Source organism: Lynx canadensis, chromosome E3 (genome assembly GCF_007474595.2).
Source record: "Lynx canadensis isolate LIC74 chromosome E3, mLynCan4.pri.v2, whole genome shotgun sequence".
NCBI lineage: Eukaryota > Metazoa > Chordata > Mammalia > Carnivora > Felidae > Lynx > Lynx canadensis.
In genome coordinates, this window is record NC_044318.1 from 33,358,321 (window position 1) to 33,423,291 (window position 64,971).

At 50.9% G+C, this 64,971-nt stretch overlaps 3 protein-coding genes and 1 pseudogene across 3 annotated transcripts; 1 reads left to right on the forward strand and 3 right to left on the reverse strand.

Moving 5' to 3' along the window:
- Positions 1-7,808: 7,808 nt before the first annotated feature.
- On the forward strand, positions 7,809-8,161 carry LOC115503766 (annotated as a pseudogene).
- A 6,932-nt stretch (positions 8,162-15,093) lies between these two features.
- Positions 15,094-23,264, reverse strand: LOC115503911 (mucin-12-like). The gene is made up of 10 exons (XM_030300464.1): positions 23,084-23,264; positions 22,487-22,614; positions 22,088-22,152; positions 19,220-19,371; positions 18,836-18,910; positions 18,559-18,721; positions 17,690-17,851; positions 17,032-17,099; positions 15,296-15,384; positions 15,094-15,135 (listed from the first exon to the last, which is right to left on the reverse strand). Exons 1-10 carry the CDS (start codon positions 23,262-23,264, stop codon positions 15,094-15,096), a joined length of 1,125 nt encoding a protein of 374 aa, XP_030156324.1.
- A 285-nt stretch (positions 23,265-23,549) lies between these two features.
- LOC115503912 (serine-rich adhesin for platelets-like) lies at positions 23,550-32,254 on the reverse strand. Its single transcript, XM_030300465.1, has 2 exons — positions 32,203-32,254; positions 23,550-30,376 (listed from the first exon to the last, which is right to left on the reverse strand). Exons 1-2 carry the CDS (start codon positions 32,252-32,254, stop codon positions 23,550-23,552), a joined length of 6,879 nt encoding a protein of 2,292 aa, XP_030156325.1.
- A 6,951-nt stretch (positions 32,255-39,205) lies between these two features.
- LOC115503913 (mucin-3B-like) lies at positions 39,206-48,354 on the reverse strand. The gene is given in 14 exon segments (XM_032591586.1): positions 39,206-39,317; positions 40,064-40,130; positions 42,951-43,025; positions 43,348-43,673; positions 43,830-43,992; positions 44,341-44,406; positions 45,009-45,133; positions 45,757-45,816; positions 45,936-46,050; positions 47,272-47,307; positions 47,310-47,467; positions 47,574-47,990; positions 47,992-48,179; positions 48,181-48,354. Coding segments are annotated over 14 exon segments (2,082 nt in total).
- Between the last annotated feature and the right edge of the window lie 16,617 nt (positions 48,355-64,971).

Sequence of the window (64,971 nt, forward strand, 5' to 3'; positions counted from 1 at the left end):
TTTCTGTGGATGTTGGAGAGGAAGTGGCCTCTGTAGAAGAAGGCACTGTGGTGGCATTGGTATTGGGAGTGGTAGAGGAACTGAGATCTGTAGATATAGGCACTGTGGTGGGAGTCTCAGTGGGGGTTGGAGAGGAAGTGTCTGCTGTAGAAGAAATCGCTGTGGTCGTGCTGTCAGTGGAAGATGGAGACGAACTGGCCTCTGAAGAGGAAGACGTTGTGGTGGCACTCTCTGTGGATGTTGGAGAGGAAGTGGCCTCTGTAGAAGAAGGCACTGTGGTGGCATTGGTATTGGGAGTGGTAGAGGAACTGAGATCTGTAGATATAGGCACTGTGGTGGGACTCTCAGTTTGGGTTGGAGAGGAAGTGGCTGCCGTAGAAGAAATCACTGTGGTCGTGCTGTCAGTGGAAGGTGGAGACGAACTGGCCTCTGAAGAGGAAGACGTTGTGGTGGCACTCTCTGTGGATGTTGGAGAGGAAGTGGCCTCTGTAGAAGAAGGCACTGGTGTGGCAGTGTCAGTGGGAGTAGGAGAGGAACTGAGATCTGTAGATATAGGCACTGTGGTGGGAGTCTCAGTGGGGGTTGGAGAGGAAGTGTCTGCTGTAGAAGAAATCGCTGTGGTCGTGCTGTCAGTGGAAGGTGGAGACGAACTGGCTTCTGAAGAGGAAGACATTGTGGTGTCACCTTCAGTGGATGTTGGAGAGGAAGTGGCCTCTGTAGAAGAAGGCACTGGTGTGGCAGTGTCAGTGGGAGTAGGAGAGGAACTGAGATCTGTAGATGTAGGCACTGTGGTGGGAGTCTCAGTGGGGGTTGGAGAGGAAGTGGCTGCTGTAGAAGAAATCGCTGTGGTCGTGCTGTCAGTGGAAGATGGAGACGAACTGGCCTCTGAAGAGGAAGACGTTGTGGTGGCACCTTCAGTGGATGTTGGAGAGGAAGTGGCCTCTGTAGAAGAAGGCACTGTGGTGGCATTGGTATTGGGAGTGGTAGAGGAACTGAGATCTGTAGATATAGGCACTGTGGTGGGACTCTCAGTGGGGGTTGGAGAGGAAGTGGCTGCTGTAGAAGAAATCGCTGTGGTCGTGCTGTCAGTGGAAGATGGAGACGAACTGGCCTCTGAAGAGGAAGACGTTGTGGTGACACCTTCAGTGGATGTTGGAGAGGAAGTGGCCTCTGTAGAAGAAGGCACTGTGGTGGCATTGGTATTGGGAGTGGTAGAGGAACTGAGATCTGTAGATATAGGCACTGTGGTGGGAGTCTCAGTGGGGGTTGGAGAGGAAGTGGCTGCTGTAGAAGAAATCACTGTGGTCGTGCTGTCAGTGGAAGGTGGAGACGAACTGGCTTCTGAAGAGGAAGACGTTGTGGTGGCACTTTCTGTGGATGTTGGAGAGGAAGTGGCCTCTGTAGAAGAGGGCACTGGTTTGGCAGTGTCAGTGGGAGTAGGAGAGGAACTGAGATCTGTAGATGTAGGCACTGTGGTGGGAGTCTCAGTGGGGGTTGGAGAGGAAGTGGCTGCTGTAGAAGAAATCGCTGTGGTCGTGCTGTCAGTGGAAGATGGAGACGAACTGGCCTCTGAAGAGGAAGACGTTGTGGTGGCACCTTCAGTGGATGTTGGAGAGGAAGTGGCCTCTGTAGAAGAAGACACTGTGGTGGCATTGGTATTGGGAGTGGTAGAGGAACTGTGATCTGTAGATATAGGCACTGTGGTGGGAGTCTCAGTGGGGGTTGGAGAGGAAGTGTCTGCTGTAGAAGAAATCGCTGTGGTCGTGCTGTCAGTGGAAGATGGAGACGAACTGGCCTCTGAAGAGGAAGACGTTGTGGTGGCACCTTCAGTGGATGTTGGAGAGGAAGTGGCCTCTGTAGAAGAAGGCACTGTGGTGGCATTGGTATTGGGAGTCGTAGAGGAACTGAGATCTGTAGATATAGGCACTGTGGTGGGAGTCTCAGTGGGGGTTGGAGAGGAAGTGTCTGCTGTAGAAGAAATCGCTGTGGTCGTGCTGTCAGTGGAAGATGGAGACGAACTGGCCTCTGAAGAGGAAGACGTTGTGGTGGCACCTTCAGTGGATGTTGGAGAGGAAGTGGCCTCTGTAGAAGAAGGCACTGTGGTGGCATTGGTATTGGGAGTGGTAGAGGAACTGTGATCTGTAGATATAGGCACTGTGGTGGGAGTCTCAGCGGGGGTTGGAGAGGAAGTGGCTGCTGTAGAAGAAATCACTGTGGTCGTGCTGTCAGTGGAAGGTGGAGACGAACTGGCCTCTGAAGAGGAAGACGTTGTGGTGGCACTCTCTGTGGATGTTGGAGAGGAAGTGGCCTCTGTAGAAGAAGGCACTGTTGTGGCAGTGTCAGTGGGAGTAGGAGAGGAACTGAGATCTGTAGATATAGGCACTGTGGTGGGAGTCTCAGTGGGGGTTGGAGAGGAAGTGGCTGCTGTAGAAGAAATCGCTGTGGTCGTGCTGTCAGTGGAAGATGGAGACGAACTGGCCTCTGAAGAGGAAGACGTTGTGGTGGCACCTTCAGTGGATGTTGGAGAGGAAGTGGCCTCTGTAGAAGAAGGCACTGTGGTGGCATTGGTATTGGGAGTGGTAGAGGAACTGAGATCTGTAGATATAGGCACTGTGGTGGGACTCTCAGTGGGGGTTGGAGAGGAAGTGGCTGCCGTAGAAGAAATCACTGTGGTCGTGCTGTCAGTGGAAGGTGGAGACGAACTGGCCTCTGAAAAGGAAGACGTTGTGGTGGCACTCTCTGTGGATGTTGGAGAGGAAGTGGCCTCTGTAGAAGAAGGCACTGGTGTGGCAGTGTCAGTGGGAGTAGGAGAGGAACTGAGATCTGTAGATATAGGCACTGTGGTGGGAGTCTCAGTGGGGGTTGGAGAGGAAGTGGCTGCTGTAGAAGAAATCGCTGTGGTCGTGCTGTCAGTGGAAGATGGAGACGAACTGGCCTCTGAAGAGGAAGACGTTGTGGTGGCACCTTCAGTGGATGTTGGAGAGGAAGTGGCCTCTGTAGAAGAAGGCACTGTGGTGGCATTGGTATTGGGAGTGGTAGAGGAACTGAGATCTGTAGATATAGGCACTGTGGTGGGAGTCTCAGTGGGGGTTGGAGAGGAAGTGGCTGCTGTAGAAGAAATCACTGTGGTCGTGCTGTCAGTGGAAGGTGGAGACGAACTGGCCTCTGAAGAGGAAGACGTTGTGTTGGCACTTTCTGTGGATGTTGGAGAGGAAGTGGCCTCTGTAGAAGAAGGCACTGGTGTGGCAGTGTCAGTGGAAGTAGGAGAGGAACTGAGATCTGTAGATATAGGCACTGTGGTGGGAGTCTCAGTGGGGGTTGGAGAGGAAGTGTCTGCTGTAGAAGAAATCGCTGTGGTCGTGCTGTCAGTGGAAGATGGAGACGAACTGGCCTCTGAAGAGGAAGACGTTGTGGTGGCACCTTCAGTGGATGTTGGAGAGGAAGTGGCCTCTGTAGAAGAAGGCACTGTGGTGGCATTGGTATTGGGAGTGGTAGAGGAACTGAGATCTGTAGATATAGGCACTGTGGTGGGAGTCTCAGTGGGGGTTGGAGAGGAAGTGGCTGCTGTAGAAGAAATCGCTGTGGTCGTGCTGTCAGTGGAAGATGGAGACGAACTGGCCTCTGAAGAGGAAGACGTTGTGGTGACACCTTCAGTGGATGTTGGAGAGGAAGTGGCCTCTGTAGAAGAAGGCACTGTGGTGGCATTGGTATTGGGAGTCGTAGAGGAACTGAGATCTGTAGATATAGGCACTGTGGTGGGAGTCTCAGTGGGGGTTGGAGAGGAAGTGGCTGCTGTAGAAGAAATCACTGTGGTCGTGCTGTCAGTGGAAGGTGGAGACGAACTGGCCTCTGAAGAGGAAGACGTTGTGGTGGCACTCTCTGTGGATGTTGGAGAGGAAGTGGCCTCTGTAGAAGAAGGCACTGGTGTGGCAGTGTCAGTGGGAGTAGGAGAGGAACTGAGATCTGTAGATATAGGCACTGTGGTGGGAGTCTCAGTGGGGGTTGGAGAGGAAGTGGCTGCTGTAGAAGAAATCGCTGTGGTCGTGCTGTCAGTGGAAGATGGAGACGAACTGGCCTCTGAAGAGGAAGACGTTGTGGTGGCACCTTCAGTGGATGTTGGAGAGGAAGTGGCCTCTGTAGAAGAAGGCACTGTGGTGGCATTGGTATTGGGAGTGGTAGAGGAACTGAGATCTGTAGATATAGGCACTGTGGTGGGAGTCTCAGCGGGGGTTGGAGAGGAAGTGGCTGCTGTAGAAGAAATCGCTGTGGTCGTGCTGTCAGTGGAAGATGGAGACGAACTGGCCTTTGAAGAGGAGGACGTTGTGGTGGCACCTTCAGTGGATGTTGGAGAGGAAGTGGCCTCTTTAGAAGAACGCACTGTGGTGGCATTGGTATTGGGAGTGGTAGAGGAACTGAGATCTGTAGATATAGGCACTGTGGTGGGAGTCTCAGTGGGGGTTGGAGAGGAAGTGGCTGCTGTAGAAGAAATCACTGTGGTCGTGCTGTCAGTGGAAGGTGGAGACGAACTGGCCTCTGACGAGGAAGACGTTTTGGTGGCACTTTCTGTGGATGTTGGAGAGGAAGTGGCCTCTGTAGAAGAAGGCACTGGTGTGGCAGTGTCAGCAGAAGATGGAGAGGAACTGGTTTTTGTCGAAGAAGTCACTGTGGCCCTACTGCCCTTGGTATTTGGAGAGGAACTCTTGTCTGTGGAATAAATCACTGTTTTAGCACTGTCAGTGGAAATGAGAAAGGAACTGGGCTGTGGAAATGTAGGAACTGTAGTGGGATTGTTGGTGGAATTTGGAGAGGTACTGTCCCCTGCTGACGAATATCCTGTGATGACACTCTCACTGGGAGTTGGAGAGGTAATGGCATTTGTAGTAGATGACAATTTGATGTTATTGTTTTGGGGAGCTAGAACCACAGTTCCCTCTTCAGACAACTTGGAGGTGGTTATGGTGGGATTTCTTCCAGATTTTCTACTCCTTTTAAAAGTTATCAGCATTTTGTTACTGTCAGTCAGATATGATTCTTCCTTTGCAGTTCCTGCAAAAGTTGTCAGATTGTGTCACTTTTGTCAGTGCTTTTGAAAATATTTTAAGCCCTCTAGAGTCCACAGAGTTCTGTGTGAGTAATGGGTACTAAGTGGGGTGTTTATTGTAGCTTTTTTAGAAAAAAAATCTGGTTTGAAAATCCATTGTCTGAATGAACCAGAAATATTTGTTGCAGGTATATCCATGTCTCTCTTTCCCTCCTCTAGGCTCTTTGAGTTGAGCAGAGCCTGGACCCCTTTCCATATATCCTGGCTGGTTCCCATCCACTTTTAATAATCTTTAAGGCCCTAGAAACCATGTAGTCATGGACTGTAAAATGTTTGGGGGGATTGGGGTTTATGAAATATCCAGTCCTGTTGCTCAGAGGTGCCCTTCCCAGCATCTCCAGGGCTGCTGGGCTCACCTGTATCATGGATCTCTTTCATCTCCTTGCACTGAGGGTCCCGGGGGTTCCCCTGAGACACACACCCTCCTCCATCCCATACAGCCCTGTCCTCTGGGATGTCTGAAAAAGAGAAAGGGAGGTTAGTCTCCTGGAGCTATAACATTTCTTCTCATTTGCGAGTCCTTTATTCTCCCCAAGTCTCTGTGATTGCCCAACCTCATCTCCCCACCCCCACCCCTTGCCTCCCCTGGAAAGGGCCACAGTGTTTGTTTCACGGTCTAGAAATCAAGCATCAGGACCTCGTTCACACAGAGGTGAAGCGAGAAGACCAGGGTTTGAGGGGTAAGGTCTTGAAGATCTTGAGAGATTGGGGCAAACCTCAGGTTTTGCAGCTGTGGGAAAGGGAGCTCTTGCTCAGTTCGGGAGTGAGATTTCGAGGAAGCATTTACATGCGACTAAGTCCTTTCCAATGGAATGTGAGCACAACTGAGCATGCCATTTCCAGGCCAGCCCAGAAACTTCCCCGGTGGTCCTGATCGGTGGTCCTGATCTCTCTGCCAGTTGGATTCAGATAGCACGGAGGCCCAAGAAGATAGTGAAGCCTAGGAAGAAGGAGGCCAGGTCCCTGGATCACGACATGAAGAAAACCTACCTGCCAACCGGGAACATCTGCTCTCCTATCGTTACATGAGCAGGGAAAAAACCTTCTACCGCGGTTGAGCGATGACACATTTGGGGCATATTTGTTATTGCATATACAAAAATATCCTAATACAGTAAAGAGCTTCATTTAACCCTAGGAACAGATACACTTACTCTAATCATCTTCAAGAAACTCAAACCTTTTGTATCAAATAACCTTTTCCCACCTGAGATTTAATATATTTGTAATATTCAAGAGAATTTGGCTTAATGTGACAACCTTGTAGTTTCAATTTAAAGTACGTAATTGAGGGATGCCTGGGTGTCTCTGTTGGTTAAGTGTCCAACTCTTGGTTTCTGCTTAGGTCATGATCTCACAGTTTGTGAGTTCGAGCCCCATGTTGGGTTCTGCACTGACAGTGTGGAGCCTGCTTGGGATTCTCTGTCTCCCTCTCTCTCTGCTCCTCCCTCGCTCTCTCCCTCTCTCTCTAAAAATAAATAAATAAACATTAAAAAAATAAAGTATATAATTGAGTGATCAATTTAGACTTGTCATTTTACATGAAAATCTTGCCAAGATTATAAACAGTATTAGAACATTTAAGAGTACTTAAGATCCACCATATATATAATGTATTAGGCTTGAAGGTTTGAAGGAAGTTTTAAAAATAAACATTTTAATGTATTAGGTTTATGGAGTTTCTTGAGTACTTGAAAAGATTTTGTTTATGAATCAAACAATTGAAGTCTTTAAATAGGAAATGTAATGTATTAATTTTATAAATGTAACTTAAAATGTTTAAAGTAATTTATTTATTTTTTTTTCAAAGCTTTTGAACTTTTTTTTTTTAATTTTCTTTTTTTGAACGTTTATTTATTTTTGGGACAGAGAGAGACAGAGCATGAACGGGGGAGGGGCAGAGAGAGAGGGAGACACAGAATCAGAAACAGGCTCCAGGCTCTGAGCCATCAGCCCAGAGCCTGACGCGGGGCTCGAACTCACGGACCGCGAGATCATGACCTGGCTGAAGTCGGACGCTTAACCGACTGCGCCACCCAGGCGCCCCTGTTTAAAGTAATTTAATTGGCCAAGTATGTAAAATAGATTAAACACTCATCAAAGGCCCTTATAAAAACATTATGCTCTGCTTCTGGCCAAGATGGAGCATCAGAGACTGGATTCGACCTCCTACCGGAAACAACACCCACCCCCAAATAACCTGATAACCATAGCAAAGACAGGAAGCAATGATTTTCAATACACTAGATGTGCCTGTGATCACCCTAGCTGACTGACTTGAGAGGGTTTCCAGCAAGATCTCTTGGGTTGAGGAGATGTAGACCAGTGTCTTGAAAGAATGAGGCAGCTAGAGTTCACAGGACAGAATTACTGGGAGGCAGACTAGCACAGAGGGGTCCCTGATCAGCCCTAGGCTGATCAGAGCTTGCTTCTCAAGAAACTACCCAAGATCCAGGAAATGCCACTGGAAAAGATTAGAAGGAAAGAGACCTGGCTCTCACGTAGGCATGGGAACAATGCTCTTTCCACCAGCCAAACTGGAAAAGCCTATAACTCACAGGGCATTGGGCAGAGAGAGAACTCAGGAAGATCTTGGGTCAGTCCTAGGAAATACAGCCCTACACTGAGATTCTCAGGATTCATGTAAGGAATTATACTTAAAACAAAAAACAAGAGAAGACTCCATCCTTTGGGGGTTAGTGCCACCATGGAGGAGTACCACTGCCACTGCCACAAGGCTGGCTTCAATGCTGATGAAGCCAACAATATCCTTAAAGAGCATATGAATAGGACCTTCAGTGGTGAAGATTATAACCAGAAGAACATCAACCAACAGACTGCAAGCATAGTAGAGCAAACCTTAACACATTTGGTTATGTTGGGAAATGCTTATAAATATGTTGTGACATGTGCAGTGGTCCAGAGGAGCGCATATGGCTTTCACACAGCCAGTTGCTGTTTTGGGGGGTTGCCACCTCTGATGGAACCTGTAGTGTAAGATGGGAGGACCGAACCATGAACTGTGTAGTCAATGTTTCTACCATTGCTATTGACCTGTGACAGACTAAAAGTGTTCAGCCAAAGCCGTTAACTTAACAATTTGCCAGTGTGTCCTTTCTTTTTATTAAAAAAAATTTTTTTTATCTTTATTTGTTCTTGAGAGAGAGACAGGGTGTGAGCAGGGGAGGAGCATGGAGAGAGGGAGACACAGAATCCTCAGCAGGCTCCAGGCTCTGAGCTGTCGGCACGGAGCCGGACGCGAGGCTCGAACCCACGAACCATGAGATCATGATCTGAGCCGAAGTCGGATGCTCAGCCGACTGAGCCACCCAGGCGCCCTTCCAGTGTGTCCTTCCTTAAAAAAGTAATCGTTACTTATTAATGTGCTGGATGACAAATGTGCAAGACTCTTCAAAGCTATCAACAATCTCATGGTAAATTGGCAGATTATCTCTTATTGTGTGCAGCATCATTTATGTAGGAAAAGATTTTACGGGCACCTGGTGGCTCAGTCGGTTAAGTGTCCGACTCTTGGTTTCAGCTCAGGTCATGATCTCACAGTTTGTGAGTTAGAGCCCCGCATCAGGCTCTGTGTTGATAGCCTGGAGCCTGCTTGGGATTCTCTATCTCCCTCTCTGCCCCTTCCCCACTCTCTTTCTCTCTCTCTCAAAAATAAATAAATAAGCGTTTAAAAAATTAAAAAAGGAGTGCCTGGCTGGCTCAGTTGGTTAAGCACTGGACTTTGGCTTAGGTCAGGTCATGATCTCACAGTTTGTGAGTTCGAGCCCCACATCAGGCTCTGCGCTGACAGCTCAGAGCCTGTAGCCTGCTTTGGATTCTGTGTCTCCCTCTCTCTGTCCCTCCCCTACTGGCACTTTTTCTGTCTCTTAAAAAATGAATAAATGTTTAAAAAATTTTTTTAGAAAAAGAAGAATATTGAGATAATACAAAGATAGAGTTTCATGTAGTGGTCTATATTTTTGGCACGTCAAAAATTCTCACAGCCATGACCTTTATTTTACTTCGTGTTGCTGGCTTTTGTGTCCTGGATGATTATAATGACCAAAATATCTGTGCAGTTAAGTCTTGCTCCTGATTATTGTTACTGAAACCTTATTTTAAAAGAATAATAATCAAAATACCTGGGGACTTGATATCTGCTCTGTTTTTATTTAAAATATAGTAAAGATTATCTTCCTGTGCTGTAAAAGAAAAAAAAAAAAAAGCAAGAGGAGGCGGAAGAAGAAAAGGAGGAAGAAAAAGGAAACAGGGTTTGATTTTGGAATAATTAATGTATACATATGATACAAAACTTACAAAATAAACCTTTCTCCCACCTTATATCCAAATTGTCCTTTTCAGACTCAACTATTACTGGTTTCTTGTGAGACCTTTCAGATATTATATACATCAACAAGCGCTTAAAAGAGGTATGGTTGCATACTGTATACATGGTTCTGTGTCTCGCTTTTTTTCATTGTCTCAAGTATATTAAGCTACCTCCTTCTTTGTAATGACTACATAGTGCTCCATGATATAGATGTATAGATTTATTTAATTTACCTCTTAGAGATGGGTGTTTGGGCTGTGTGGTAGGCAGAATTTTGGTCCTCATGGTCTCTGCCCCCTGGTGTTAATTCCAAGAGTATGTTATGTTACGTGGCAGAAGGAACTTGGCAAGTATGACATTGCTAATCAATTGACTGATCAGATCAAATAGGTAGATTATCCTGGGTTTTCAAGGCAGGACCGATGTTATCACATGAGCCCTTAAAAGCAGGGAAAAGAACAGAAGAGAACTCAGAGAAGAGCAACAGAGAGACGCCATGTCATTTGCTAAGGTGAATATGGATATCCCTGTATTTGCGACTTTGCATTGGTATATGAGTGTATCCATTGGGCAAATTCCTACACATGGAAATTGCCAGGCAAAAGAGCATGTGCCCTGGATATTGTGTTCCTTTTTTCTCAAAGACCTTCTAAAAAAAAAAAAAAAAAGACCTTCTATAGAACTGTACCAATCACACTCCCTTTCTGTGGCTGGCAGTGTCTCTTTCCCACATTCTCAACAACCAGTATGCTATCTAGCTTTTTTGATTCTTGGCAATTTTCATGGGTTGAATTTATCCATCCCTCAAAAAATTATACTGAATTCCTAACCCTCAGGACCTCAGAACATGTCTTTATTGGGATATAGGTCTTTACAGAGGAAATCAAGTGAAAATGAGGCCATTAGGGTGGGCTTATGACCATTATGACTGGTGTCCTTATAAAAAGGGGAAATTCTGACATGAATTTAAATACATTTTTTAAAAGAAGGGAAATTCAGAGAGTATATCAAAATAAAAAGCTTCTGCACAGCAAAGGAAAAAATCAACAAAACTAAAAGACAACCTGCTAAATGGGAGAAGATATTTGCAACAACATATCCTATAAGGGGTTAGTATCTTAAATATATAAAGAACTTATACAGGGGCGCCTGGGTGTCTAGGTGGGTTAAACGTCTTGATTTTGGCTCAGGTCATGATCTCATGGTTCATGAGATCAAGCCCTGTGTTGGGCTCTGCACTGTCAGACTAGGATTGGGATTCTCTTTCTCCCTCTCTCTCTGCTCCTCCCCTGCGAGCTCTATCTCTCCAAATAAATAAACATTTAAAAAAAAGAACTTATACAACTCAACACTCAAAAATCAAATAATCCAATTTAAAAATGGACAGATGTGAACAGACATTTCTCCAAAGAATACATCCAGATGGTCAACAGACATATGAAAAGATGCTCAACATCACTCATCAAAAGGGAAATGCAAATCAAAACTACAATGAGGTATCACCTCACACTGTCAGAATAGCCAAAATCAAAAACACAAGAAGGGAAGTTTGGGGGCCCCTGGGTGGCTCAGTCAGTTAAATGCCACACTCTTGGTTTCAGGTCATGATCTCACAGTTCATAGGTTCGAGTCCCACAGCAGGCTCTACACTGACCGCGCAGAGCCTGTTTAGGAATCTCTCTCTCCCTCTCTTTCTACCTGTCCCCTGCTCTCTCGCTCTCTCTCAAAATAAAAAAATAAACTTAACTAAAAAAAAAGAAGAGAAGTTTGGACACAGAGATGTGCACACAGGGAGAACCCCTCAGGGAAAGATGAAGGCAGAGATCGGGGTGACGTGCCTGCAAGCCAAGGAATGTCTATTGCCAGCAGCTACCAGATGCCAGGGGAGAGGCCTGGCATAGATCTTTCCTTCCCTACTGCCTTCAGAGGGAGCATGGCCTGCTGACACTTTAGTCTTGGACTTCTGACCTCTAGAATTGTGAGACAAGAAATTCCGTTGTTCTAAGCCACTCAGGTTGTGCTAATTTGTTATGGTGGCCCTGGAAGGGAAATTCTTTCTGGTCACCTGTGGTTGCAGCAGTGGATTCAAGGAGAGAGAGGTCAGTGGTGACCCCTAGGAAGGCTCCTCAGAGGAGAAGGACCTTGTCGATGGAGGTGAGGTTGGGGGGATAGCCACTGGAGTGACTCCCTCAGGAGAAGGATGACAGTAGGAGGGTGGTGAGGACATGGGTGGGCAAAAGCACTCAGGTTGGGGAAAGGAAGGGGGGGAAACGAGCAGAAGGAGATGACTGAGCACCCAGGCCTTGGACACATCTGTGCTGGATATGGGAGGTAAGAGGCACTTGCCAGGGCTGGACAGGGCTCGACTGGGCCCAGAATGTTGTGTTTCGTTGACAAGCAATATAACCAGGGTGTGCTGGAAGGAGGGGCCAGACGGCCAGAAGAGGGTGTGCCTGCCGGGAAGAGCCAGGTGAAGGCCACCAGATTCTTCCTCAAGGCCCACGCCCCACTCAGGCATCCCCAGCCCAGTAGCCTGAGAAGGGATGTGGCTCTGGGTCCCCAAAAGGACACATGGGAGAGTCAGGTGCCATTCAAGGCTGGCCAGGGCTCTACAGACCAGCTGATGCCAGGCCCAGAGAGGGGACCACAGAATCCCAGAGAGTCTTCAAGGCTCCATTTCACTGAGGGGGGAGACTGGGAGTGGAGATGCGATGAGCCACAGGGTGCAGAATGTGGGAGAGACCAAGGGGTGGGAGGAGGAGAAAAAGAAGAAGGGGGAGAGAGGGAGAGGGAGTGGAGGGAGGGGCCAGAAAGAAGGAACAGAGAGCAGAAAGGGGAGAGCAGGGGAGTGGAGGAATGAGAAGGAGCTGGAAACATCTTCCCCAACTAAGGCCCATTTTAGTGCCTAAAATGCCACTATTAGAGATAAGTCACTAAGAATCTGAACAGCACACACAGTGCCTGGGAAGAGGGTGTCATTCTCAGTACTAATAAGGTGGCAGCTCTGGGTGTCATCACATTGGGAGTCCGTGCCAAGTGATGGCAGGGTTCAGGTCAGTGAACCAGCCCTTTAGACCATGCCAAGCCACTGCCCCACCCTGTCCCAGACTTCGGCCCCCCTGCCTCCCTCCATTCTCTTCATTTGCCAGTCAGCCCTCAGGTAGGCCTCCAGAGAAGGCCCTGTCTCCTCTGGGTGGGTTTGGGCCAAGGAGGCCCCAGCCCCAGGATTACATTTACAAGTACTTTCTTCCCAGCCCCCACTCCATTTCCTCTTTGGAGAAGAGTTGCCCAAGGTCTGGGTCCAGGGAACCAGGAGCCCCCGCTGCTCCTGGTGTTTTGAGCTCAGGGCAAAACACAATCCAGGACATGGCAGTCTGAATGACATCCACAGGGCCCAGCATGAGCCCCCACTTTTGCATCTAAGACTCCTTCCCACCCCACCCAGGCCATTCCTGGAGCACATCTCAAGGGAGTGCAAATCTGAGGTCTGCAGTTTCGTTTCTGCCTTTTCCCCTCCCTCTTTCTCTGGGGACAGGCGAGTGGCAGAGGGAACCCCTGAAAGGTGTGACCAGGAACCCCTGTCATTCTCTGCCAACCTGAGCCCTGTCCCCATGGCCATGGAATCCTTAGTGGGCCCAACCCTTGTCCTTTAGGGGAAGACACTGAAGCCAGAGATGAACTGAGCTGCCCCACAGCACACAGCTGTTTCACTGCATTTTTAGAATCTGGGGCTCCCAAAACCCCAGCTTGTGCCCATTTGACTAGAGCAGTGGCCCCTTTCCTGGTTCTGGGATGCCCGACAGCCCTGGGACATGCTCGGGGCACAAGACAGGGGTGGGGTGATACAGAAATGGCCAGAACAAGAGTCAAAGCAGAGACTTCAGGCTTTTGTCTCTTATGAAAGGAAGGCCTGGACGTTTGGGAGGAGGTGGCCAGGGGGGTGGAGGGGCACATCCACAGGGTAAGGACAGACCCTAATATCGGTTGAGCATCCGCTATATGTCAGGGACTGTGGCGGGGGGGGGAGGGGGTGTTGAGCATCTGCTATATGCCAGGGACCGCAGGGCAGGGGGGGCGGTTTCAGTCTAACCCTCCAGCCCTGACAAGTCCGAGTTCTTATTCTCTTTCTGGAAAGGAAGCAAGCTCAGAAAGGCTAACTGGGACACACCCCAAAGCCCTGGCTCTTCTCCCGAATGTAGCTGGGGAGAAGAGAGGGTGAGGGACATGAGCTGAGCTCCAGGCAGAGGATACCCCAACCTGTGCCCGCCCCCGGAAGCAGCCCTCCCTCGAGCCTGGGCAGACCGGGGAGAAGAGGCGAGGTGGGGGTTCACTCACCCTGCCCAGCAGCAGCATGGCAAGACAGGAGCTGAAGGACAAGGGGCAGCAGGCAGAGCATCATGGTCACCAGTCTTGACATTGGAGCTTGGAGGGCAGCGCACCTGCCATTCACCCTCTCAGGAATGCGCAAAATGAGTGTCAGCCAAAGAACCCCAGTAATAAATGGGCCCCAGAGCCCTTTGATCCCTGAGACACTGGAAAGCTGAGGCCAGCCCACCTGAGTCAGTGTGTGAGCTTCTATCCTGACTGGGGGTGCGGATTTTATTTCAGGCCAAAGGGCAGAGGGAGGGGAGCCCCTCCCTTGCCAGGCAGCACGCAGGCACACAGGCCACCAGGTTTGTCACCCAGGTAGAGGGGCAGGCACAGGGCCCTGAAGCAGCCTGGGAGAACTGAGAAGACCCTTGGAGGGAGGTTCCCACCCTTGGAGAAGAGGCTGGGCCTGAACCTGAGAGGAGAAGGGTGCCCGTCATTCCCCTCCAGCCCCCTGGTAAGGTGACTCCCCCTCTCTTCTTCTCGAGCTCTCATTACTGACCCTGATGACCCCACCAGGACATGGGGTGCAAGTCATGGCCACACCTAGGCCAGTGCCCAGCTCCAGGATGGCTGCATTCTTGGATCTGTGGGCCCTGAGATCTATCTGTAAGCTCCCAGGTGAGCACAAGTTTCCACGGCCGTGCAGAGTGACCTTGCCCTACCCCAGGGTCAACAGAGCCAAGTCCTCACTCCTTTCCTTGCCTTTTGTGGGCTCCCACCCATCACTCCCTGGGCCTGAGGCCCCCAAGGTCTGACCCCAGGCTCGTCTGCCACAGTGACCTCAGGCAGAGGTGGGCCCGATTCTGCCCTGGCCTAGACAGGCGAGGAGCTCTGTGCTCCATGTTCTACATGTGGTCACAAGAAGGGGCTGAGAGTGCTGGGTGTCCCATGTCCAGATTTGGCATCTAATCTTGGGAGGAGTGCTGTCCCCAAGAAGGGCTTCCTGAGCTCCAGGCCCCTGCAGGGGAGGGAAAGAAACCACTCACAGCTCTCTACTTTAAGCCTAGCTCTTTTATTGGGGGGAAGGGGAATTCCAGAGTGGGGCGTCTCTGGAGCAAACAATGATGTCGGGGTGTCTGGGCAGCCCTTGGGCTCCTGGACAGAGTGTGAGAAAGCAGAGGGGGGCTCACAGCAGGGCCCAGACCAAGCCCACCAGCTCTGAGTCGGGCCACCTCAGGCCCCGATGTCAGTTTCCTTTGGACCAACAGGGGAGGTGGGGAGTAGCGCTGTCGTGGGCTCTATCTGCTGTCTTGTCCAAATCTGGATGAGCGGTGGGAGCCTCTTGTCTCACTCACTGAGCAGTTGTCAGGACCCTGGGCCTCTGGATGTGGAGCTGGGGGCGGGAAAGAGGAGGTGAGGCCCAGGAGGCTCCAATGGAAGTTACCTGCCTCTAGACCAAGGGTGCCCACCACCCCCCAGGCAGCCCAGGGTGGTGGATGGCAGGGCTGGGGGGAATGGAACAGCTACTAGCTGGGGACAGACCCCTGAGTCACCTCTGTAGTAGGGTCAACGTTCTCCAGAGAGGGCTGGAAATGGCTGTAGATGTTTTCAAGGGCGAATCTGTCTTCCTTCAGATTCTCATCTGCAGAAAAAGGGGCCGGGCTGAGAGTGAGCCTGGGGGGCTGGCCCCATGTGACAGGAAGACAAGAGAGAAACACAGCCCCCTGACACGCCTAGGGTCAAAAGTCATGGCCACGGGCAGGCTCAGGGGTGACCTGGGCGAGGGTGGAACAGGAGGAAGGCCCTGCTCGAGGGTCACCGGCACACACTGCCTCACGGCCACGGGAACCACAGCAAGCAGAAACCAGCAGTGCCCAGAATCTTCTCTTGGAGTGGGCTTTCAGCCGCCATTTTCCCAGTCCTGCACATCCCCCACTCCTCGGCCTCCAAGCCGCAGGCTCCAGGCTCTCCAGGCACTTCCACGACCATTTCTTCTTTCTGCCTCCTTCAAGGTCATCCCAGGGACCCTGCCCTTCACTCTGCTCTTTTCCGCACCTGTATTCTTCCTGCCGCCTCCCAGCCGCCCACTGGCCAAGACCTCCCCAGGCTTCAGATAGGCCAGAGCTGGTGATGCCTCTGTACCCCTATTCACCAGCCCCCGTACTCAGTGCGCCCCCACCTGCTGCCTCTGCCCCGACCAGGCAGTGTCCCTCCCCCCATCCAGGCCTTCTCCCTTTCCCCAGCCTGTGAGCAACAAGCCTGGCCCAGCTCACTGGCATCTAAATTACTTCTGCTATCCACTCCTCCCATCCCCCTGTCCCCACCCAGCCTCATCATCCTTCACCTACATTACAGCAGAGCCATCCCCTTGGTCTCCCCACTTTAGGGCTGCCCCCCTCAATTCACCCTGAGTGAGCTGCTCGAAATGCATGTCTGCCTCCCTGCCCTTAAAGCCCCTCCAGTGGGTCCCTCCATCACGGCCCACAGAGATCTCCACGACCTCACTGGTATCTGTGTTCCTGGAAGCAGGAAGCACACGGCTTATGCACCAGCCCACAGCACTGCCCGGCCTGCAGACTGGCTCAGGTGAGGGTGCTTCTGCAGTCTTCTGATCCCGCCCTGCCCTGGCCGGACCAGGCAGATTTCTGTGCCCATGGAGCCCTCGGCATGGCCCTGTCCTCCCACCAACTGTGAGTACATCTGAGACTCTCACAGGGGGTGGTCTCTGGGGGCAGGATCCGGCTGCTCTCCGCCACCTGTAGCCCCTCCCCATTGTTTGTCTGGAGGAACTGGGAGGGCAGGACTTGCTCAGGGGCAGGGATGGTGGTGGCTAGAGATTCTTCATCTCCCTGCACCACGGGACATGGCGGCTTGCGGGACATGGTGGCTTTCCACGGCAACTGGGAATCAGAAGAGCCCGAACACACGGGATGCTCCATGGAGAGGCAGTGTTTGAACCAGAGTGGGAGACAGAGTGGGATTGGGACTTGCAGAGCCCCAGCAAGGGGAACCTTCCAGACAGAGGTGCAGTACTTGCAAAGGCATGGGGGAGGGAAAAGGTGGGCATGGGGAGGAGCAGAGAAAAGATGAGGGTCGGCAAGGACCACATGGGGGCTCAGGGGTCAGGAGGCTGCAGAGAAACTGGCCTAGCCCAGGGGCGCAGCACCTGTAAAACCAGCTGGCAGGACCCACGCAGCCCCCACAGCCACATCGTGTCTGGCTGTGATGCCTTCTCGGCCTATCTCCACCCACCAGCTTTGCCCCCATCCTTGCCTCTGGTGAGAAGTACCTTCCCAGATGCCTGTGTTCTGGAAGCCGCCAGAAAGATCTTCTCCTTGCCACAAATTGTATTCTTGCCTGCCAACAGAAACACCCTGAGCAGCTGGCAGCAGGGAGGTGGAGGGAGCTTAGAGGGCCCTGACCTTTGGCTTCTGGAAAGGGCTGTCACTGCCAAGCCCTGGGTCAGGGAGGGGCCTGCCCCCAGGGTGGTGGCAGAAAACAAAACATCTCCAAGGCCTGCCCTTCCCCCTCCTCCCTTCCACAGGAGTTCCATTATCGGTGAGATGGGAGCAATGGACCAGAATCAGAGGAACCCCCCCTCTGGCTGCTGGAGGTGCTCTGCCCTGTGCTTCTCAACCATCTCAGGGTAGATCCCCCCCCCCCCCATTTTACTGCTGGGAAAGCAATGCTGGAGAGCTCATCCCCAGGGGTGCCCTGCGGCAGCCAAAGTGATAACACCAGGTAATGTCATCACATAATCCAATTTCAGGACACAAGTGTTTGGTCGCATCTCTCTGCCAAACAGATCAGATCAGCGGGCTGCCCTGTGCTGTTAACCAGAACTGAGTGGGGCTGGGTCCCCAGCAGACTTCTAAACACTGAGGGGAAGGAGGAGAGCCTTGGGGTCTTATGGCCCCCTTTCCCTGGGCCCGAATCCATAAGCTCACCTGTGCAGTTTTCTCTGGGATCGGCCAAGGAAGACAGTCAGGATCACCACCATGACCACCAGCAGTGCTCCCACGGCCCCCACACTCCCGTACACCAGGCTCTTGCTGGTGCTCAATGCACACGTCTCTCCCCAGTACCAGTGTGTGTCCGAGGTTGGGCATCTGGAGACACACACAAGCTCAGGCCAGTCCACAAACATCCCTCACACCCAATCTTGCAAAAGAAAAAAATCAATGCCAAAGCACAGGAAGCTGGCTCTCCCTCCAAGGAAGGGCAGGCACTGGTTAGGAGGGACCCAGGTTAGGAGGCTCCCCAAGACTAAGGGGCAGAGAGGAGGTGGGGATTCAGTATTGCAGAACAGGATTCAGAATCTGAGTGTCAGATGCCTTGTCCCAGACACATCGTGCCCACTCATCTAATCTCTAGCTGGCACCTTGACTGACCTGTTACCATTTTTATATTTTATGCTTTAATGTATGCTCTCCTGAGCTTAATGCCCCAGCTATATATAGCTAGGAGTGATACAATGGCATTGTAGCTGGGATATTGAAAGGAAAGTGAAAGATAGAGATCTATAGATATAGATTTGGGAATTGGTGACTAGAACTTTCTCAGGAGGGGGCTTGCTCACTCCTAGAATGCCCACATCTATAACCTGCACCTCCCCCACCTCTGGTGGGGGTGGGGGGGTGAAGGGACACCTGGGTAGAAGAAAGAAGGATGCGTGGGGAAGGACGTGTCTTGTAAGCTGTGCCCAACTCCTTCTGCGTCCCCCCCTACCCTGACCCCTGACCCATAACTATGGTGGAGGGTGTGGTCCTACCACTAGAGAGAGTGGGCACTGGCCTTAGAGGGGCTGGACACTCACAGGCAGCGGGGGCCACTGCGTTGCAGCTGGCATTCTCCCTCATTACAGTTCAGTTGCAACTTCGTCCCCGAGGTGCATTTGGTCACACAGGCCAGCTTCCCATCCAGCTCATCCACAAAGTAGAACTGGGCATAGTCCTTCGCAGCCTTCTGAGTGCATTGCTCTGGGGGGTGGGGGGTGGGGAAGGGTAGACAGCCTGGTTAAAGCGCCACCAGCCCTCATGTTTACTGCCCACACCCTGTCCTCCCAACACCTACCACTCTGCAAAGATGCTTACCCTTCAAGTCAAACCCCAGCATCACGTTCTCGCTCACGATGGTGGCTTCCTCACTGAAGCACAGATGTGAGGAGGCTGCCAAGCATGGTGGGAAAGAACAAAACAAAAACACTTCCCTCTGCCCTACTAGGGTCATGGCCCATCCCTAGATGCAGCTGGGCCTGTAAGCAGGCTCAGATGGGAACATTAGAGCTGATGACAATCTGAGCCCGCAACAGGGAGATGTTGGGGGCACTTTGGAGTCTGGGGAAATGGGGCCTGGCTTCTGGATCCCTATAGGGAGGTCTCTGGAGTTCCAGAAAGGAGGAGAGATATGGGGTGAGGGGAGGCTGAGGCATTCCTACCCTTTCCCCACCAACGTCAAGGGGTTTTAGGAGAGCCTACCTCTGCACTCTTCAGAATCACCAGATAGCCTTTTGGTCTCATTCATAATCTTGACCTTTATGAGTTTAGAGAGGTTTGCAAATAGTTCCTCAAACTCTGAAGTGTAGTTTGCCTCCATGATGACGTCATGTTCCACCACAACACTGCCATTGCTAAAACCAGGAGTTGGTGATTCATCAATCACCCTATGTCGCCCACCCTCCCAGAAAGTGGGGCCCACAAAGCCAGAAGGGTGATGAAACACAATTAACTATGTGACCCAGAGGCAGGACAGACTAGAGACTGTTCCCTCCAACAGTTAGCATCCTAGAGGGAAGCTGCAGAGTAAAATGACCTAAGATTCCAAAATATCAGTGATCACAATAAATGCCATTGGGTGAAATCCATTCTTAAAACTGGAAGCTCTTGGGTGAAGACATGGTGGAATTGAACCATTGTGACTGTTGGAGGGAGGATCAAATGGTGTAGCCATTGTGGAAAATAGTATGGCAGCTCCTCAAAAAATTAAAAATGGAATTACCATATGACCCAGCAATTCCACTTCTGGGTATTTATCCCGAAAAATTGAAAGCAGGGATTTGAAGATATATTCATACACCCATGTTTGTAGCAGCATTATTCACAATAGCTAAAAAGAAGCAAACTAAGAAGTGTCCATTGATGGATGAATGGATAAACAAGATGTGGCACACAGTACTATGAAATGTTTTTCAATCTTACAAAAGAAATTTTTGACACCTGCTGCAACATGGATGAACCTTGAGGACATTGTGCTAAGTGAAATAGCCAGTCACAAAAGGACAAATAGTGTATGAGTATTTACATGAGTACTAATATGAAGTCCCTAGAGTAATCCAATTCATAGAGACAGAAAGTAGAATGGGGGTTGCCTGAGGTGGGATGAGGGAGAATTGAGAGTTATTGTTTAAAAGGTACAGAGTTGGGTGTCTGTGTGGCTCAGTCAGTCGGACATCTGGCTCTTGATTTTGGCTCAGGTCATGATCTCATGGTTTGGTTTGTGGGATGCAGCCCCAAGTCAGGCTCTGCGCTGATAGCGTGGAGCCAGCTTGGGATTCTCTCTCTTTCTCTCTCTCTCTACCCCCCTTCAAAACAAACAAACTTAAAAAAATAAAATAAAGGGTACAGAGTTTCAGTTTGGGAAGACGGAAAAGTTCTGGAGATGGACCATGATGCTGGTTGCACAACAATGTGAATGTACTTAATGACACTAAACCATACACTTAAAATGATTAATTTAATGATTAATGGCCACCTTTTGTTATGCGCATTTCACCACAGTAAAAAATACTTAAAATTAAAAAAATTTTTAAATGGAGGCTGTTGGATTTTATTTTGAAAACCAAACAAGCATGCTTTTAGAAATGAAGAAACATGAGGTCACTTTAGAAATATAAGATTCCAACCCAGAAGCTCCTTGTTAGAAGGCCAATGGGGCACTGAGAGATCTTGAGACAAGGTCTGTCACCAGTCACAGACATTGTGACAGAGAAGTCAGGAGCAGGAGCCAGGAGTACTTAAAATAACAAAACCTTGTGCCAAAATGGAGACTGCACTGGTACTGGGCAGGAGGTCAAGATGGAGTAGAGGATGCTGAGGCATGGAACCCCATGGGCATTTGACAGTATAGATCTCCCTCTTTCCTTGCTGGGAGAAGACACCTTCCAGGCTCCCTTCCCACCTTCCCTTCTGTCTCCTCCTTTCCACTTTCCTTTGGGGGCTCTGCTTCTCCTGTCTATCCTTTAGATGCTGGTGCTTCTCTTGATTCTTTCCTGGGAAATGTTCACTCCTATGCTATAATGATTCCCAGGCCATCTGGTCTACTCCCAGGGCTTCCAGCAACTTCTATCCAGGAAAACCAACACCAGTGTCTCCGCTGCAGACACTTTCTATCCACCACACACTGTTCCATTACTCAACCACTCAATGTGGCTGGGTCCCAGGCACTTGAGACTCCACATAGCCCACTCTTCATCTTCTTCCCCATCCTCCTCCTCCTTACCTTCCTCATCTCATCAAAGGGCACTCTACATTGCCAGCAGCCCAGAAATCTGGTGTCATTCCTCCTCTCCAAACACCCATCAAATCCTCATGATCTGCTGGTCCTGCTTCTTAAAGATCTTTCACACTAGACAATTTTTCTTCTGCACTGTCACCTCTCTGATCCAGGCCACTCTAATCTCCATCCCCTGTCCACCCATTCTCAGTCCTGCAGTCAAACTGAGCTGTCTGCAGTGCCAATCAGATATTTTCCCACGTGGGCCCAAACTGCTGATACTTAAAGACTAAGTAACTTGGTATGGGTCATCTTTCCACCTCCTCTCCCACCATGACCCTTTTGCCCTCAAGTAGTAACTATTCTTTATGTTCCTGGAATCTGCCCTCCTCTCTCTCACTTCTGGGTGAGACTGAGCCATCCTTCATCAATTCCCTTTACCTGGCTCATTCCTCTTCATGCTTTAAGCCTCAGCTTAAAGCTGTCACTTCTTCCAGAAAGATTTCCCTCCACCTCACCCAGCTTGCATTTGAGACCTCTCCCGTTGCACCCTGTGTGTCTCTTACCATTAACTCTAACCAGATTGCACAGCCATTTTGCTGTGTTCTGCCACTCTTTACTCCATGAAGACCAGGACCACTGTATTCCCTACACCTAACACAGTGTAGGCTTTCAATACAAGTTTGCAGAATTGATGAAGGATGAGTGAATGTATAAATGAATGGCTCAGAGCCTTCTGGTGTTGCCCATGGGCTGGGGGCCCCTCTGGTCCAGCCAGGTACTGATACTCATTCAAGACAGGAGAAGACAAGAGAGCAGAGAGAAGGGGCTTCCTGCACCCCTCACATACTCACAACAGTCTCCTAATGATCACGCCTCTGTACTGGGGAAAGTCTTTGCCCATGTAAGCTTTATCCATCTGAAAGAAATGAGGCAGCCAAGTTCATACACGAATGGAGGATGCAGCACCCCTGTTCCCTGTCTCAGAGGCAGCCCCAGGGCCCCTTCCCACAGGGAACCCATGGATTAACCCATAGGAAAGAAGGAAAGGAAGGCATAAGGATGCTACCTCCTCCAGGATGTGGGTGAGGTGGTGTTCAAGGAAGGGGCTCTCAGAGGCCCCCCTCTCAGGACTTGGGAAGACTGAAGGGATCTATGAGCTGAGAAACTCCAAAGTCAGTCAGAATGAGCCCCTGTATCCCCAATAACATTGGACATCCACTTTGGGGGATCTGAGATTTCCCTACTCTTACCTGACTCTTGAATAGTTGAGTGAAATTCCAGTAGTCTGGGGAGGATATGTTATTCAGATCTTTTGTGAAATTCTTGTTAGTCACTTTCACTGTCACACCTAAAGTGGCATTGATTATTTCTGGGATTTCTGTGGGAACAGATCAGATTATACATGAGACAGCAACCTCTCAGTAATGTCTTCTGGGATTAATCTCCTCCTGCTGGTCTCATGGAGGCAAAGAAAGTGGGTAGGCAGGTGGATGGAAATTCAAGAGACAAGTAGGAGTCACTGAAACTTTTGCCCCTTATCTCTGAACACCTCAAGGAACTAGTGGCCAGGATCATGACCCAGAGAGAGAGAGCTAAGTGGAAGGCTCCAGAAAGGGTTGGAATAGAAACATCCCGATGAGAGGGGCAGATGGGCCAGTGAAAAGAGCCCGGGAGGAGGAGTCAGAAGGTCCATGCTCTACCTGCATTTAGACCCAGGCAAAGGTCATATTTTCTCCTCTACCTGCACAATGAGGCAGTGGTAGCAGATAGTCCTTTCAATGTTACCCTCCTATTTAAGTGGTTAAGGAATATGGGGACAATCTGAAGGTCTCAGAAAAGTTTATTACCTAGGAAGAAGGAGTCCACAAGGGACTTGCATTGGTAACCGAAGAAGCCTTGGGCACAGACACACTCTTTTCCATTCCAGATGGTCCCATTCTGGCACTGGCCTGTGAGGGGGTAGAATTCACAGCGGTCACCATGGAAGCCCAAGGGACAAAAAATACTATCTCCCATTCCAGGTCCCATCATTTAGGCATTGTACTGAAAGAGGAGGTTGAGAACCACTGCCACCATCTTAAGCTCCGGGGGAGGTGGGGGGGAGGGAAATGAGGAGGGACAATGGGGAAGATGGAAACAAGAAATGAAAGAAGATGAGCAAAGAAAGCAAGAGCCCTACAAGGAAAAGAAAAGAAAAGAGAAAGAAAAGGAAAGGAAAGGAAAGGAAAAAGGAAAGGAAAGGAAAGAAAAGAGAAGAGAAAAGAAAAGACAACATCCACCCATGTGGATGACATGCTTTAACAACAAGAAGGCTCAGGAAGGATGAAACAAGACCACAACGAGGTCAAAACTGATTAGTTGATGAGAGAAGATGGACAGGAGAGGTTCACAGAGTGACGTACAAAAAGACTTACTTGGTGTCATAGCTGAAGACTGGGTTGTCATCACAGTTGTATGGGTGCTAGTGAACAGGGGATGGAGAGTTGAAGACGTACTGAACCCAAGGACTGGAGCATGGGTAGAGCCATGTGAAGTGGAGGACAGAGGAGGAGAAAAACCAGAGGAAGCTGTAATGGCTGAGGAAGAGTCAGAGACTGGCCTTGAGGACAAGCTAGGAAGAGCTGAGGCTAAAGAAGAAGCATGAGAGGTAGTGGTTTGGGAGCTGTCAGATGATATTGTTGTCTTTGGTGACCCTGTGCTGCTTTGGAAAATAGTAGATCCTCCTCTGAGGGTGGTGGCTGTTGGTCTGGAGATGTCTCTAGTTGTAGAAGAGAAAGTGAGAGCTGATGGGGATGCAGGACTAGGGCTGTCTGTGGAAGAGGCGATTGAAGTAGAAATCGTTGGTTTGGCAGAATCACTGCTGGTGATGAAAAGAGTGAAATTCTCACCCAAGGTGGTGGGCATTTGTCCAGAGACTGGGGGTGAAAAGGAATGGATGGGCCTTGATGAAGATAATGCACTAAGATCTTCAGTGGTATTGGGGGCATCAGATGAATCCATTGTATTAGAGGAATAAGTGGTAGTGGTGAAGACACTCGATTCCTCAGTGATGGTTGTGATGGTAGTGGAGGACAACAAGCCAGAACCTAATGAGGGTGCAGGACCCCCACTAGGAGTGGTAGAGGAGGTGTCAACAGAAACTGTAGAACTGAACAAATCAGAAATTGTGTAGATGGTTGGCTTTTCTGTGAAAAGTGTGGTTGTTTGTCCAGAGACCAAGGTGGTAGTGGATAATTCACCGGGGCTTGATGTGGAAGTAAAACTTCCATTGACATTGGTGGAGGAGGTAACCACTGAACCAGTGGAGTAAGACAAATCAGTTATGGTTGTGTGGACAGTGGATGCTTCAGGAAGGGATGTGGGTGTTTGCCCAGAGACTAGAGTACTGGAAATTAATTCACCAGGACCAGATGGGGAAGAAGAACTTGCATTCTCAGTAGTATAGACGGTACCATGTGGAACTGTTGGATTTGATAAATCTGAGAGGATTGTGGAGACAGTTGATTCCATAGTAAAGGATGTGGGTGTTTCTTGATATCCACCTGTAGTGAGAAAAGTTTCGCCTGAATTTGAAGTAGCAGCAGAACTTATGTTCTCGTTAGAAAGGGTGGTGTCTGAGGTTACTGTAGTTTTGGACAAATCAGGGGTGTCTGTATAGACAGTAGACCCATCACTTAGGCTTGAGGATGTCTCTTGTGAGACACCAGAGGTGGTAAAGAGCTGGCCAGGACCTGAAGAGGAACTTCCTTCAAATCTGGTAAAAGAGGTTTCAGAGGAAACAGTAGATTGGGACAAATCAGAAGCACTGGTGTAGACAGTTGACTCCTCTGTAAGAGTCATGGTGGTTTGTTCAGAGAGTATAGTCTGGTTAGAGAGGTCACTGGGGCTTGATGGGGAAGCAGAACTTGCTTTGTCTGTGCTATAGGAAGAGTGGGAAGAAAATGTTGGTGTCAACACCTTTGAGGTTATTGTATAGAATGTGGATCCTGGAGGAAAAGTTGTTTGTCCATCACCACCAGAGGTGGTAAAAGATTTGCCGGGGATAGATGTGGACATAGAACTTCTATCCTCTTTGGTGAAAGTGGTTGCAGATGAGTCTGTGGGTTGAGAAAAATCAAAGATTGTGCTATGCCCTGTGGATTTCAAGGGGACCATACTGGCAGTTGTTCCTGAGACAGCTGGATTAGTAGATGCCTCTCCAAGGCTCCATGGGGTAGCAGAACTCCTAGTGCCTGTGGGATGGGGGCTGTAGAAAGAAACTGTTGATTCAGATGATTCTGAAATGGTGGCATGGATTGTTGGCTCCTCTGTGAGAGTTGTAGTAGTTTGTTCAGAGATCCAAGTGGGAGTAGAGAGTTCACTGGGGATTGATGGAGAAGCAGGACTTGCATTGTCTGTGCTGTAAGAATGATGGGTAGAAAATAATGGTGTGGGCAGCTCTGAGGTGATTGTATACAAGGTGGATCCTTGAGGAAAAGATGTGCTTGAGTGTGCATCACCACCAGAAGTCGTAGAGGATTCAATGACATTTAATGAGGAAAAAGAAATACCATTGTCTTTGGTAACAACAGTCGCCAAAGTATCTGTAGATTTGGATAAATTGGGGGTGCCTGTAGAGAGAGTGGATTTCACTGTGATGCCTGTGGTTGTCTCTGCTGAGACAGTGGGGGTGGTAGACGATATGTTAGAACTTGAGGAGGATGTAGAACTTCCTTCATCGTGGACAGAGGTAGTCTCAGAGGAAATGGTTGATGTGGACATATCAGAAATGTTTGTGTAGAGAGTTCTCTCTTCTGTAAAGAAGACTGTTGTGGCTGTTGGTCCAGATGACTGACTGGATGTAGAGGATACACTAGGACCAAAAGGAGATGAAGAACTTCCCTTGCCAGTAGTCAAGAAGGTACTGAGGGAAATGGTAGGGTGTGACATATTGGAGACAGTTGTGGAGACGGCAGATTCCATAGTAAAAGACTCTGTTGTTTGTACATCACTTTGAGAACTGGTAAACGATTCACTAGAGCTCAGTGTTGATCTAGCACTTCCATCATCCTTGGTAAATATGGTTGTTAATGGATCTGTGGGTATAACGGAATCTGTGAGATAGGAAGAGTGGGTGGAAACTATTGTTGTGGATAGCTCTGAGGGGGAGGTGGAGAAAGCGGACCCCATAACAAAGGATGTTGTTATTTGTCCATGATCAGCATTTGTAGTAAAGGATTCAGCAGTTCTTGATGTGGAAGCAGAAAGTCCATCCTCCTTGCTAACAGTGCTGTCTGAGATAACTGTAGATTTTGATGAATGAGGGGTGCCTGTATACATGCTGGATCCCCCCATGAGGCCTGTGGTTGTCTGTGCTGAGGCAGAGAGTGTGCTAGAAGGCTGGGCAGGACTGGAAGGGGACACAGCACTTCCATCACCACTGGTATAGAAGGTTTCAGAAGAAATGGTTGTTTTGGACAAATCAGGCATAGTTGTAAAGACAGAGGGCAATCCAGTAAAAGTTGTAGCGCTGTGTCCAGTGGTCAGGGAAGCGGTGGGAAATCCTTCATGGTCTGATGGAGTTGAAGAATCTGTACTATAGGAAGACACTGTGTATTCTGACGACTCTGAGATGCCTGTGGAGAATGTAGACTCCATAGCTGTGGGTGAGGCTGGTGGTCCAGAACCAGGAGAGGTGGTTAAAGATTCAGTGGGACCTGACGTAGACACACGACTTTCATCATCCTTGGTATAAGTGGTTGCTGATGAGTCCGGAGGTTGAGAAGAATCAGACACGGTGCTGTGCTCTGTGGATGGCTGGGTGGCTGTAGATGCAGTCAGTCGTGAGCCAACTGGGCTGGAAGAGAATTCTCCAGGACTCGAGGGTGCTGCAGAACTGCCAAGTCCTGGGGTTCTGAGGCTGTAGGAAGAAGCTGTTGATTCAGATGAATCAGAAATGGTGTGGACAGTTGGCTTCTCTGTGAGAGTCCTGGCTGATTGTTCAGAGAGCACACTGGTGGTAAATAAATCACTAGGACTTGACTGAGAAGTAGCACTTGCCTCATCTGTGCTGTAGGAAGAGTGAGTCGAAACTGTGGGTGCAGACACCTCTGAGGTGGTGGTGTAAGGAGGGGATCTTGGAGGTAAAGTTGTGCCTGTGTGTGGATCAACACCAGAAGTGGTAAATGATTCAGCAGGCCCAGATGTGGAAGCAGAACTTCCATCCTCCTTGGTGACTGTGCTGTCCGAGGTACTGGTAGGTTTGGACCCATTGGGTGTGTCTGTATAGACAGAAGGCCCCTCGGTCAGGCCTGTGTTTGTCTGTCCTGAAATCCCAGGGTTGGAAGACAGCAGGCCAGGAGTCGAACGGGACGTGGTCCCTTCATCATCCTGGGTGTAGGACGTTTCACCAGAAGTCGATGTTGTTGATAAATCTGAAATGTGTGTGTAGGCAGTTGTCTCTTTAGTGAAAGGCGTATCTGTTTGTCCAGGGACCTGAGTGCTGGTGGGTGATGGACCTGGACCCAGAGAGGATGAAGGACTTTCCTTGTCAGTGGTATGGGGGGTGTCTGGTGAAAATGTAGGATTTGATGAATCAGAGAGGGTCGAGGAGACTGTGGAAGCCACTGGAAAGAACATGGTGGTTTGGCCAAAACTACTGGAAGTAGAAAAGTCATCACTGGGACTTGAGGTGGGCTCAGGACTTCCATATTCTCTGGTAAAGGTGGTTACAGATGAGTCCGTGGGTTTAGAGGAATCAGAGATGGTGCTGTGGTCTGTGGATATCTGGGTGACGCCAGTGGCGGTTGGTCCTGAGACAGCTGGGCTGATGGATGCCTCTCCAGGACTCCATGGAGCTACAGAACTCCCAGCGCCTGTGACATGAGAAACCTCAGGTGATACTGTGGTCTCAGATGAATCTGACACAGAGGTGTGGACGGTTGTGTCACCTGTGAGAGTTGGGTCTGTTCGTTCAGTGACCATAGTAGGGGTAGAGAGCTCACTGATGCTGGATTCGGAGGCAAGACTTGCATTTTCTGTGCTGTAGGAGGTGTGAGTTGTTGAAAATGTTGGTGTGGACAGCTCTGAGGGGGGGTAGAAAGTGGACCCCCCAGCAAAGGATGTGGTTGTTTGTTGGTGATCATCCTTTGTAGTAAAGGATTCAGTGGTCCTTGATGTGGAAGCAGAAAGCCCATCCTCTTTGGTAACAGTGCTTTCTGAGATAACTGTAGGTTCTGATGAATGAGTGGTACCTGTAACCATGCTGGATCCTTTCATGAGGCCTGTGGTTTTGTGTGCTGAGGCAGAGAGGGTGCTAGACAGATGGCCAGAATTGGAAGGGGACATTGCACTTCCATCATCCCTGGTATAGAAGGTTTCAGATGAAACGGCCATTTCAGACAAATCAGGCATAGTTGTAAAGACAGAGGGCAATCCAGTAAAAGTTGTAGCGCTGTGTCCAGTGGTCAGGGAAGCGGTGGGAAATCCTTCATGATCTGACGGAGTTGAAGAACCTGTACTATAGGAAGACCCTGTGGTTAAAGATTCAGTGGGACCTGACGTAGACACACGACTTTCATCATCCTTGGTATAAGTGGTTGCTGATGAGTCCGGAGGTTGAGAAGAATCAGACACGGTGCTGTGCTCTGTGGATGGCTGGGTGACTGTAGATGCAGTCAGTCGTGAGCCAACTGGGCTGGAAGAGAATTCTCCAGGACTCGAGGGTGCTGCAGAACTGCCAAGTCCTGGGGTTCTGAGGCTGTAGGAAGAAGCTGTTGATTCAGATGAATCAGAAATGGTGTGGACAGTTGGCTTCTCTGTGAGAGTCCTGGCTGATTGTTCAGAGAGCACACTGGTGGTAAATAAATCACTAGGACTTGACTGAGAAGTAGCACTTGCCTCATCTGTGCTGTAGGAAGAGTGAGTCGAAACTGTGGGTGCAGACACCTCTGAGGTGGTGGTGTAAGGAGGGGATCTTGGAGGTAAAGTTGTGCCTGTGTGTGGATCAACACCAGAAGTGGTAAATGATTCAGCAGGCCCAGATGTGGAAGCAGAACTTCCATCCTCCTTGGTGACTGTGCTGTCCGAGGTACTGGTAGGTTTGGACCCATTGGGTGTGTCTGTATAGACAGAAGGCCCCTCGGTCAGGCCTGTGTTTGTCTGTCCTGAAATCCCAGGGTTGGAAGACAGCAGGCCAGGAGTCGAACGGGACGTGGTCCCTTCATCATCCTGGGTGTAGGACGTTTCACCAGAAGTCGATGTTGTTGATAAATCTGAAATGTGTGTGTAGGCAGTTGTCTCTTTAGTGAAAGGCGTATCTGTTTGTCCAGGGACCTGAGTGCTGGTGGGTGATGGACCTGGACCCAGAGAGGATGAAGGACTTTCCTTGTCAGTGGTATGGGGGGTGTCTGGTGAAAATGTAGGATTTGATGAATCAGAGAGGGTCGAGGAGACTGTGGAAGCCACTGGAAAGAACATGGTGGTTTGGCCAAAACTACTGGAAGTAGAAAAGTCATCACTGGGACTTGAGGTGGGCTCAGGACTTCCATATTCTCTGGTAAAGGTGGTTACAGATGAGTCCGTGGGTTTAGAGGAATCAGAGATGGTGCTGTGGTCTGTGGATATCTGGGTGACGCCAGTGGCGGTTGGTCCTGAGACAGCTGGGCTGATGGATGCCTCTCCAGTACTCCATGGAGCTACAGAACTCCCAGCGCCTGTGACATGAGAAACCTCAGGTGATACTGTGGTCTCAGATGAATCTGACACAGAGGTGTGGACGGTTGTGTCACCTGTGAGAGTTGGGTCTGTTCGTTCAGTGACCATAGTAGGGGTAGAGAGCTCGCTGATGCTGGATTCAGAGGCAGGACTTGCATTATCTGTGCTGTAGGAGGTGTTAGTGAAAAATGTTGACGTGGATAGCTCTGATGGGGAGGTGTAGGAAGTGGACCCCCCCGCAAAGGATGTGGTTGTTTTTTGGTGATCATCCTTTGTAGTAAAGGATTCAGTGGTCCTTGATGTGGAAGCAGAAAGTCCATCCTCTTTAGTAATGGTTCTGTCTGGGATAACTGCACTCTTGGACAAATCAGGGGTACCTGTGTGCAGAGTAGATCCTTCTGTGAGGCCTAAATCTGTCTGTGCTGAGGCAGCAGGAGTATGACAATCTGTTCACAATTGTCACTAATCGATCTTAGTGACAATCTGTTCCAGATAGCTGGTCAACCTATGATACTGAAGGGCAACTTATAAGAAGTATCAGGGAACCTATATATTTGGACACCTTACAAAAGGTGATCTAGAACTTTTGTCTTTTCTGGAATATACTAGTTTGTCTAGAGGGAAAGGTATCACTAGATAAGGATCTGGATGTTGATTGTGATTTATGACTTGGATTAGTAGTTGTATGGGTGTGGATTTTGACAAATCTGTTTGCCCTCCAAAAATATGTATATTCTGCCCAAAATTGCCTACATATTCTCCCCTAAGCACTCTGGGACATGTTTATTTAGTTGGGCACTCTGGCATCAATTTGAAAGGACAGTTGTATGCACACAAATGCCCCACGCACATTCTTTTGCTCCTCGCATTCTGTGATTTGCAAACCACATAGTCACCTTAAGTCATCTGGCTGATACTTAGTCTGACAAATCTCTTCCCCATCTCTTACATGTGAGACTCCCCCTACTCTATCCTAACAATTCTCACAGACCCAAGAAGAATAGGAGAGCTAAAGCACATTGCCGTGGATAATTCACCCACTGCCTGTCCTTTCTCTCCAGACACACTTACTCAAGGGCTAGCCACTCTATCACTTTTACCTGGCCACCCTGTAGCCCAGGTGAGTTATTCCTCCTCCCTGGCCCCACAGCCCATGCAATAAACTATAGTTTTCTAATAGTAAGAGTGCTGGGAATGCCTCCTGGGACTGGAGGTCTCATTCTGACATCTCTTCGCCACTTAGAACATGTGATTACACGTGTAAGACTCTATTCTCCTACATAAAGGGGGACTATAATCCTGTCTCCTCTGTGTCCTGCCTATGAAATGAGTAGGATCAAATATGGAAGGAATCTTTGTGACAGTAGTGCCATAAAGCTAGGGAGTCTTGGGAATTCTACAAGATGGTATAAGGGGACTTCCTCAAAAGGGCAGGAGAAGCAGCCTCTTGTCCCTCCTGTCAGTTCCTCCTCCCTCCCCAAAGATGCCTTGGAACTGTGCCTTTCTCACCTCTCGTGAGGATGGACCTTTGCCCCTGGCAGAAATGACCATGGAAACCTTCAGGGCAGGGCCACCCTCTGCCACTCCAGATACCCCATTTTCACTCCCTATTATAGGGAGGGTCCAGGAACTGAACAAGGACTGGAATCCAGGGTAAGTGGGGAGTGGACAATTAGTCAGGTTGGGTCATTCACATCAACAGTTCTGGATCCTTGGTTTTGCAGACCATCATCTCGGGAAGAGCACTGCCAAATCACTGGTGGATGAGTTCAGGTCAAAGGTGTAATAATGGCTAAGACTTTTAGAATTTGACATTAATGAGAAAGATTGAAAAGATTGCTTGGCTATTTTTAAGACAATAGATATGTTTGTTTTGCCCAATCCTCTTGCCTCCAAGTTAGACTTTGCCTAATTCAGCATGATGGGAGCAGAGGGCCTGAGCTGGGGAGGCTGCCAAGGTGGGGGGCATCCTTGAGTCATGGGTATAAGGAGGATCAGAGAGAGAGGCAGCACACAGGGGCTCTGGTCAACACACAGCAGAGGGTGGCAAGGCTCAGAGTAAACCCAGGCATGGCTATAGGACCTCAGAGCCGCTTTCTCTTTCCTCTCATCCTTCCCTTGAGCCTTGGCCACTCTGTCCTCCTGCCACTGAGGGCACCTCATCCACTCGCCCCTCTGAAGCCCTCTTTGTATCTGACCTAGAGGCTACTGCAGTCCTCAGTCTCTCTACCTTGTGTGCCCCTGGGAAAGCCACTTCTCAGCTCTGCCCCACCCTTGTCCAGGCTCTCATCCAAAGAGAAGTTCCTTGTGACTGCCAGAACCATGCTGGACGCTGGGGATAGCCAGCCACTCAGCCCCCCCAAACCAGTCCTCACTGGGGCTCCTGGCCCCCCAGGGCAATGTGGGGGTAGTGGAGGTCCACATGTAAGGGAGGTGGGAGCGACCATGGCGGGGGGTGTGAGGAGGGAGGGAACAGCCCCTATGCCTTTCTTATCAAGAAAGACTTCAAAAAGAAAGTAATATCTGGGCTACTATTTTCCCATTCTTTAAAAGAGTTTCATGGATTTAGGCATTATAAATTTTATTGGACTCTTTAAGTTATAAAAGTAGACTGTGTTTGTTGTGACAAGTCAAACAATGAAAAGACACATAAAGGCAGTTTACGGTGGTGTCTCTAACTGAATCACAAAGAATGAATAGAGGTGGGGAGGGCTGGCATTTATTGGCCGCCTATCAGAGTCCCATACTAGCCTTATCACAAGTGGAACTCAGTGGTTGCGTAGGGAACTGCCTGCACAATCCACTGACCCTCACCCCTCCCCAGAGCAGAATCTCCCCAGTCACAGAGAGCACTTCTGTCCTGTTCAGCCTGACCCACAGCGGGTGTTCAATGAGCATTTCTGAAGTAAATGAGTAAATGATTACTGGAAAGTCCACTGGACCCTTCTTCCTAATGTTTTAATGTTACATAATACCATTCTGTGAGGCAGGCATTACTATTTCGATCTCAAATATTAACTAGAGTTCCAAAGGTTAAATTCTCTCCAAGCTCACCCAGCTGGCAGGATAGCATCCAAGAGAGAGAAGCGGGGCAGAGCAAAGGCTAGTAAAGCAGGGGTGAGGCCAGCTCTGGACTTGGCGGAGCAACAGTGAGTGAAGAACGCCCAGCGAAAAGGCCATGGTCCCAACTGTACCTTAGAAGAAGAGAGCCCTGGAGTGAAAGGGCAACAAGGGTAGAGGCACAGAGATTGGTGAGGCCATGGCAGGGACATGGAGGGCCACCAGGGACCCCAACTAAGGCCAGGACACTCATTGAAATGGACTTCAGACATCCTGCTGTCTTTCATTTTTATTCCTGGATTCATACCGTTTACTCTATTTAGTTGCCATTCAATCTGTCCTTAAAATATCCACATCTCTACTACAGCCGCCTCTCAGGGCACACTGATGAGCTCTGAGTGCCTGAATCCCTGTCCATCTCACCTAGCTGCCCTCCCACCTTCTGGAATCTCTCATATCCTTCAGGTTCCGAGACATCACCCCACCCTTATTATCCTTCTCCTCGCTCCTCGTCTTCCTGTTCACTAAGAGGGACCCCCAAGGTGTAGGCTCTGCTGCACCTCCCACCTCCTGGCGGGCAACTCCTTCAGTGCTCAAGGCTTTCACTCACTCCTGGGAGGGACAAGGAAACGGTGCCCTGGCTGAAGAGCATCAGATCCCTCCCAGCCCAGGATTCCAGTGGCAATGGTGCCCCCAAAGGATGCGGCAGAGCAGGTGAAGTTGTCCTTCCCAAAGGCAACCTCCAGGGTCAGGGATGCTCCCCTAGGAAGCTGGACAAAGGAGAAGCACAGCCATTCTCCAAGGAAAGAATTTCAAATGGTCAACCAGCCTACAAGAAGAAAAAAGTAAATAAACTTCACCGGTGAGCAAAGAAATTCAAAACAAAGCAAGATGCTACTTATTTTTACCTATCAAATTGCACCCCCATTTAATTGTGATATTAATGATGACAGCAGGTGTTGGGTGTACATGGACTTCACTTGGTATTATATTTCCAAAGGAGAATTTTTTTTTATTTTAGAGAGTGGGGAGGAGCAGAAGAAAAGAGAGAGAGAGAGAGAGAAAGGATCCCAAGCAGGCTCCGTGCTCAGCACGGAGCCTGACAGGGGCTTAATCCCACAACCATGGGATCATGACCTGAGCTGAAATCAAGAGTTGGACACTAAACTGACTGAGCCAACCAGGTGCCCCCAAAGAATAATTTGAAAATATGCACCAGGGACCATCGGCAGACTTGTACCATTCTTAGTGACCCCACTTTTAGACGTTGATTCTAAAATAAAGTAACCTGGGATGTCTGGGTGGCTCGGTACGTTAAGCATCTGACTTCGGCTCAGGTCATGATCTCACAGTTCATGAGTTCGAGCTCCCCATCCCCACATCAGACTCTGTGCTGACAGTGCAGAGCCTGCTTGATATCCCCCGCCCTCTATCTGCCCCTCCCCACCAAAGCTTTCTCTCTCAAAATAAATAAATAATTTTTTAAAAAAAGAGGATAACTTCCTCAAAAAATAAACACAGTAACTTGATGCAGATTTTTAAATTTTTTCTTACAAGAATGTTTATTACATCTTTATTTATTATAATGATGAATAGGCTAAAAGTGTCCAGGAATAGAGGAAGAAGAGACTGGTTGGAGAACTACAATCTTCCATAGAATGGAATATTGAGGGGCACCTGGGTGGTTCAGTCAGTTAAGCATCTGACTTCAGCTCAGGTCATGATCTCACGGTTCATGAGTTCGAGCCCCGCGTCAGGCTCTGTGCTGACGGCTCTCTCTTTCAAAAATAAACAAACATTAAAAAATTTATATGTATAAAAAAAGGATGGAATATTGATGGCCATTAAAACACACACTGCCAATAGAATAAATCTAAACACACACTCAGAAATATACGAAAATGTTCACAATGTTTCTCTGAGGGGTAAGGTTAAGCGAAATTTTCTTCCTTTCGTTTGCCTATATTTTCCCTATGTTATACAACAAATATGCACTCATGGTATCATGTTTAAAACATATGTGCCATAAAAATAAAAGGTTAGATGTATCCAACACCTTGGAAAATGCAGGAAAATCACTCATGGTTAATGATTCCCAAGCTGGGATTCCTCACACTCTCGTGATCAAAATGCTTAACAAAAATGGTCTACAGCTGACCCTTGAATAGCACAGCTTTGAACTGCGCGGGTCCACTTGCCCACAGATCTTTTCCAGGACAGCACTGTAAATGTATTTTCTCTTCTTCATGATTTTTGTATAACACTTTCTTTTCTCTAGCTCACTTTATCGTAGAAATGCGGTATATAATACACAGAACACCCAAAATATGTGTCAATTGACTGTTTATGTTATCGGTTCGGCTTCTGGTCAACAGTAAGGCTGTGAGTAGCTACGTTTTGCGGGAGTCGAGAGTAACATGGGGATTTCCGACTACACAGCGGTCAGCGCCCCAACCCCTGTGTCGTTCAGGGGTCAACCGTATTTGCCCATGTTGCAGTTGCATTAACTCACCATCAAAGACACTAGCTCTCCTACCAAACAAGCAAAATTTGCTCCTTTCCTGCCCTGTTGACAGTTTTTACTTCTTTGCATTACGGGTGTTTAGATTTTCTTAAAAAGCTAAGCAGTGGAATAAGGCAGCCAGGTAGCTGGCCAAGTCTTTCACTCGGTGGCCTTCTTGGGGAACAGCCCTAGAAAGCAAGTCTAAAGACCGCCACCAAGACGTGAGACTGTTTCCTCCTGCCACCTCCAAAATACATTGGTGCCTGAGGTGGACTCAGTCAATGGGGCCCACAGGAGCAGCTCCGAAGGCTGGGGTGCGAGCGGGGCCCGTGAGTGCCTCCAGGATCAACCACTACACAGCTGTAGGAGCTCGTGCAGTTACCGTCTCCAAACGTCCATTTCCCCCTGGAAAAGGGAGATGAATGATGCCTGCCCTGACCACACTGCTCCCTCTAGAAGATTCTACAAGAGAGTGAGGAGCCACTGGGATGTGCTTTGGTCACCCAGCCCCGGGAGCACTTTCAGCCCTGCCATGCATGAGCTCAGTGGCTTGGGCCTGTCTCCTTTTCTCTAAGGCCGATCCCACCTGGCACAGTGGCAGTAGGGCTGCGGCCAGGCCAAGCCGCCCCAGCTCTCTCCCCTCCCCCTGCCCACAGCCTCCCTGAAGACAGGACAGCTGCTCTGGTTGCCGTGGAAGCTTGGCGGAACAGATTGAATTGTATCCCCCACTGCCCCCAAAAGATATGTGGCAGTCCTAACCCCAGAGCCCCCTGGGAATGTGACCTAATTTGGAAAGAAGGTCTTCGGAGGGGCTCCCTCTCTCTCTGCCCCTCCCCCACTTGCACTGTCTTTCTCTCTCAAAAATAAGTAAACCTTAAAAAATAATAAAAAATAAAAAGAAAGAAGGTCTTGGCAGATGTGATCAAGTTAAGCATCTCAGGATTGGATCCTCCTGAACTTAAGGCTGAACCTAAATCCAAATACTCATATCCTTAGGAGAGAAGGGAGAAGAAGATTGTACACACAGGGAAGGAGGTCGCGCAAAGATGAGAGCAGAGATCAGAGTTATGTCACCACCGCCAAGGAACGCCGGGGCCACCAGAAGCTGGAGGAGGCAAGACAGGATCCCTCCCTGGAGGCGAGCCCCTCTCTGAGCTCCAGCACCACCGGGCTTGGGTGGCGGTCCTTTCTGTACTGTTTCCATGGTGCCATCTAATAAACCTGACTATAAACTGGCTTATTCATCCTCCCTCGTCCCGAGCACCGAGCACCTGCCCAGGCAGAGCAGGCCTCTTGTGTTTGCTCAGTAAGTTTATTACGTCCGTGTAAAACACTTCCTTTTAATTGCTCGAAATTTATTCCAGGCAAGTTTCAAAGGTTGTCCCTTTGTCTATTGTGGACAAATCTGTTCTCAGCTTCACCACACTCTTCTCGATTTTGCGCTTGGGCGTTTCTACTTCCGCCTTCACCTTTCTAGGCCACAGAGCTCTGACCCCTCGGGCCCGGCCCCAGCCCCTCCACGACACACACTTCTACCCTGTCCCCCAGCCAGCCCGAGGAGCTTCCCTCCCATACCCTTCCCGTGAACACTTTAGAACTTCGTGTACACGAAACAGGACACGGGCTTCCAATCCTCATGTCGATCCACAGCATTGTGTGGTCTTTGTGGTCCCTGTAGCTCATAGACAATGGAGAATTCTAGACTGTGCCCTATTCACATCCGCCCCCGAGCCCCGGGTCTGGAGGACAGCTACCCCCAGAATCTCCATGGTCACCTCCGTCAAGCACCAGAAAGAGGCTCCTGCCCTCTCACTCACACAGGCTCTAGGGCAGCCTCTCCCGGGGCCCCCACAGCCCATCATCTGGCGAAGGGGGGCTCCCGGCTGGAGCCACGCCAGGATGGCTCTCAGGGCAAGACAAGGGTGTTCCCTGGCAGGGCAATCCACCCCTGCTCAGACCACAGAGGTCCTCTGGTGTCCAAAAGACTCCATCAGGCTTTAATGCCTTGGTCACCCAGGGGCGCTCCCTCACTTTCCCAACGCGCCATCCCGCACAGGCGCCCCTACTTTTCGGGCATTCCTACGCACATGTCCCCTGCACAGCCCTGTCCCGGTGTTTTTCCTACCTTCTCAGGTTGGCATTCCTTCTCCCTACTGTTTGCTTGTCCAAAACCTCATCAGTCCTCACAGTGAACTAGAGTACCCAGAGGAGGGCACAAATTAGAAAGAAAACTATAGGGGCCCCTGAGTGGCTCAGTCGGTTGAGCGTCTGACTTCAGCTCAGGTCACGATCTTGCGATTCGTGAGTTCAAGCCTCACATCAAGCTTGCTGCTGTCAGCCTGTCGGTGCAGAACCCTCTTCCAATCATCTGTCCCCCTCTGTCTACCCCTCCCCAGCTTGTGCTCTCCCCAGAATAAATAAAAGGAAAAAGAAAGAAAACTATAAGTGCCAGCCAGAGTCTCTGACCTGACATCTGAACCCCTCCCAGAATACAAGCGGGGGGTGGGGGTGGGGGTGGGGGGTGCAGAGGGCTGAGGTCCTCCAGTTCAGGGATGGGGCAGTACAAACCTTCTGTCAAATGGGTGGCACCTTGTTAATTATTTGCTGTGCGGCCCCAGATAGATCACTCTCTGAGCCTCAGTCACCTGTCTGCCTCCACTTCCTTACACAATCTTCCTTGTGAGAGTCATATGTGCTATATGCTGTGAAATGACATTGCGAACAGCCCTCTGTGGGTGGGAGGCAAGGGGGGGGGCGCTCTGGGTATCATCAGACCTTCTGGAGTCTTCTGGAATGGCTCTACTTGCCTGACCTCTCCACTCCTGACAGCTCTCTGCACTTAGAGAGAGATGCTTTCTGACTGTTGCATGCCAATGGGCTCACTCGAGTCGGTGTTATCTTTTCCACACAACACTGAGCGCCTTAGGAACAGGGGGTCTCCGCTGGTGCTGATTATCTCTAACTCACCATAAGGTACACAGAGGAAATGAACCTGCTGATTGTTGGACCCTTAAACATCACTGTCATCATCACCACCGCCACCCCTCTCCCCCAACAGCCTGACCAGAGAGAGACCTGGGGGCTGCCTGGGGAGTAGGGACAGGGAGGACCCCTCCTGACGGTGACCCCACTCATAGCTTCCTATTCTCTGGATTTTGCCTTAAAGCTAATATCTCTATGGGGCGCCTGGGTGGCTCGATCGGTTGAGCATCTGACTCTTGACTTCAGCTCAGGTCATGATCTCATGGCTCATGGGATTAAGCCCGGCATCAGCCTCCACACTGACAACACGGAGCCTGCTTTGGGATTCTCTCTCTCCCTCTCTCTGTGCCCTGCTCTTTGTGTGTGTGTGTGTGTGTGTGTGTGTGCGCACGCGTGTGCACACGCATGCACACGCTCTCTCTCAAAATAAATAAACAAACTTTCTTTTAAAAAAGCTAATATAGGGGCACCTGGGTGGCTCAGTCAGTTAGGCATCTGACTTCAGCTCCTGTCATGATCTCACAGTTCATGGGTTTGAGCCCCGCATAGGGCTCTGTGCTGACAGCTCCGAGCCTGGAGCCTGCTTCGGATTCTGTGTCCCCCTCTCTGCCCCTCCTCTGCTCACACTCTATCTTTCTCTCTGTGTCTCTCAAAACTAAATAAACATTTTTTTTAAAGCTAATATAGCTATCATTAATGTACTTTCTTGGTGTCCTGAAATCCACAAAGTTCACACTCGCAGCCTCTCATCCTTGCCCATTGGCAACTCCCAAGGGCTGCGCTTCTGGGCCTCAAAGGTGTCCGGGCAGGGGAGAAGCAGGTACTTGAGGATATGGTGGCGCCTAAGGGCCCGTGTTCGTGAGGGGGACGTCTCAGAACTCCCTGCGTGGGTTATCTCACTATTGCCCTGCAGGGCACCAAAGACTCCCTTCCCCATCTCCCTCTGCCCACTCGCCACCCCTTCCCACAACCCTACAGGGCCTTCAACTCAAAAGCCCCCTCTTCTACCTGGGGCCTTGGGCTCACTCCCCCCAACACTCCTCACCCCAGCATCTGTCCTGCCCACCCCTTCCCTCCGGTTCTTCCTGGTCTCTGGGGTGGGGGCTCAGAAACTCTGCTCTGGTGAGGGACCCCACGGGAAATCAGCTTGAAACCAGTTGCTTCCCAGAGAAATGGCCATGACAGGCTCAACAAGGACCCAGAGCCTGTGTCTCCCCCCCAGCCCTCCAACCATTTGTAACTAGAAGGGCTTTCCCAGGGTCTCCTGAGCTCTCCCCACGCAAGGGAGAAGCTGCTAAATGCTGGATCCTTCCTTCCCCCAGGGCTGGCAGCCCGTTCGGTGCCTCTTTGGAAAGACCCGGCCTCCTGGGCAGATGCAGGCCACAGGACGAAGGCAGGCAGAGGCCACCATCCAGGTGAAGAAAAAGTCCCCGTTCCCCGCAGGGGGAAGGCTGGAGAGGGGAGACGGGGGGCGGGGGGCGGGGAGGCCAGCCCCCTTTCAGCCCCCGGGTCAGGGCTTGGCATAGGTCATCAACTGCACAACACAGGCCGTGCCCCTTGCTCTGGACCCACACGTCTCCAGAGTGACCCCTTTAGCACCCCCAAAGGTAAGATGAGGTCACAGCCCAGGTCCAGCTCTTTGGCAGCCCCGTCCCCTGCAAAGGGAGTGAGGGAAAAGGAGGAAGCCAGCCACCTGAACCCTGCCTGAGGCCAGCATGCAGTGGCCCCCCCCAGGGAGTGCCAGCCCCGGTCTCACTCACCCCGTGTCACTGGGGCAGGTGCCCAGAGCCAGAGACCCAGTGTCAGGATCCAGATCACCAGCATCTCCCGATGGGGCCCTGGACGCAAGGTCTTCCCTCATGAGGAGGGACCAAGAAATGAGAGGTCCCAGGGAGGGATCCAGCTATTTAAAGGACCCCGGAGATCTTTGCCTTGGGGAAGGTCAGCGCCTGGCCCAGAGTAGGGGCGCGGTGATGGGGCTGGGTGGATGGTGCGTGGTGACCACAGGGAGTTGGCCAAAGGGCAGCCTATCGACCTTCCCGTCTAACTCCAGGAAAGCTGACCGCCCACAGCCAGGGTCTCTCCAGCGGAAGCCAGAGTCATGGGTGGGGCAGAGTGAGAGGGAGGGACCGGAGGCCAGAGGCGCGAAGAGTGTCTGACGGTTACCAAGGGGCGGGGGCGAAGAAATGGCAGGGAGAGGGTAACTATGGAGGGAGGAGTGACGGCCCTTCTAGGACCGGCCAGCCACAGGCCAGGCTGAGTGAAGGACCCTGCACCCCACCCTTGAGAAGCCCCTCTTTCTTCCAGCCTTCCTTCTCCATCATCCACCTCAAGCTGGCCCCTTCCAAACTTCCAGTGCCTCCCCCCTCCCCCCCAGGCTCACAACCACCAACGCTTCTCCTGGGTGGGGCTCCCATTCACACCTGAGGCTTTATGGTCCTGGTCTCCACCCCCAGCCACGCCAGTCCCTCTCCTGTCCAGGGCAAAGATCTCAGGGGCTTTTTCCAAACCCCTACCCAAAGAACCTCATTCTGTCAGCCCCAAGCACCCTCAGCTCCAGTCCAGCTACCCACAGTCGTGGGAATGGGAGGGCCCACGCCAAAGCATGGCGGACTCTGGCGTGAGTGTATGTGCCACCCAAGCTTGGGGAGGCCCAAGATCTTTGGGGAGACCAGATTTACCCACCAGTGCAAATGGCAGCTGACGTAGCCTGGGCCTCCCACCCCCCACCCCCCAACCCAGCCCTGACCTTCCTATGTCAAGGGAGGAAGGGCACAGAGGATAAACCCAACAGGCCCCCACCTGCTGCTGAACTGGTGGCTCCCCCAGCCACCTACTCTCTAAGAAAACAGGCCCCGAGCTCTAAGAGGAAAGTCATGGCCCTGAGGACAGCCCACTGATGCCTTCCTTGCTTGCTGGGAGAAACTGGTGTTCCCAGGCCCTCCCACATATCCTCTGGAAGTCCCTGTTCTCCAAGCGGAGGTGCCATGAGATAAGAAGCAGAAAGACACAGAGCAACTTCTTTTACAAGAAATGCCATATTGTGTTCACCGGGAGAAGTGGAGGCTGGCAGGCTTCCTGTCTGCACATGAGATGTTCCTGCAGAGAAGGCTGGGGACTTCTGGCCCCTGAGGTTACTGCAGGGATGGGGGTGAGGCTAGGGAGAGGGGAGCGGTGAGGAAGGGTGGGAGGGGACAGGGGAGACAGAGGAATGAGGCCAAGGAGCTGAGAGGGCTTCTCCATCTCAGGGCTCCACTTCTGCTCATTCTTGAGGCCCCGGAAAACTGGGGTCCAGTGTCCTTGGGAGGGAGAAGGAATGGAGCCTCAGAACAGGAGACCAGGGCCTGGGAAGCAGCAGCGGGGGACCTGAGAGGCAAGGGACATCTGTACATAACTGGAAACCGGGTGTCAGGGGAGGAGGGAGGATTTAGGATGGGGGCACTGGGATAGGGGTAAGAATTTAGGGCTGAAGTCATAAAGACAGGGGAAGGGACAAACTGGGGAAGACTTGGGGCTGGGGGCTGGGGCATGGAGTGAGTCAAGCAGTGGGTTCACAGGGGGGAGATTTAAGGGTGGGGGCAAGGGACGTGGCAAGGAGTTCCATAGGGAGCAGGAGGGAGGGTGGTTCCAGCTGCGGGTGGGGAACAGGCATAGGGAGACGCACAGGAGAATAGAGACTGAGGTCCGAGACCCCTGAAGCATGTGGGGACACAGGAAGGTGCACTGGGACAGAGATCTGCCGGAGCACATCTAGTTTTCGCAACAATCGTTCAAGGTATCAGCACGAGTATGCTATACTCATTTTACAGGTTCAGAGAAGTTACTGACTTGCCCGAGGTCCCACAGTGGAGGAGCCTGGGATTGAACCGGGTCTCCAGGTGGGTTTCACCCAAGCTGGGAGAAGGATGAGGATCGGGGGCTGGTCGGATTTTGCCCAAGGTAACCGGGAGACAGCGCTGCACGAGTCCTCGGGCCATCTCTCAAAACGGATGCATGCGGTGTGTATGGTTCCTTCCTACCGTTGGGGGCAGGGGGCAGGGGGGGAGGGGGAGGCGCAAGGCCCACAGCAAGGACGAGGCCACCTCAGGTCTCTGGATGTGCACCCGCCACAGAATATGTGTGAAAGAGGGAGTGGGAAGGGGCGCCTGGGTGGCGCAGTCGGTTGAGCGTCCGACTTCAGCCAGGTCACGATCTCGCGGTCCGTGAGTTCGAGCCCCGCGTCGGGCTCTGGGCTGATGGCTCAGAGCCTGGAGCCTGTTTCCGATTCTGTGTCTCCCTCTCTCTCTGCCCCTCCCCCGTTCATGCTCTGTCTCTCTCTGTCCCCCCCCCCAAAAAAAAAAAAAAAAGAGAGAGTGGGAACAGGGAGCCACCCTGCTCAGACTGGCTGGAAAGCACTGCCTCCTGGTCCTAGCCTGGCCCCTGCCCTGGTGGCTGGCGGGAGGGCTTCTGGACCTGGATCTGGGAGAGCTCCTCACCATCCCCTCTTGGCGCCCTCACGCTCACATTGATGTCCACGTCCTCCAAGGCCACCTGGAAGTTTTCATCCTTGACTAGAGAGAGAGAAAAGGGCGGTCGGGGGGTGGGGGGGAGAAAAGGAGGAAAGAGAGGAGAAAGGGGCAGGAAAAGAGAAGGGAAGGAAGGGTGGGGAAAGCAAGGCCTGGGAGGGGGGCTCCTGTGCCCAGTGCCTGCCCTGTAGGGATGGCGCGTGCAGGACCCGCGCCTCCTTCGGAGGGTGCCCAGGGAAGTGGCTACTCGAGCTTCCCGGCAGGAGGTCCGTGTCTGCCTCGGGCAAGGGAGGTAGTTGGGTCCTCCCCAGGCCCGCAGTGGCGCCCAGGGAAGCCTCTGCCCCCCTCCCCGGGAGGCAGGACTCACCTGTTCGCTCGTCCTCCAAGCCCAAGTCCGAAAACGTCCCCACAGTGTCCTCATCGCACATCCGTCGCCGCCCCAGGACCTGAGTTGGGGCGACGCGCGGGCAGAGCAGGACCGCCCCAGCGGGGACCCCTTTGCCGCCCTCACGCCCACCCCCAACGCGCTCCCTGCCTCCGCCTCGGCCGGCTGTGCTGTAGCGGGCAACGAAGATGCTCAGCGCCAGCAGCCGCAGAGCCTCGGCCCCCGTCAGGCCCCCGACCAGTGCCCTCCAGGCGACAGCCACCTCGCAGCGCGGGCCCGAAAACCAGCGCGTGTCCGTGGAGAAGCAGCTGGAGCAGGAGGTCACAGGTCACAGACCCTCACCACCATCTGGGTGGGTCGGCTAACATACTTGGACTCCGCGGGCGCCGGCAGGTGGACCGGGCCCCCCCCCCCCGGGGTGGGGGGCGAGGGGGCGGGGCTCCCGCGGGTGCTCAGGGTCTCACCGGCGAGCGGGACCGATCCTCTCCACAAGGCACTGGCCTTGGTGACAGTCGATGGCGCCATCCACGCCCGACGTGCATTTGGTGACGCAGCAGAGCCGGTTCTCCTCCACCGAGGGGAAGAAGAAATCCTCATAGCCTTTGGCAGTGGCGCGGCGACAGATGGCTGGAGGTGGGAGGGGGGTACAGAGAGACAAGGACCTCATCCACTCTATTCAGGGGCCTGGTTATAATCACGCTGAAAACAGATGGGAGAAACTACGTTTCCAAGGGTGGGGTGTCATGGAGTGGACCCTGAGATTAGATGAGGGGAGGGTCGGCCCCTAAGACCCTCACCTTCCCTGCTGGTCCTCAGGTGAGAAGCTAATAAGCTCCAGGAAGGACAGCCCTGCCGGGGCCACACCACTTGCCTCCTGAAAGGTCTTCCCTCCTCCCCAAGAATGTCAATGGACAGATGTCCGCGGTGGGAGAGTCACGACCTCCGGGGGCCACTCAATCCTTTGCCCACCCTTACCTTCCAGGGTCAGCTCCTTCCTGGTGTCATTGGTCACCTTGATGGAGTCAGGCCTAAAACACAAGGCTGGGGGGGGACACAGGCACAGGTGGAATTGAGGGAGGTTAAAGGGTCAGGGACAGGGGCGCCTGGGTGGCTCAGTCAGTTAAGCCTTGGACTCTTGAACTGGGCTCAGGTCATGATCTCATAGTTCATGACATTGAGCTGCACTGTCAGTGCAGAGCCTGCTTGGGATTCCCAGTCTCCCTCTTTCTGTGCCTCCCCTGCTTGCTCATTCTCTCTCTCTCTCTCTCTCTCACACACACACACACACACACACACCTTTAAAAAATAAATAGAGGGTCAGGGACAGGGAAGCAGAGCAGGGAAGCCTGGGGAGGGGCAGAGAGGACTCTGCCACTGTGGGGGACATGTGGAGGGGCTGCAAGGGAAGGTGACTCTTGCCTCTCTCATCTCCCCCGAATAAGCAAGCATCCTCAGCCATCCTGAAAATTTGGAGCAGAACTTTCAAGGAGTCTTCCCCAGCACCCAGGTTCGGACTAGCCCCTCCTTAACCCCATCCTTGGCCCAGTTGGCTGTAGACCTACCCCAGGGCTGGCACCGGAGCCCAGAGGCTCCTCTCCAAGCTGGTGGCTCTGCCCCAACCCCTCCCTCCGGTCTTGGCTTACTCTACTCACTCCGGCAGCTGCCCCCATTGTGGCTGACATTCTGGAGCTCCTCCTTCAAGACTGTCTTCACCTTCTCATACTCGCTCTCCAGCTGGAGGCTAAAGGGCACCACAATGCTGCCATTCCTGAGGGGATCGAGAAGGTTGGGTGTCTTACAGGGTGCCCAGGCCTGGGGCACATAGGTCTTTAGAAGGTCACCTCCAGGACCAACCACAAGTGCGCTGGTGTGAGAGGAAGGCAGAGGCAATGAGTTGGGATTCCAGACACATTATTTTCAGGACCCCCCAGCATCCCTGACTTGGTCAGCGTGGAAGGCAGGACAAGGAATGATTGACATTCTCCTGCCTTGCGTCAAGCCATTATCAAACCAGGCCCTCCTGGGCACTTTGCCTCACTCGGGCTGACCACTCAGCAGGCCAGGTGCCAGCCAGAGAGAAACCAGCTACTGTCCAGACACCAGGCTTCCCATAAGCCTTTATGTGCCACCTCCCTGCATGTCCCATGTAATCTCTCTCTTTCCAACCATGCTTCAAAAGGAAGGTGGCATCTCTCCTACAGAGAAATGACTACAGAAAATGATCCAAAAAATTCCCCATGGAGTTATTAGTTCCCCTATGTCCTACCTCCACCTCTCTCTTTTTGAAATCTGATTGATTCCAAAAGGAAAGGATGGCTTCTCCATTCCCCCACCCTTCATTCTCCTTCCCCCACCCAACACTACCTCCATAGCCCCAAAAGGGTCTCCTGCCTCAGGGACAGGATCTCCACATCCTTGAATCCTTGCACATTTTGGTAAATCTTCTGCATCCGAAATGCCAGGATCCTTGCACTTCCACTTGCACCTGAACCTCGTGACCTGAGTGCACCCAGATGCCCAAGCTCAACTTCAAGGAAAGACCCTTGAGTTCCCTCCCCTTCCCCGTCACCTGATCCCAGAAGGTGTCGCTGAAATCCTCGTAGGCCTTGGAAGTGTTGTCATTGAGGTCAGGGGAGATCTCCTGGTCAACAGACCCCTCCATATCCCCTTCAGCACCCACAGTGTCTGCGCACAATGTGTCCTGTTCTGGTCACTTCACCACCATTGCCACCACCACAATCCAGAGGTTCATCCCATCACTCCTCTCCATGTTCCCTGAAGACTGAATGAATGGTAGGAGGAAAGGAGATAGGACTTCTAGGATAAGTTGTGCCAAGGTGAGGGAAAGGTTAGAGGTAAGGAGGCACAGCAGTCAGACCTGTGGTCTCTCCCTTGTCTGCCTCAGTGGGAGGCAGAATGATGGCTCCCAAAGATGCCTATGTCTTAGTCCCCAGAACCTCTGGATATGTTATGCTGCATGGCAAGGAGGAATCAAGATTGTATGTAGATTAAAATTGCTAATCATCTGACTAAAATGGGAAAATTAACGTGGATTATTGGGTGGGCTCAACATAATCACAAGAGTCCTTAACAGTGGAAGAGAAAGACAGGAGGTCAGAATCAGTCACAAGAAAATGTGACTACAGAAGAAAGACACAGATGGGGCGCCTGGGTGGCTCAGTTGGTTGAACATCTGACTTCAGCTCAGGTCATGATCTCGCAGTTTGTGATTTCGAGCCCCGTGTCAGGCTCTGTGCTGACAACTCAGAGCCTGGAGCCTGCTTCCGAGTCTGTGTCTCCATCTCTCTCTGCCTCTCCCCTGCTCATTCTCTGCCTCTCTCTCTGTCAAAAATAAATAAACTTAAAAAATTTTTTGAAAAATAAAAAAAAGAAAGACACAGAGATGAAATGTTGCTGGCTTTGAAGATGGAGAGAGGGAGCCTTGAGACCAGGAATGTGAGAGGCTTCAGAACCTGAAAAGGGCGAAGAAATGGATTCTCCCCTAAAGCCTTCAGAGAAGAACACAGCCCTGCCGACACCTTGATGTTAGCCCAGTAAGACTCACGTTAGACTCCTACTCTACAGAATTGTAAGATAATAAATTTGCATTATCTCAGCCGCTAAGTTTGTAATAATTTGTTACAGTGGCAATTAGAAGTTAATACAGCTCCGAGCAGCCCAGACTGGGAGGAGACCACAGGAAGGAGTGTGGTCCAACCACCTCCTGGAGGTGAGGGTGAAAAAGAGGCATGAGATGAGGTAGAGGGAAGCATGAGAGAGAAGGCAAGAATGGCAGAATTAGGCAAAATGGCATGAATACTAACAGGTAAACGCAGGGCTGGGCCCAGAGAGAGCCAGTGGCACCTCCCAGGAGAAAGTGCAAAAGGCAGGGCTCTGACAACTCACCCAGATCCACCTCTTCCACCACAAACTCCAACAGTAGCCATGGAAGATGCTAGGGAAGTGGCACTTGAGGCCATCCCATTTACCTCCATTCTGGCACCTGATCTCCTGGAGCTCACAGTGGTCCCCAGAGAACCCCAAAGGGCAGTGGCATAGGCCTAGCATCCAGGTGCCACCATGGTCACAGGTGCCTGGGCAACACAGTAAGAAAGGGAAGTTCAGGATAGGGTTTGCCCTTGGTGACACAGAAATTTATTAGGGGAGAGAGAAGACGGAACAGGGAAGCAGTAGGTCCAACCTGAGGTGTAATCAGTCTAGACTGTGTGGTCATCTGAGTAGTGGTTGAAGTTGCCCTGGGTGACATAAGGGTGGTGGTAGCCTGAGAGATGACTACCGGTGTTTCTGGAATCTTGATGGTGGGTGGGGTGGAGTGAGTCAACTTGATTGAAGTCACCACAGCAGTTGGAAACCTGCTGCTTGGTTTCATGGTCAGTGGGAGGCTCATGAAGCCAGGCATATATGGGACGGTTACAGAATTGGTGCTCATCCAGCTTCCACTGGTGGGTCTTTGAGTGCTTATCAAAACCGTGTAACTGGGGACAGTCCCAGTGCTGATAGAACTAGGAGCATCCATTATGCTGTTGGTAGGATGTGTTTCCAGAACGGAAGCAGAAGTGTCCATATGCCTAGGAAACACAGTTGTCATACTGGTGGAACTAGGGAACCATCTCAGTAGTAGAGGCGAACACTGACATTGGGATGTTAGGCATCGAAGTAACTTCACTACTTGGACCCATTTCCATACATGAAGTAGTGGGAGAGGCAGGCACTATCGTAACTGATATAGATTCTGGACATGGGGTAGTAGAAGAAATAAAACAAGTGGTGGTTGTTTCAGTCGCAAAGGTCTTTTAGAGAAGACATGGTTGGAGAAGTTCTTGTAGTTTCGGATGAAAAAAGAGTAGTGAAAGCAGTGACAGAAGTCCCTGTATTTTCCATACCAGAGAGAGGTGAGAATGTAGGAAGAGAGTTAGGGGTGGTTGTGAGCATTGAATTTACACTGGCGGAGGATAGAGAAGAGAACATTATTGTTGTGGATATTGAAAAGGAAATAATAGTACCGAAAGAAGTAGTTAGCGTGTTTGTAGATGTACTCAGAGTAGGGAAAGAAAGTGTAGGAGAAACACAAGATGTACTGTGTGATATTGTGGGGGTGGGTGTTACCAACATTCTAGTAACAGTCATGGCTGTTTCTGGGGCAGAGAGAGTGGGTGAAGTGGCTGTGCTCGAGGTAGCAGAGATAGAAGTGTTTGTGGGAGTGGTGATTTCAGTTGTGGCCATGGTGACTGTAGGGGTGAATGCAGCATGGGTACTAGGGAAGGTAGTAATCAAGGTGGATAAAGGGGTAGCGTTTGTTGTCAAAGAGGAGACTGAATGCGGTTGGGGCAGGTGGAGAAGATAGACTCATACTCATGGCTGATGTCACAGTATTGGTGGTGACTGGAGTAGAGGTGATAAATGTCAGAGAACTGACCATATTCATGGGAGTGATTGATGATGCAGTTGCAAGAGGAGAAGTAATCTCCATGGTGAGAGACTGTGTCCAAACATCCCCAGTATGAGTAAGTGTGGTTTTCCAGGTGGATGTGGCATGAGAGGGTGTGACAGTCACCTTGCCTGTGTATGTAGTAAATCTAGTAGAAGAGGGTCGTCCTGTGGTCGGGGATGTTGTGTGTGTGTCAGTGGTAGTGGGTGCCGGGGTGGATTTAGCATTTGTGTGTGATGTATTTGTGCTCGTTGCAGTTGAGGTGGTACTCTCTGTCCGAATGGTCCCATTGCTGCTGGTAGACGTGGAAGATGAGCCTGCATATGTAACTGGAGTGTGTGTAGCAAGGGTGGGAGGGGGAGTGCTGTGGGTACTTGTGAGCATGGGCGCCATAGTAAGCCCTGTGGAAGAGGTTGTGATGACACTGCATGTTGTGTCTGTATATTGGGCGGCTGGGGGAGATGGGATGATACATGTGGGGATTGTGGACATTTTGGAAACAGTGCTTGTAGAGGTGAGGTCAGGAATGGTAATGAATGAACCATTGGTACCCCTGGATGTGGGGGTGATGGTTGTCAGTGTTGAGGCAGGCATGCCTGTACTAACAGAGGATGAGTTTATGGTGACGGCTAACCTCGGGGTACCCGTGGTGGGAGATGGGGTTATTGCTGATGTGTTCATGCTTCCTGTAGAGTAGATATTTGAAGAAGTGACTCCTGGAGGACTGTGTGGTATTTTAGGGGTGGTTGTTGTTACCAAGATTGTAGTAGCAGCGGAGGCAGTTTCTAGAGTGGAGGAAGTGGGCAAAGAGGCTGTGTTCAAGGTGGCAATGGTGGAAGTGTTGATAGGAGTGGTGATTTCAGTTGCAGCTATGGTGCCAGTAATAGTGGGAGATGTAGGGGTGGACATGGTGTGGGTTATAGGGAGTAATAATCAAGGTAGATATAGGGGTAATGTTTGTGATCCAACTGGAGACTGGTTTTGTGGATGGGGCAGGTGGAGAAGACAGACACATACTCGTGGCTGATGTCAAGGGATTGGCGGTCACTGGGGTAGAAAAGGTTGATGGCAGAGAATTGACTGTATTCCTGGGAGTAATTAATGATGCGATTGTGGGAGGAGAAGTAATTTCTGTCATGAAAGACACTGTGGAAATGTCCTGTGTAGGAATAAGTGTGGTTTTCCAGGGGGTGTGGCATGAGGTGTGATGGTTGTCTTCCCCGTGTGTGTAGTGGCTGCAGTGGAGAAGTGTGGTTCTGTGGTTGTGAATGTCATGTGGGTGGTAATGGGTTCCAGGGTGGTTTCAGAGGTGGTGGATGTGGCAGAAACAGTTGTATTTGTTGGGGTGATGGATGACATGCCTGGAGAAGTTGAAGGAGTTTCTGTCATGAGAGTTTCCCTGCCGGTGTCACTCATCAGAGTAAGCTTCATTTCCGTGGAGCTCATTGTTTTCAAAGCAATTGTTGTTGGTGTACTTAGCATGGCAGTCACTTCAGTGGAAGCAGATACGCTTTGTGTTGTAGGTGTTGTTAATACACTTGTTGATGTGGGATCATGAGTGGTGGCAGTCGCTGTTTTAAATGTAACGGTGGCATTAGGAAGTGAAGTGGTGGTCATAATCAAGACGGTACTGGCGATGGGTGAAGAGTTGTGATCAGTTACTGTTGCCGAGATGTTCGTGGCAGTTAGAGAAGGGGCAATAGAGGTAGAAGCGATTATTGGGGTAAGAGACCTGGTTGTATGAATGCTTGCTGTGGTCAGGCTAATCCTGTTTGTGTTACCAGTTGTAGAGGATGTGGGCATATGGAAGGTTGTGTGCGTGGTTGGGACAGAGGAAGAGAGTAGGGCCATGGCTGTGAGAGTCTTCCCCAGAGTGGTAATGGTCATGGGAGGAGAGATCATGGCAGAGGTGAGTCTCTTGGTGGTAGTTGGGGTCATGCAGGTGGTGGCAGGGTAAGCGGCAGTGATTATAAGGCTCGTGGGATTGATACACTTTATGGTGCTCGTGTAGACAATGAGGGTGGGTGGAGTGGTTTCAGCCTTGACTGTAGTTTTGAGCACTGCTTCAGAAATAGGTTTAAAGTAGGGGAAGTGGTGGAAATTTTAAGTGTGCGTTCCCTACTGTTGGCAGCTGGAGAGGCCCTGCTGGGGACGGTGAGTGGCCACCTTGCTGTGCCTTTGGAGCGTGGGGAGTTGCTGACAGCGGTGTGAGCCACTCCTGCTCTGGGGAGAAGCTCAGCGGAAGTGGATGCGGCCGTGGGGAAAGTGCCTGTATTGACGAGAGAACAGAGGGATTCATTTGCAGGTTGTTTCATTACTCTAAACACCATGTAAGCTTTTTACTACCATGCCATTTTCCAATATGTTTCGCAGAAGGTAGGAAGTTCCATTGCTTGTCCCTCCATCAGAGGCAGCTTGGGGCTAGGGCCTTTGAGGTTCTGAAGAGGATGCCCTCGGCCCCTTGCCCTCCTCTTCTGAGTGGGAACTTTCTAGCCCTGGGATGGCTGTGCTGAACATGCAGGTTCAGCTGAGGGTCCTTCCACCCCACCCCTTTCTCCACACATACATGTTTCCCTTACTCTGTTCCTTCCTCTTCCACCACCTGCTGCCCATAGTCCCACCCTTTGGCTCTCCGCTGTCCTTCTCCCTATGACACACTGCTGTCTGGGCTAACTTTCCTCTTCCAAGGGAGCCCAGCCAAGCCCAGGCTGGGGGTGGGAACACATCATACACACAGGAGCCATTGGGTCAGAGAGGGGAAATCTACACGGAGAGCTGCAAAGGGAAAACCAGAGACTGAGGCTCAGACTTTATTGAGATTGAAGGACAGGGAGAGAGGACCACACTAGTAGGCCAAGAGACTGGACAGAGAAGGAAGCTTCCAGAAAGTGATGACTGAACAGATAGGCATGGGTCCCAAAAATCTGAAGGTTTTGCAGTAAGTGTTAACGAAAACAGACATATTTTCTATCACCCACTTTATTTTGACCACTGGGTTAATTAGTTTACAAACATAAACCCCTCACTCCATAGATAAACATCAACCCCATTTTACAGGGGGTAAGAGTGAGGGTCAGAGATCTCATAATGCTGGGGCTGAGTGGCGGGGAGACTCCTGCAGCCACAGTGGTTGCAAGCAGGAAGTGCCCAGACCTCCTCAGCATCAGCCTCCTCCTCACCTTGGACTCAATACATCTTTGTTCTGAGAGCTGGGGTTTCATTTCTCAGCCTAGCTGGGTGTGTCAGGGAGATGGGGGTGAGGATTATGAAGATCCCTGGGTTGGAGCTTCTAGAGCCAGGAGGTAGCCTTAGAGGTAAGTGAGAGGATGGCCTGTGGGCTCCTAGGTTAGGAAGGTCTAGGATTGGGGTTCAGGAGCAGACCCCAGGAGACAGAGGAAAGGGAAATACAGAGGAATTGTGGAGTTCCTAAGGAATAGAAGAGAGAAGGCCCTGGACCTCACACTGGATGGTACACACCCAACCTTTTGGAAGCAATCAGTATCCCTCCCCAACCCAGCCCTGCCAATGACAGCTGTGCCCAGAAACATGGGCTGGGTGGGGGATAGGAGAGATAGGGACAGAGCTGGAGGAGGGGACAGAGATCAAAGGCAGAGACGTCTCCAGAGAGAGGAGACGTCTCCAGGGGCAGAGTCAAGGCTATCATGGAGAAAGCACCACCGGAAGTAAAGGAAGAGTCCAGAGAGGAGGGAGCACTGGGGCTGGTGGGGGGAAGGACAGAAGAGACGTGGGGCTCAGGAAACCAAATCAAAGTGGGAAGAGCACTCTTCCGGAAAGAGGTCATGCCCACCCTCCCGATGCATGCACCTGCCACCTGCCTGGTCCTGGATGGAGAGCGGCACCAGCTGGACCCGGCTTCCTTCCTCCTCCCCCGTCTCAGTGCCCCCTGCACACAAAGCTCTGAGGAATCCCTCCTGAGCCTCCCCTTAGGCTTCAGAGTCACTTGCCCCCCCCCCACACCTCTGCCCTGGAATATCCAGAGGGTCGCTGCAGCCCTTTTCCCGCCCGCCCCCCTCACCTCTGGCCCCCGTGGAGGCCCTGAGCACCCTGAGGAAGTCGAGGAGCCTGAGCAGCTTTATGGGTCTGGTGCAGAGGCAGAGCAGGAGCCAGAACCGGGGGCAGCTACGGGAAGCAGCCCTTCGCACAGAGCAGCACCGAGCAGGAACTGAAAGGCACGGTTAGCTACCCTGCTGGACGTGGGGGCCAAGCACAGGTTCACCTCTGCACCGCCCACCTCACTCCTCTCTCCCCCTCCTCCAGGTATCTGACCTCACTGCTGTGGGAAGGGAAGACATCAAGGAGACAAGACTAGCCCAGGAGGTGTCAGATGGGGAGAGCTGCTGGCAGCCCAACCCCCAGCCTACCTGGGCCACTCAGAGCAGTTCCTTGGACCCTACCTTTCCCCTCCCCAGCACCACCCCCCTCCCAAGAAGCAGCAAAACTGGATGGGGAATACACTTGGTCAAGACCTTGGACTCTGGAGTCTGGGGCTGACTCTCACAGCCTTTCCTTATTTTCAGTCCCAGCTGCAGGAGAGAGAGGTGAAAACTTGTTCCCCTCACTCCCTCTGCCCCTTTCTCTTCCCTGTCTCCATCCTGCCCTTACCACAACTTGGACTGAAAGCCTACAACCAAAGCTCATGAGTTCGAGCCCCACATCAGGCTCTGTGATGACAGCAGAGCCTGGAGCCTACTTTGGATTCTGTGTCTCCCTCTTTCTCTGCCCATTCCCTCCTCTCTCCCTCTCTCTCTCTCTGTCTCAAAAACAAACAAACATTTAAAAAAAAAGAGACATTCCCAGATAAACAAAAGCTGAGAGAGTTCATGACCACTGACTTGTCCTTCAAGAAATGTTTCAAGGAGTCCTCCAAGGTGAAATTAAAGTCAAGAGACAGAAATGAGCAGAATGGGTAAAAACTCACGCTCCAACTGTGTCTACAAGAGACTCGCGATCCAAGAGACAAACGATCTCTACTGAGATCACTGTTGAAAGTGAATAGTGGTTCCCAGAGGCTGGTGAGGAGGGGGCGGGGGGAGAAAACGGGAAATTGTTATTGAATGAGCATAGAATTTCAGTTTTACAAGATGAGAGCAGCTACACGGATGGATGGTGGTGACGGTTTCCCAATAATGTGAATGTACTTAATACCACTGAACCATACAGTTAAAAACGGGTGAGATGGGGGCGCCTGGGTGGCGCAGTCGGTTAAGCGTCCGACTTCAGCCAGGTCACGATCTCGCGGTCCGTGAGTTCGAGCCCCGCGTCCGGCTCTGGGCTGATGGCTCGGAGCCTGGAGCCTGTTTCCGATTCTGTGTCTCCCTCTCTCTCTGCCCCTCCCCCGTTCATGCTCTGTCTCTCTCTGTCCCAAAAATAAATAAACGTTGAAAAAAAAATTAAAAAAAAAATGAATGCTTACTATCAGTAAAAAAGCCAGTAACAATAATAATTTCAAACATAAGGTAATGCAGGCTGCTTCCCAGGAAAGTGGATTCTTCCATGGAAGTCCCATTCAGTCAAGAAATGGCTTTCCCATGTGAATTCAGACCAGGAGGTGACATCAGCTCCAGCACAAGGTGACACAGTTAGATGGTGCCTCTGTTCCAGTGACCTGAAGAGTGAAGGGGGTCCAGAAAGCTCGGAGGAGGTAGAGGCGGGTGTAGGAAAGGACTTGAGTCCAGGGGCAAATATTTGAAGGCAGAGGTCAAAGTGCCATTCGCCACAATTGGGGGTTTCTCTACAAAGAAAAGAATATAAAATTATGAATATAAAATTCCATACAGTAATCCCTCAGGCCTTGGAGTCTTCGCCGAGGGGAGCCCTGTGAATCCTTCTCTTTCTTTGAGACCCGAGACTTGCGGGGCAGGGACTGGGCCGGGGGATGACTGGCAAGCTCACCTATGCCAGGCTCACTGGGAGCTCCTTGAAGGTGTGTGCCTCTCACATCTCACGGGCGAGCGCGTCACGACCCAGAGTCGCTGAAGGAATTGCAAACACGGGGCACTGTGGGTACTCGCCAAGCAGGGCTGACTAAGCACCAGACACGCACCTGGCCTCTTCGGGTAGCGCTGCATCTTTCTCTGGCCTCTGAGTGCGTGTGTGTGTGCGTGTGTGTGTGTGTGTGCGCGCGCGTGTGTGTGGTCAAGTTGGGGAAGTGAGCAAAGGAATAAAAAGATAAATCAGCCAGAGGAGGGCGTGCCCAGGGCTGGACAGCAACCCAGCAGAGGAGGCTCGGGGGAAGGAGCCCACAGGGAGCTGAGCCCTTCTTGGGATCCTCCACTTCGATTTCCTAACATCTTTGACCAGTTGGCACAATACGAAAACGTTTGTTTTCGGAAAGGTATTCGTTGTTTTTCAGAAGAGTCTCCGCGGGATGGGATTTATGGTCAAGCACCAGTGTTGGGAACAAAGCACAATATGCCAGTCACTGTGCTGAGGACACAGAGGCGAACGGACCCTGCTGCAGGGGGTCACCGGGCTCCCGGGGAGATGGGTCCCAACCCAGCATCAGGCCCCTGATTCCTCCCCATCCACCCTTTCATTTTACCTCCCTCTGCTACCCGACTTCCTTCTACTCCAGCCAACGAGCTTCTTCGTCTCAGGCTTTCCTACCCTCAGGCCTTTGCCTGAGCTGTTTCCTACGCTAGTAACACCCCGTCCACCTCCCTTTCTCTTCCTCTCAGCCTAGGAAAATCCTTTGCTTCTTTCCCTCCTCCACCAGGAAGCCATGTGCGATCAGGAAGTGACCTCTCTCATTCCCGAAATGTAATGGTGCTTGCTACCGACGTCTCTCCCGTGGCACTTAATTATCATTTAGTGGCAGGTATTAGTCATCTGAATGCCTCCCCAGGAGGGGAAGGTGACACCTGTGCATTCTGAGCTGGGGCAGTGGCCACTGTGCCTCCCGAGCTCGCGGAGCCCCATCTGACCAGGGGAAGGGACAGTCCCTCGAAAACTGCTGGAGGCAGTCCCCTTGCTGCCGTTGGAGAATGCCGCCTCCCCATGCTGGGCCCCAGCCTTCGTGAGAAACCTGGAAAGGAAGCAACACGGCAGCAACCGCCTCAGCCACTTGTGCCATCGTGCTACCCTGGGGCTGCGAGGCGCCACCGCGTCAGATTTAGCCTTTCTGGAGGCCGCGCATGTACAACCGAGACCCAGAGGGGGCTCCAGAAATGAAAATGGCCCCGGGCAGGGTTCGAGACAGACAAGAAGCCTTCTGGGGAGAAGAGGCAGAGGTGGGCAGACTGGGGCTGAGGCTAGTGAGGTTAGCCCCATCATTGGTGACACCTACCAAGTGACCCCTTTCCAGCACCAGCACCTCACCCCACAGGCCAGGTGACATTAAAGTGCAGTTCATGGGAAAACAGTGAGGGGCACTGGCCTCTCTCCAAGGTCCCATCATTGTCACAGGTACCTGGGGGAAGACATGAATCCGGGAAAGTACAGGCTGGAACCACCCCCCAAAAGCCAATGTTTAGGGACAAAGTGTAAAAATAAGACCAAGGGCAGGTCACTCCCTCTCTCCCCGCGAGTGAGTCAGGCTTGCTGGAGAGGTTAGGTCAAAGTGCTCACCGTCCCCTGCACTGTGTCATAATCTGAATTGTGGTAGCAATTATCATGGATGGCGTCAGGTAGTAGGAGTCAAGGTGCTGACCACAGTTGTCTCTGAAGTCATGATGAGTGGGGAAGGGGGCGCCGATTTGGATGATGGCAGGTGAAAAGCTGATACTCGGCTTTGAGACGAGTGGAACCAGTGATTAGTCAGGAGACACCAGGTGATGCTGAGATAAACAATCCTAAAGACCCAGTGGCTTACGCAGCAAAGGTTTCTTTCTCACTCATTCTCCTCGTCCACCCTAACATCTGTGCTCTTCACTCAGGGACCCAGGCTGACGGAGCAGCCCCTATGTGGGACACTGCAGTCTCATAGCAGTGCAAAATGACAGATGACAAAGCCATGGGCTGACTCCTAAGGCTTCTTTGCAGACATGACCCTCATACCTTCCACGCACACTCTGTTGGCCAAAGCAAGTCACAAAGCGAGTCGCCCTGAGTTTGAAGGACAGGAATGTCTCCTCGGGGAGAGGCACCACGCTTCTGATGCCAAGCCTGCTATCAGTGGGGTGGGGAGATATAATCCACTCCAGGGAGGGAAAACAAATATACTGAACAATGACAACCTATCACAGCTGGGATCCTGGTGGTAGCTGTGGTTTATCAGTGACCCTGGCAGATAGGACCAAGTCCCCGGCTGGTCTTTGGGTGCTTCTCAGAGCTGTGCTAATGGAGATGATAGAATCTGGGGTGCCGATGGGCTCAACCCAGTAGTCAAGGTTATGGGAGAACTACCCATAGTGAAGGAGAGGAAACTCCTATAATGGAGAAACTGGACGCTGCAGTTATGTCAGAAAAGTGGGGGGAGGCCCCCTCCCCCAGAACCGAGGAGATTTGGCAATGTGCTCACAGAAGCCCTGGAAGTGGGAAGGAGGTACCTTCAACACGGGGTCCTGTGTGAATATGTGGCATGGTGTAAGGAGCAGAGACGGTAACATCTGGTGTCATTTCTGGACACTTTGTAGAAGAGATTAAGACAAGGGCGCCGGCGGGGGGGGGGGGGGGGCTCCGGCGGTTAAGCATCCAACTCTTGGTTTTGGCTCAAATCATGATCTCGCAGTGTATAGGTTCAAGCCCCGCGTCAGGCTCTGTGGAATTCTCTCTCTCCCCCCTGACTCTCTGCCCCTCCCCCCACTTGAGCTCACACTCTCTCTCTCTCTCAAAATAAGTAAATAAACTTTTAAATTTTTTTTCAACGTTTTTTTTTATTTTATTTTATTTTTGGGACAGAGAGAGACAGAGCATGAACGGGGGAGGGGCAGAGAGAGAGGGAGACACAGAATCGGAAACAGGCTCCAGGCTCTGAGCCATCAGCCCAGAGCCCGACGCGGGGCTCGAACTCACGGACCGCGAGATCGTGACCTGGCTGAAGTCGGACGCTTAGCCGACTGCGCCACTCAGGCGCCCCTTAAAATAAGTAAATAAACTTTTAAAACAAGAAGAGGGGCGCCTGGGTGGCTCAGTCAGTTGAGCCTCCGACTTTAGCTCAGGTCATAATCTCACAGTTTGTGAGTTCAAGCCCCACATCAGTAATGGTGGGAGATGGGAGAATATATATATATATATATATATATATATATATATATATAAATGATTACCACACAAGTGTAGTTAACATCCATCGCTACATACACATCTTTTTCTTGTGATGAGAACTTCTGAGACCCACGCTCTTAGCAACTGTCAAATACGCAGTTCAGTATTGCTAACCATGTCACATGGTCCCATCCCCAGGTCTTACTTTTTTTTTAATATTTCTATTTTTTTAACATTTATTTATTGTTGGGAGAGTGCAAGTGAGGAGTGGCAGAGAGAGGGGAACAGAGGATCTGAAGCGGGCTCTGCACTGACAGCCTGACAGCAGTGAGTCTGATGTGGGGCTCGAACTCGCGAACCGCAAGATCATGACCTGAGCCAAAGTTGGACGCTCAACCGAGTCACCCAGGTGCCCCAGGACTTCCTTATTTGTAACTGGAAGTTTGTACCTTTTGACCTTTACTCATTTCACCCTCCCTCCACTCCACCCCCCACCTTTGGCAACCACCAATTTGTTCTCTGCATTATGAGATCAGTTTGTTTTGTTGGTTTTTTTTAGATTCTACATATAAGTGAGATCATATGCTACCTGTCTTTCTCTGAGTTATGTTTCACTAACATAATGGTCAGAAGTTCATTCATGTTGTTGCAAATGGCAGGATTTCCTTCCTATGGATGAATAATGTGTGTGTGTGTGTGTGTGTGTGTGTGTGTGAGAGAGAGAGAGAGACAGAGAGAGACATTTTCTTTATCCATTCATCCATCAATGGACACTTAGGTTGTTTCTATTTTTTTTTAATTTTTTTAATGTTTATTTATTTTTGAGAGAGACAGAGACAGAGCATGAGCGGAGGAGGGGCAGAGAAAGAGAGGGAGACACAGAATCAGAAGCACGCTCCAGGGGCGCCTGGGTGGCGCAGTCGCTTAAGCGTCCGACTTCAGCCAGGTCACGATCTCGCGGTCCGGGAGTTCGAGCCCCGCGTCAGGCTCTGGGCTGATGGCTCGAGCCTGGAGCCTGTTTCCGATTCTGTGTCTCCCTCTCTCTCTGCCCCTCCCCCGTTCATGCTCTGTCTCTCTCTGTCCCAAAAATAAAATAAACTTTGAAAAAAAAAAAAAAAAAAGAAGCACGCTCCAGGCTCCGAGCTGTCAGCACAGAGCCCGATGCAGGGCTCGAACTCACAAGCCGTTAGATCATGACCTGAGCCAAAGTTGGATGCTTAACCGCCCAGGCGCCCCTTGTCTTTTTTTTTTATGTATACTTTTAGCAACTTTTATTTTTTATTATTTTTTTTTATTTGAGAGAGAGCACGAGCCAGGGAGAGGGGCAGAGAGAGAGAGAGACTTGAGTAGGATCAGTGCTCAGTGTGGAGCCTGATGCAGGGTTCAATCCCATGACCCTGGGATCATGACCTGAGCAAACACCAGGAGTCAGAAGCTCAACCGACTGAGCCACCCAGGAGCCCATGTTGTTCCCATGTCTTGGTCATTGTGAATAACATTGCAAATAACGGGTGAAGGGAGGAGTGCAGATATCTTTTCAAGTTAGTGTTTTTGTTTCCTTTAATAAATACCCAGAAGTGGGATTGCTGGACTCTATGTTAGTTCTATTTTTCATTTTTTGAGGGACCTCCATCCTGTTTCCCATAGCGACTCCCACCAATTAATTTACGCCCCCACCCACAGTGCACATGGGTTTCCTTTTCCCTGCATCCTCGCCAGCACTTATTTCCTGTGTTTTTGAGGACAGCTGTTCTAACAGGTATGAGATGAGATCTCATTGTGGTTTTGATTTACGTTTTCCTGACGAGTGATATTGAGCAGCTTTTCCTGTGCCTGGCGGTCATCTGTATGTCTGTGGTATGTCTGTGACTCGGGATTGTCATGGGTAAAATGGTTTTCAAAATGGTTTTTGAAACATCTGTTTCCAGGGGAAGTTTATTCCGTGTGTAACTTTTCCCATTAATCTCTCTCTCTGCGTGTCTCTCCCTCTCTCCTTCCTTGTTTGTTTTATGCATGCAGAGTGATTCCTAGAATAAAATCAAGTGCTCTGCTCACGCTACTCAGGAACCTAAGACCATAAAGTAACATTTCCAAGTACCAGCCAGTTCTGTTTTTAACTTTCTTATTGGTAATTTCACTTTATCACTCCTGCTTTAATACAGTTTCTATAAATTCATCCCAGGCTTTATGACTTAATATAAACACTCTGGCTTGAGAAAGGGAAGTCCAGGGAGGGAATGAGAGGGCAACAGCTTGCCAGTTTCCCGAAGATAATATGACTTCATATGCTATTGTTTCTGATTCCAAAGAGAACAAAGGTCCTAGTAAACTTAAGCATAGGCTTTATCCCCTTAAGAGAAAATGCTCATGTTAAGTTAGAGAAATGAATGGCACCATTTATAGAGTTTAAAAAAAAAAAAACTCACAAAAAGTTTATGCAAACATTTCTCATATGATCATTGACTTCTGACGACTGTGTGCGAGGCAGTCCAGGTTAGGTTGAGGACTTTTCTGATGGTTCAACAAAGTGATATCAAATCAGGGAAATTGAGTCTTACCTCTTGCTGACATTTATTTCTTCCCTCTTGTCTAGTTTTCTTCCAGAGCCTGGTGTCTCAGAAAGTTCTGTTAACACACGCCTACCCCACAGTCAGTCCAGGAACAGCCACTGCTTTCCTATAAATACTGGGGGCGCCACGAGTATCAACAGAATACTGAACAGTAAACACTCACTTAAAATACGATTGAAGCTTTGAACCAAACTGATGAACCATTTGCTGAGTAGCAAAGGCTATAAGCAGCCACTCAGTTTTTACTTCCTGTTACTTACAATCTCGTTGTTTCCAAAGTCTGCTTTGGTTTGGGTTGGTTTGTTTTCGGGTTGGAAAAGTTACTTCTGTAAAGCACACGTTTTCTCCTAGCTTTGTTTGTTTATTTAAGAATTTATGGGGGCTCCCGGCTGGGTCAGTTGGTAGAGCATGCGACCCTTGAGCTCAGGGTCATGGGTTCGAGCCCCACATCGGGTGTAGACCTTACTTTTCAAAAAAGAAGTTGAGGGGCACCTAGGTGTGTTAAGCGTCCAACTTTGGCTCAGGTCAAGGCCTCGCAGTTCGTGAGCTGGAGCCCCACATCGGGCTCTGTGCTGACAGCTCAGAGCCTGGAGCCTGCTTTGGTTTCTTTGTCTCCCTCTCTCTCTCTGCCCCTCCCGTTTGTGCCCTGTTCTCTCCCTCTTTCTCTCTTCCCCCCCCCCTCTCTCTCTCTCTCAGAAATAAACATTAAAGGGGTACCTGGGTGGCTCAGTTGGTTAAGCACCTGACTCTTGGTTTCGGCTCAGGTCATGATCTCACAGTTTCACGGATTCAAGCCCCACATCGGGCTCTGCACTGATGGAGCAGAGCCTGCTTGGGATTCTCTCTCTCCCTCACTCTCTGCCCCGTCCCCACTTGCTGGGGCCTCTCACCCAGACCCGAGTGAGGCCTGAGAGGGAGGGAGAGAAATGGAGGGAGAGGGAGGAGGGACAGAAGGGAGGTGGTCTCTGGAGAGAGGGAGGCAGGGAGGAAGTGTCCAGGAAGCACAGGAGACTTGTGCAGAGACCTGCCCCACGCTTTTTCTTGTCTTGGACGCCGGGAGTTAATTACCTGGAAGTCACAGAAAAGACGAGTGACTCCAAAGCAAGCCAACCCTATCACAGGACAGAGTTCTCAATCTGAATCCAGGGCCTCTACTTATCAGCTGAGGACGTAAGCAAAAACGTAACCTCCGTGTGCATCAGTTTCGATTTCCCGACTGTTCCATTCCAAGGATAAAGAACAGGTACACCCGGCCACTGCAAACGTCATCAGCCAGAATTAAACGTATAGCAAAGCATCGGGGCCAGCGGCTGCTAAACTACAAGCCCCCAGTTAACACTAATGTGGACATAACGCTGGGTCTGGGCCACTCACCGACCCCACTCTGGTGTCCCCAGTATTGTGGATATTCACCCGGGGCTCCAGCTGTCCACAGGACCGCTGGCCATACAGCCGACCTTGCAGCCAGCCTGCGCTGTCCCCAGACAAGATGAGGGATCCCAGAAAGCCCCCCCCCCAACTTGTGTGTCTGATGCTTCCTGTCGCTGGAACCACAGCCAGGTTCACCCAAGGAACCTCTGCCCTGGGATGGCTCTCACTGGCTGGCTGATATCTGCAGGGCAGCCGGGAGCAGCTGGGAATGTTTTCAGGAGCCCCCTGGGTGCCAAACGCAGACAGTACCCAGGGCGACCTCACCAGCTGTTTCCCAGGAGTCATCCAACATGCCTTGCTAACATTTAAACCAAAGCCAGCGTCCGTGGTGGCTGGTGCCTGTGTGGAACCAGGATCTGAGCAGGGAGCGGATCAGGACACCAGAGACCCTGTCAGGTGGATGCTGAGCTCCTTTGAGGATCCGGAGTTGCTCTGAGGTTCTGACACCAGGGCAGATAAATGGTAAACGTGGGGCTAAATGCACTCCCGCTGAAATAACACATGTGACTCCTTTGGGAACCATTACAGCTCACGAGCAGAGATCAACCCCGAGAAGCGGACTGATGTCTGTAATTACCCAATCCGGCCGCACAAGGATATGCCACCCCCACTCCACCCTCCCCCCAGCCAGAAAGGGGGTGAGAATAAGCCAAAGGATGTTTGGTTAACTGCATAGGGAATACTAAAAAGCGGTTAAATATTTCACAGAGCTGTGACAATAAAACGAGTCTATCCAGAGACAGGCTCTACGTTGTGTGAAATGCTCAAAACTGGCAAAAGAGGAAAAAGGTACAAATGGGGTGGATGGGCGATTCTGAGCAGGAATCATGTGAACTCGTGTAACTTGGATCAAGTATGCATTTTAGGCCAGTCTTCAGAAGGGGTCACAGGATGGGGTGGAGCGAGGGGAGGAAAGTGTCTTGCGAGGCTCATGCCCCCACTCTTCAGGTCAAGGGCCCCGCTGAATGGGGATGGGGCAGTGGCCTCATCTGGCGCCCCCCAGCCTTAGGAGGGGGCAGCCCCTGAGGACATCCGGGACCAACAACCCCCGCCTTGCTCTGCACGCGGGGAGGGTGGGAGGACCCGGGTCTGGGCGCTGCGTCGCCAGAGCCGGACCGCCGCCTGTCTGGGACCCCTTTGCCGCGCCCCCCCCCCCCGCCCCCGCGCGCTCTCGCCTTGGCCGCCCCTTCTCTGGAAGCTCGCGACGAAGACGCTCAACGCCACCAGCAGCAGCAGCAGCAGCAGCAGCAGCAAAAGCAGGGCCTCAGCCTCCCGACCAGCGCCCTCCAGCGGATGGCGTGGGAAACAGTCGTTTCCGTGGGAAAGCAGCTGGAGCAGGGGGTCACGGCCCACAAAAATCACAGAGTGCGGTGGGAAGGTGTGCGGTGGGATGACAGAAGACGTTGGGGGCGCCATGCCAGAGTTGAGCCCTTTTTTGTTTTCCTTTTTTAAAATTTTTATTTAAATCCAAGTTAATTAATATATAGTGTAATAATGGTTTCAGGAGTAGAATTTAGTGATTTATCACTTGCGTATAACACACAGTGTTCATCCCGACAAGTGCCTTCCTTAATACTCATCACCCATTTAGCCCATGCCCCCGCCCACCTCCCCTCCAGCAACCCTCAGTTCCTTCTCTGTATTTAAGAGTCTCTTAATGGTTTGCCTCCCTCTCTGTTTTACCTTATTTTTCCTTCCCTACCCCTATGTTCCTCTGTTGTGTTTCTTAAATTCCACGAGTGAAATCATATGCTATCTGTCTTTCTCTGACTTATTTCGCTTAGCATAATACATTCTAGTTCCATCCACGTTGTTGCAAATTGCATTTTAGAAGTGTGCTTCAGGGATGCCTGGGTGGCTCAGTCGGTTAAGCGTCGACTTCGGCTCAGGTCGTTATCTCGTGGTTTGTGGGTTCGAGCCCCGAGTCGGGCTCTTGGCTGTCAGCACAGAGTCTGCTTCCAATCCTCTGTCCGCCTCCCTCTCTGCCCCTCCCCCTCTCACAAATAAATAAACATTTTTTAAAAAGTAGAAGTGTGTTTCAGTCCTACACTAAAGGAGGCAAAGGCAGGCATCGTGGGGTTTGGCAGAGGATGGCTATCCCCCAGTGTCCGCTCCCTTTCCTCCCTTAGTATTAGAACCGACAAGTTTTAGGTGAATACGTAGAACAAAAACTACATCTCTGACCATCTGGCGTAGCCAGTTATGACCTTAGGATTAAGTTCTGGCCAATGCGCTATAAACCAAAGTGCAGTGTGTGTGACCGGTGGTCGATGCAAGGGTGATTCCTGGATGAACAGATTCTTCCATGGGAGAATCAAGGACACCTCTGTGGTGACAGCTGTGGAGGGTGGGGTCAGAGAGGATGCGGGTGAGGTTACTATGTCGAACCATATAGGAAAAGGTGTCGTGGCTAGATAGGTGAGGTCCCTGTGTTAAAGGTTAGGGAGAAGCTCAAGGTAAAAGAGGAATGTTCCTGAAATTTCTATCCATTTTTAAGAACAGGCTCAAATCTGTGACCATCTCCCTTTGTGGCCAAGGGCGTCCCTGTTAGCCCATGTACCTGTTGACTGTCCAGCAGCACCTTCTTCTGACCCACACAGGCTGTTGGTCCTCAAAAGGTCAGTTTGGACTGACTGCGGGGACACCTGGTCCAGAATGCTCCTCATGGGAGCCTCAGACCACCCTCACGGGACTGTCCTAACGACTTACTAAAACCGCACACGTTAGGGACGCCACCCAACCCCAGATGGATCAGTCCCTCTGGTGGTCCTCGTGATTCCGACGGACACTCAAGTCCAATCCACCATTTTACACATGGGGAGACTGAGGCCCAGACGAGGAGTGGGACTTCCCAGAAGTCTCCCTGACGGCAGAGCACTGGGCGAGAACCCAGGAATCAAGACCTGCAGGCCAAGGTTGACTCCACTGCCATGGGGATCCTCTGTCCTGGCTCTCTCAGGTGGCTCCTTGCTAATTTAAAGACTGAGATGG

Excerpts from the sequence above, each read along its gene's own strand:
- LOC115503911 (XM_030300464.1), bottom strand. The coding sequence starts at position 23,264 with ATGGGACCTGGAATGGGAGATAGTATTTTTTGTCCCTTGGGCTTCCAT. Across the intron at positions 19,372-22,087 it reads GTGATCATTAGGAGACTGTT|CAATGGCAGTGTTGTGGTGG; the intron begins GTGAGTATGTGA and ends TCCTGGTTTTAG. Across the intron at positions 15,385-17,031 it reads GAACACAGGCATCTGGGAAG|ATGAGAATCTGAAGGAAGAC; the intron begins GTACTTCTCACC and ends CTTTTTCTGCAG.
- LOC115503912 (XM_030300465.1), bottom strand. The coding sequence starts at position 32,254 with ATGGTTCTGGCAGTCACAAGGAACTTCTCTTTGGATGAGAGCCTGGAC. Across the intron at positions 30,377-32,202 it reads GGATGAGAGCCTGGACAAGG|ATTGTCATACTCCTGCTGCC; the intron begins GTGGGGCAGAGC and ends AATTGTGAACAG.